Raw genomic sequence first — 71677 nt, forward strand, 5'->3', positions numbered from 1 at the left:
CACTATATATAGACCCTTCAGTAACCCCCATGGGGAAAGGAGTAAAAGTATGGTATACTAGACCTGGAAGGGACCCCCTTCCTGCTACAGTCCTATCACAGGACCACTCTCTTGCGTGCATCCTACCTGATGGACAAGATTTACCTGTTGGTGACATTAAACCATGTATCCTATCGCCCCTAAAGTCTTTGTGGATTGGGAACCTCCTCTAGCTTGAGGATTATTATAATTTTTGTATCGAAATCTTGCTGTATCTTAATTTTTATTATCTTTAAGTTGTTATCCTTTGTTGCTATTGTGGAATCTGGTTACAGGGCTCCAGTTTTCTCGCACAGGGATGATTGTGGAAGATTGAAATCGTGTAGGTTGTAAAGCAAGAATCCTGGAGGAGTGGAGTGTGGGGAAGTTGGGGTTCCTAAGGCCAGGATTCTCACTGAACTTAAACCACCTGTTGATGTAACTGGCCAGTTGCTAGGCTGCTGCTTCCACACCTCTAGGCAATAAGCTATAATTGCGCTATATAAAGAGCTCGGTCCAGTGCTCTGGGCGGAGGCAGAGACGCTAGTGCTCGACCTACCGCCAGGGAACAAGCCAGGTAAAAAACCGTTTCACCCCTTCACCCCAAAGAACGTTTTGCTGTCAATTTCTTTGGTCACACTGAATCCACAGCGAACTTGCCCGGGGCTGAAAGCCATTGATTGGCAAGACATACCCCAACCTTTAACCCTTACTCACTCAATCCTGACCCTGAACCCTGACCCCAAAACCATTTCCCCGAGGGGCGGGACCTATGCATATTCGGGATCTCGTCAGCACCACCGCGGCCCCTCCCTAAGGCCGCGGCGGGTCTGGGTCATCATCCTCGAGGGCAGCGGAATCGCGCTCCCAGAAGGAGGGGTTGCACGAGTGCCTGCAAGCCAGGCCCGTCTGCCCGAAGCCAGAGGCGCAGAGCCGCGGGGTGGGGGTGGGGGCCTTCCGCATACCCGTTGCGGCCCCAGCCCGAGTGCGAACTACAGACGGGAATTCCAGCGAGAACGCGCCACAACCAATGCCGGTCCCCGAAGTAGGCGTCGCCGGCCCGCCCTCCGCCGGGCTCCGCCTCCCCAGTCCCGCCCCATTTTTCCGGCGCCGTTGCCTCTGGCCCGCCGTCCCCCGCGCCTTCCGGCACCCCATTTCCCCTTCCGGCCGGCGGTGCGGCGGAAGCCGTCGACATATCCCATGGCGGCCGCCCGCGGCGGGCCGGTGGAGCTGGGTTTCGCGGAGGCGGCGCCCGCGTGGCGGCTGCGCAGCGAGCAGTTCCCCAGCAAGGTGGGCGGGCGACCGGCGTGGCTGGGCGCAACCGGGTTGCCGGGGCCCAAGGAGTTGGCCTGCGCGCTGTGCGGCCGCCCGCTGGCCTTCCTGCTGCAGCTGTACGCGCCGGTGCCCAGCCGCGCCGACGCCTTCCACCGCGGCCTCTTCGTCTTCTGCTGTCGGGCGCCGCCGTGCTGCGCCGGTCTGCGCGGTGAGGGTCCCTCCCTGGCGCCCAGCCTCTTGCTGGGTCAGAATCAGTGTCCTTCCTGCGGGAGCTGGGTCCCAGGCACCTACAGGTCTGCGGTCACCGAGACGTGAGTCTCGGCATGTATTAACGAGAACAGTCTGAAAGAGCCGACTCCGATACCGGTGCCAGACGGAGGCTTGCTGCTCTTCACTTTTCTTTTCACTTTTTTCCATTTCCTGAAAGTAAGCTTCCCAAGAGCAAAAACTGCCTTCTCTGTCTCTTAAGAGTGTTCAATCCTGTGTGGAAGGAAGGTTTAAATATTGCAATTGCTTTGTTGTTTTATTTTAAATGTTTATAGCGTTTTCCTCACTTCTTCTTAGTTTTTAGAAATCAGCTACCCAGGAAAAATGACTTTTACTCCTATGAGCCACCTTCTGAGGATTCTCCCCCAGCGACAGAATCTGTGTGCCTACAGCTCAAGTCTGGCGCTCACCTTTGCAGAGTTTGTGGCTGTTTAGGTCCCAAAACATGTTCCAGGTGTCACAAGGCACATTACTGCAGTAGGGAGCATCAGATTCTAGACTGGAGATTGGGACATAAGCAGGCTTGTACAGAATCTGGTGAGTCAATTCTTTTATTTTTATAATTCAGCGCAGTTTCATAGTGTCTATAAACCCAAATCTTTTATCTTGAGGATAAATGTTAAAATTAGAAAAGGTAGATTCACTTACAAAATTTTTGCAACCGGTGACATGAACACCTTTATTTAAGAGGAGCTGTGAGGCCTTGCCTGCTCAGTTATGTCCCAGACTCGCCTCAAAATAGGCATTTCATTTATGACCTAGAATGCTGGAACTACATATATTATTACATACATACTGTGTATACATTTTATATTCATATTTATTAGGAAAACTTACATGGAATATACTTTAGGAAATTAGCTTACCAATAATGCTACTTTGTTTCAGACAATCTGGACAGCACAGTTCCAGACCACAACTTCCTTTTTCCAGAATTTGAGATCGTAATAGAAACAGAAGATGAAGTTAAACCCGAAGCTGTGGAAGAAGACGACTCAGAGATTTCAGGGAGCATGGGTAAGAATCACTTTCAGAGCTCTATCCACTGAGTAGTGCTTGGAAGGAAGGGCTCAGTATGTCCAGAGAAGAAGCTCCGAGAGAAACAGCCAGCTCAGTTAGGGGGCTGCAGGTACCTTACATGGAAATGCCAGATACACTCTAGCTCCTGTAAAGACACGCCAGAGGAAGGACCCGGTTGTCACACTGAGATCGTGGACATGAGAATGCCTAGTGTAGTGTTGAACAGGTGGCAGGGGACCTTTAATTCAGGAGTTTGTCCTCATCTGGCCAGTTTTAGGTGCACGATTTTGCTAGTGATGACCATGCTCAGAGCACTACCTGTACTGACAGGATGCCTAAAAGACTGAGTTATCTAACTACACCAAGGGCTGTGTGTGTGGTCTCATTAATATCCCAACAACAGTGCAGTATATTAGAAACAACCTCATTCTGCAGTGAAGAATTTGACGTTCTGGGTGTAACTTGTTTTTTTTTTTTTATTTTATTTTATTTTATTTATTTATTTATTTATTTTTATTGAAGGGTAATTGACAACAGCATTGCATTACATTAGATTACATTAGTTTCAGGTGTACAACACAGCGACTCAACATTTATATACATGATATTTCTAGGTACCAGGTATCACCATACCAAGTTGTGTAACTTGTTTTGTAACGAAAGTTGGTAGGTTTTAGAATTGGAGTTTGAGCTCACATATTATCTGGAATTTGAGCTGTTAACCACCAAAAAATTAGATTTTAAAATAGAATGTCAGTGTACTAGTTTATTGTTCATACTCAGATGATATCAAAAACATATTTTGGTACATGTTTCTAAGACTGAATCCTGCTGGGGACAGCACTAGTTCAGATGGCTGGGATTCCAGGTCAGTGTGGAGAAGGATCTGTAGGTCCACAGAGAGCATGTCATGACTGAATGAGAGTACCGGCTGGGAAGTTCAGATGGCTTGAGGATAGTAGTGACAGGAGGGGATCCTGTTTGTTGGGTGTCCTGTCACATGCTCAACACAACAGTCCTGAGCCCAGAATTTGGTTTGTTCTTTAAATTTGAAGCTTTGAAGAGAAGTTATCACCAGCAGCCCACACAATAAACAATGCTTTACGGGGCACCTGGGGGTCCATGTGGTCTGACAGGTCCCACTGTAGTGAGTCACATTGAGGCCGGTGAGACATGAGGCCTCGCTGTCAGATCTATTGCACGCTGAGGTGGTTGTCAGGAGCTGGCTTCCCTCAGCATGTGTGAGCTGTTAAGTCGTGGGGATATGCAGTGAACTGTAAGTCCCGTTGCCATAATAATTATGTTGACGATGTTTCAGATGAAGCACCTGAAGAGGAATTGGATTCCACTGCAAAACATGAATCCAGGGAAGATAAAATTTTCCAGAAATTTAAAAATAAAGTAGCCCTTGAGCCAGAACAGGTAAATGAGCCCTCACATAGCTCTTTCTTGTATTCTTTCCAGGAGGTGTTCTGGGGTATAACCCCTGAGAGGAATGGCCCTTTGTAGTAAGGCTAGCTTGTTCCATGGAGCCCTTCACACTGATGATCCCCAGGGAAATTTGTTTCTGCATTGTGACCCTTTCAATGGTTACCAAAAGACTAAAGGTTGTACTGTTCCTCTTCCGGGATTCATTTTCTAAGAAGGGCATCAGAGATAAGAGGATGGGTGAGATGTTACTAGAAATACATGGAGTTGAGACACCAGTGGCAAAAATAAATTCTGCCTGTTACTCCAACATGGAAAAATGGCATGTTGACCCAAAGGCACTGTGGTTTTATGAAAAGAATAATGGATTTTTGTTTTGGGGAAGAATCCGGGATACTTGAGTTATGTAATGAGCTTCTGGTGTAATTACATCTGCCTGGTGCAAACAGTAGAGGGTGGTTGGAAGGATTAAGGGAGACTGTAGGCACACAAAGTGCTCAGATGTTTCCTTTTGTCTCTGCTCTTCCACCACCATTATTCCCCTTAAATTCTCTCACCGTAAACCTAAGTCAATAAAGAGAATTCTGCTAAATTCCCATAAACCAGTCACTGGATCAGACAGATACCGAGGGCACTCAGGGAAGGAATAGCTCTAGGCCCTAAACACTGAGAAGGTGGTCTTTCATATTTGTCCTTTTAAAAAAATTTTTAAGTCTCATCATATCTGTGTGAAGGTAATAACAGACTTTGCCTTTTGGATTCAGAACCTAATAATGGGGAGACAGTATTGTTAGTCCCTTCAGAAAAAATTCATTATACTCAGATTCTAACCATACTACCATCTAAGAAATGTAATTGTTACCCCGAGTCACACAAACTGAAGTAATGGGTTTGGTGGCTGGGAGAAGGCGTTATCAATGCCAGGTCTGAGGGGAAATGGCACACTGCCTTCCAGGAGAGTTCTGTGGGGCATGGGAGCGCACACGTTTCTCCAGAGGATCCTTGGGTCGCATACTACCACTGAAATCTCTTAGGAGAGATGTTGGTGATTTGAACCTGATCCTTGATTTTAGATTCTCAGATATGGCAGAGGGATTGCACCCATCTGGATCTCTGGTGAAAATGTCCCTCAAGAAAAGGATATTCCAGATTGCCCCTGTGGTGCCAAAAGAATATTTGAATTCCAGGTATGGCCTTTAATAAGGACTGTTGTAATATATAATCACTCTGATTCATGTTTTCAAACGTTAAAAACTTCACCACAGTAATATACACATGTGGGCCCATGTATTACAGAAGGTGCCCTATAATGAAAATAAGCAGTTTCCTGCCCAAATTCATAATGGAATTATCCTTTACTGCTTTATCTGACAGGTTCTATCTCTAAATAACATGCTATTTCTTATAGTTGTCAGTTTAATAGTTTTGGTGTATTACCCATTGACTGACTTCTGCAGGGAAGGTTTAAATATAGTGTCTTATACTATCCAAACCTTCCCCCACCTACACATTGTTATTTTAGTACCTCTGTTGCTATCTTTGTAATTTTAAGCAATATCCTTTTTTTGCTCCATTAATTAATGTGTTTGTATAAAGCAATTTCACATTAGTGGGAGCTCTTTCCCATTAAGGTACCTGACGTCTGGGAACCTTTCTGATCTACACAGATGTATCTGTAGTTCTCAGCTTTACAGTCATTGCCGCTAGTGTCTCTTCAGTCAGCATCTGCTCTTCACGTCTGACGTGACACAGGATAAAAGTTTGCCTAAGTAAAAGCTTCAGTCCAATTTTGTGATATATTAGTAATAAAAGTAATTAGATTAACAGCCACGCCAAGTAGATCGGCTGGTCTCATGCTTGTGAACATCTTAAATGGGAAAGAGAAACAACAAATGCAAGTTGAAAGGGGCTTTGAAGAACCAGACTTGCAAAGTATTTTTAGACCAAATATGTTAACTGTGTGCCATCTACACCCTGCTGTGCAGGGTGGTGATGGGATGTCCAGGACCCGTGATTGTGCAGGTGAGGTGTGGAGAGCAGCAGTGTCTGGAAGCAGGGCTCTTAACTGCCATCCTCTCCTCAGGTGATGCCTCAGCTGCTCGGCTATCTGAAGGCTGATACACTGGGGAGGAGTGTCGACTGGGGTGTCCTGGCCATCTTCACCTGTGCTGAAAGCTGTGGGCTGGGCACAGGCTACACGGAGGAGTTTGTTTGGAAGCAGGATGTAGCAGACACACCCTGACAATGCCATGGGAAAGCCTTACAAATGCTCATGATCCCTTGGACCTTGCGATCCCATTTGTAGGACTTTGTCCTAAGGAAATAATTATACCAGACACAGGTACAGAGATGTAGTTTTAGGCTTTGTTTACAATGTCTAAATATTAGTGAAACCAAAATGTCCAGTGATATAAAATGACATAAAGTTTGGTGTCATCTGTACAGTGGAAGGCTATGCAGTCTTGGGACACCAGGTAACACAGAGATCTAAACTGACACCAAGGCATTCATAGTATTTTTGTAAAAATACACATATATGTACACAGAATTTTATCTGGGAAGATACACATTAGGTGTGAACTGGTTAACTGGGAATAAGTAAAATTTTCTTTTTACTTAAATGTATATTTCTATAGTAAAAATGGATTGTGTGCCTAATTAAGTCAAACCATTACTTCGAGCATTTTCCCCCCTAAAATTTGCAAAAATAAAGAGGAGAAGTATTTGGGTAAAACCCCAAGATACTGGTCTGATTAATTAGGTGATTATCAGACTCCATTAGATGTGGAAGCCCGGAATGTGGAAAAAAATTCTGATCTCCACTAGGCTGTTGTGATGACTGGGACTCTGTGTGTCTGAAGCAGCAGCAAAGTTGGCAGGTGAGCAGAAAATCTGACTTTGAAGAGTAGCTCTACTTAAAGCACTGACCTTGGTCAGCTGATGGCACAAGGCAACTATGAGGCAAGGGCAGTGGTCTCCCTCTCCATCTGTTCCTCTGTATACACGGGAAGTGAACCCAGATAAGGAGATGGGGAGTCGGCCATCACACTTCCCTAGGGAGACCGGCACAGGAGGCAGCAGCCTGAGGGAAAGCCCTGAGCTCAGCTCTCAGGTGTGGAGTATTGCTTCTTATGCAAGTGGTTCCTAAATCTATGCTGAGGCTCTTTCCAACTCCTGTCATGTTACAATTGTAGTAATTCCCAATTCTCTCAACTCTGTGATCTCTGCCCAGCTCTAAGGCAGAAGAACCTAGAGACAGTGCTGTTGACTAGTGCTTGAAAACCAACAACTGATTCAATAATTTTCTCATGATTATTTCCAGTCTGCATCAGCTTATTCTCCCATACACCTCTGATAACCAAGAAACACCCTGCCAGTGCAAATAAGCACATCTTACTGGAGGTAACATACTAACATCACTGACAACTTGCCTATTTTACTGTTTTTATATTAGAAGGTCCTGGCCTGTTAGTCCCCATCATGTATTTGTAATTCATAAAGAGATGTGCATATAAAATACAGTTACACATAGCGCCAAAAGGGAAACCAGTTTGAAATTCCCATGGGCAGACCTGTGCCTAGGCTAACTTTTAAATACAACTTTTAAAGAGGGAGAGAATGGTGTTACGATTTTCAGGCTGGTGCCATGAGAATCACCCATACCTGGTGAGACAGCCAGTGCTGTACAAGAGGACACAACATGAAAAGCTGGCATTCGCTGGTGGCAAGTCACACACTTGGTAAGAGGCTCAATGGCTCTTAGAAAACCAGACTAGTGGGACTTTCATATCCCCAACTGAGTGATTACTAGTCAGGGAATGTTAACAGTTTTCCAAAGCAGACCAGCATCCTGACTGCTAAGGATTGTTGGAGCACATTCCTCAGGGTCCATCTGGAGACAGGACCAAACGATGCATACAGTGTTGCAGGCATTATGGCAACAGCCAAGCTATCCTTCAGGCATCTTTCACTGCCAGGCTCCAAAGCTAATGGCAAGAGTTCACAGGACCTTCTCACTTGGAGACAGACTAGTCCAAATCAGTGGAAGGAAAATGCTACAACAACCTAGCAACTGCTGAAAATAACTGCAACTATACTGAAAATAGAAAATAAAAAATTTAAGGAGTATAACAAGCAACTTGGTTGTTTTTAAAAAATGTCAAATACATTTAAAAACAAAATGATCAATACATCTTGCCCAATGGCTTCTGCAAAGGATGTCAGTTACTGTTGCCAATCCGTGCATGCCATCATCCCCCCAGACACTGTCTGGCCTGACACCTCACCACTGCTGAGGGAGCAACACATTCACCTGTCCTACTTGAGACGTTGAAGGCTGGTCTTACCGTCTTTTGACGATTCAGAGATTATAGCTGAAAAAAACGCTTTTGATAATCATATGGGTGGTAGTACTCTTGTCATTCTAAGGCTGTGATGTATGAGAGAAAAGAAATGACTATGGGATATTCTAACTCATCCCATGTTTTAAAAATTAAGGATTCTCAGTGTATAAGATAATCCATAATATAAAACTCAAAAACCCCTGCAGTCCTGAATTTGAATTGGATGTATCAGTGTGAACTCATGAGATATTTTATCTTGAAAACTTTTCAGAGAAACCAGCATTTTCCTGCTATATGAAGTATATCACTTTATAATAAAGTATTCCAATGAAAAAAAATGAATCAGATCATCATTTGTAATGCACTAATGAATTAATAGATGAGGAGAGAGACAACCAGACAGCTGATTCTTCACAACAGAACATGCCACTCAGACTTTGCAAAGGGGTCAAGCCTCTGGATGCAGCCACCCCTCTAGGAAATACAGAGAACAGAGGAACATGCTGAACTGCACCATGAGTTTGCAAATGGCAAAACAGACTATAAAAAACAACCCAAAGACAAGTAGTGAGTCTACAGCATTTTACTATGCTGATGGACAGTGACTAATGGGGTATGTGGGGGGTACTTGGTGAAGGGGGGAGTCTAGTAAACATAATGTTCCTCATGTAATTATAGATTGATCCAAAAAAAAAAAGATAATTGGAAAGTGTGAAGAAATGCTTGGCAATATTGAGTATAATTAAATTTATAAGTAAAAAATTATAATTTGATTTTTGTTATTAAAAACAAAACAAAAACAACAACCCAAATCACCTGTAAACCATAAGGAAAAGAGGAGGGAGAATTTTAAGGAATAAAAAAAAATATTTTTTTTAACAAGATTACTCTCTATTAGTGTTTAGGTAATCACTATAAATGTCAGGATAATGGTTATGGTGAACGGGTGTGTGTGTGTGTGGGAGAATGGGGGTTGTGGCTATAATGGAGCATGAGGGGGCTTCTAGGATGGCTAGCAAGGTTCTGGTGGAGTTGCAGGGGTGGCTGCCTCTGAGTAATACATAATGCTAAATACTTGTTTTGTTAGGTTCCCTGTGTGAGCTGTATTTTACAGCTCTAAATTTAATAACAAGCATTTAGTAAAGGGATTGGGAATAAGATAAATATATTAATAATTTTAAACTGGAAAACTCCCATTAATAACAGGAACCATAAAATGTTTAGGAATTAACTGATGAAATGTAAAAGTCCAACATGAAAAAATTATAAAACTTGACTGAAGAACCTCATAAAACCTACATACTAAGGCTCAATGGCTCTTAGAAAACCAGACTAGTGGGACTTTCGTATCCCCAATTGAGTGATTACTAGTCAGGGAATGTTAACAGTTTTCCAAAGCAGACCAGCATCCTAGAAGTGTAGGAGACATACTTCTTTTTTGGACAAAAGGGGATAATACCAGAATCACGTCTTTCCAGTCAATCCATATGTTACTGAGATCACTGAAGATTGGCAAGTGCAAAAAAAGAGCCATTCATACAGTCTTCTCTGCAGTACTCCAGTCTGGTATTGATCTGCCAAAACTCGGAATGTATACTCTCTACTGCAGTGATTCCTCTTCCAGGAATGTCTACTACAGAAACACCTGTGCTTATACACAAATACACATGTAAGGATATTCCCTACAGCAGTGTTTACAGTTCAGAAACACTGCAGATGACAAATGACCACGATGAAGGAAAGGTCAGCTACAAAAAGGAACACACAGATGATGCTATGTATCTGTGACACCATCAGGTTCTCTATTATGGAAATATGTTTATGATAAACAGAGAAAAGTGGACATATGCTTTAGTATTATTTTTTAGTATTATTTCCCAAATGGAATCAAATGCACCCCAAAAAAAGAATCTGTAGAGAAAAGGGATTGAGAGATAACCACTCATCTGGAAGTTGACCTGGGGGCCTTTCCTTTCTGATGATACACCTCTGAGCTATTTGAAAAATATGTCTTTACAAGTAAAAAGAAAAGCACACATCCAAACACTGAAACACAAGAACTTAAAATATCTACCTCACATCATTAAGAAAACAGCACCCCTCCCCCCCGCCCCACCAGTCTGGACGCGCCCCAGCTTGACCAACCAAGGCCTCTGGCAGACAGCCTGGTTTTGATACTTAGGATCCATGTAACCTGCGGCAAGCACCTCAGCTGGGGCCTAAGTTTCCTCCTGTATGGAAACTGCAGGTTTTGTGAGAATTACAGGCAAGGTATCTGGGGAACAGGAGGTGCTCAGTATATGGAACATAATAAAAACATGTTTTGTAAGCAACGTTAAATTTCCAGGGAGTTCATCATCATTGCATCACGAGACACTGACTGAAACAAGCACACAAGTGGTTTTAGGCATTATATCTAAAATACAACTTCTTTTTAACAGTATTATCGTTTGAATCTTATAAGGTATCATAACATCAATCTAACACTTTATAAACAGCATTTATTGTACAGAGTATTCTGAAGGAAGAAAATATGTACAGCCGTTTTCATTCATACATCTGTTCTGCAATACTGAAAAGGCGGAATGTGTCTGGCACAAAAACAACCCCTAGGAGTTACAAATTAGAAAACCAATACTCTTAAAAAACATTTTTACTTTTCTGGTAGAAATATAAAAACTGGTTTATGGGGAAGAAATTAAAAAGTCCCATCAATTGTAGAGGTGGCTTTAACACTTAAAGTTTTGTCCCTTAAACCAACTTCTCAACAGCAGTAAGTGTTTAAAATCTAAATATAAATAAACGGGCAGTGCTGCCCAAATAGCAGCACCATGTGTGCAACTGATGAAACACTGGGTGTTCTCTGCAGAGGTGACCTTCCTGGCCTGAGGGGACACATGCAGGAGAGCTTCACCTGCTGCTGCGACCCACAACTGAGAGTCCATCTTCTCACCAAATCAGGGCCATTCACAACACAGCCACATAAATGTACCAAAACTGATTTGTTATTAAAAAAACAAAAACAAAAAACAAGTTGGGTGGGAGAGGGAGGGGTACATAACAGCCATTACGTCGTCTTCCTGAAACCCTTCAGAATTGGGTAGATGTTTTCAAATGCTTCATAAATCTCTGCCCTGACTTTAGCACCTATGAAGAAAAATTGGAATAGATATGAGAGTCTGAAATGGCATTTCTTAACATATTAAGAAGTAAAATTATTACTTTAAAACAAAACAGCAAGCACAATTCTCTCCGTATCTGACTAAAAGAGATAGGGAATTGAAATGTTAATGATGGAATCCCATGTCACAATCTTCTATTTTTGTTTTTACAGCAGTATTTTCTTAAAATGGCTTTTTTAAGTTCCTGCACCGGGCACGAACTGAGCAGGGCAGCAGTAAGAGTGGCTGAGTCTTATTCTCCTAATTGCTGCCTTCAACCAAGCTCCTCTGAATCATGCTTTGTTCAAGTCTGAAAATGATACTGCTGATGAATCCCAAAGACTTACAGGATGATTTCCAAATTAAAATGCAATCTCGCATGCAATATAATGCTCCCCTTTCCTGCTCTCCCCACCATACATGCTCCAGCTAGAGGACCTAGCAGAGCTCTGAGCTGACTTCCCTCCCCTCACTCCCTCTAGTGGATGGGTTTCTCATCAGAGTGTAAGGATGACAGGAGAGGAGAGCAGGGTAAAAAATCCTCTGCAAGTCGTGAGCCACTTGTCCCAACACTATGATAATACTTTTTGTCCTCAGTAGAGAGAAGATGCCACTCTTTATAAACCTTTCAAACCTGCAGACACTACTTCCTGTTACAACTTACCTGTTAATACCACTTTTCCAGAAACAAAAATAAGGAGAACAATTCTGGGTTTGATCATTCTGTAGATTAAACCAGGAAATAACTCTGGCTCATAACTAGAAGAAAAATGGCAAAAACAGTTCAGAAATTAAAAGCTGCCCATGTTTTTGGATAAAATGAGGACCTGGACAAGGGAAAATACAAAATGGACAGCAAACTAAGAGAAGGCCCATTCTTCAAGGAGCATCAAAGGAGAACGTACTTAGGCCGGTGAGGCGGACCAACCAACTCCATTTCTCATGCGCCTGGATTTTCCGATATAAGAACTCTATTTATTCTCTGTATGCTTACCTGAAGTGTATCTGATACTTACCAGGTTTCACTCTGGACAAGTATGTCTATCAACTCAGAAGAGCCCAGTTATCACTTATTTCTAAGTTGTAGCAACAGTGTGTCTTTTAATCATCCCAGTCTCATCACCTTAAACTGGCTGTGACTTTGGGCAGGAAATGGGACCCAAGTGACGGGAAAGGCGCTGGCTGGAGAATTAGCTTTTGCCTGATTGTGCTGTCCAGATGAAAGCACTGCTGGTCTGAGTGCCCTGTTCTGATCCTAGCAATCTCATTTTCCTAGTTCAGAGAGATTGAAAATGGGATGTATGTGTGTCTAACCAAGTGAAAAACTCAGGATAGGCTTCTCTGTGGAAGAGATGCCCGGGTGGGTATCTGAAACGCGAGTGGGAGTTTCCTAGGTGGAGTGTGAAATGAGAGTGTGCCAGGCGAAGAGGCGGGATGTGAGAAGGCCACGGTGTGAGACAGGGGCAGCAAGTCGGTCAGGGGGTGCTCTGAGCAGGTGGAGAGGTGGGCGGGCAGGGGCCTGCTGAGTCTCCACCAGGAAGTAGCAGGGAAAATACACAGAAAGTACATCGGATCACTCAACTTGACAATTTGCTGGCAGATCTGACAGAATGTTGACTAGAAGAAAAAATTCAAACAGCTGAGGAAAAAATTGATACAAGAGGTTGTGGGTTTAATTTCTGTATTTAAAATGTGTTTATTGATCAATAACAGGATGAAGCATAAAAGAAGAAGAGTCACTCTCTTCCCAGTAAAGGGAGCTTTGGATGTCACAAAGTGGAATGGGAAGTAGGAGGCTAGTGAGAACACTATTACCAAAGATTTTGGGAAGAAACTTAAATAACAAATATGTCTACAATGACATCATGAGTTCTTTCCTACTGATTATTCTGCATTTCTCTCATGAACAACGTTTAGATAGATTATAAATGCATTTTTGCCGAAAGCAATCATAATACATCTCAGACTTACCTACTGAACTGTTGGTGGGTCAGCACAAGACCTTCTAACCTTATGGGGAACTTCACATCACAGCTCCCCACCATGTTCTGGATCTTGAAGTCTAAGAACTTAGCTGGAAAACCCAACTTTTGTACAACTCTGGCATATTTTCTTGCAGCTAGTCTGGACTGTTCTTCACTAGGGAAAGGAAAAAGTGAGATATTCATACTCAAAACCAGCTAAAATAATTATTTAGATGAGTAACTTATAAAAACTCCAAATTAGGAGAGTTGTTTTTAAAAAACTGTAAACTAGTCAACCCACTTCCAGTAAGAGAAAATATGCACTGACATTTAACAGTTTTACTGTTAAAAAAATTAAAGTATTCCTGGGTCCTTAGTAGAAAAACGTAGGCCTAACAAAATGATCACTTTTCCAATTCACCAAGTTACTGATAGCCCCAGATCTTAACAGATGTGAAGTATATCATAGTCACCACTATCACTACTTTTTTTTCAGCCTAAACATTCTTTGAGATAAAAATTAACAAGCTTCCTTTTGAAAGTACAATATCGAGATTTACACTTGAAGAGTACACACACTAACTCTATACCCATTTTTATGCCATCTCTCTCTACCCATTCCCACAACTCAGCTGTTACTGTACTCTGAATATACAGTAATGTAGAGCTTAAGTAAAAAAAGGCAGAAAGACACCATCCCGAACAAGACTCTCAAGTGTAGGGGTCAGGAACAACAAAAATTAAGCATGCATACATACACTTTTTTTTTTTTGATGAAAATAAATTTCTGATTTCTTTTTAGTAATCACCAAACTAGAAATACACTATGCTGTCTGCAGGAAATGCTCTGAATAGAGAGGGCTAAACATGCACAAAAAACCTGTTTGGGAAAGACAAACATCCATCCAGCAGCCATTGACAAACACTAGTTTTTGATGTTCCATCCAGGAGAAAACTAAATGAAGAGTTATGTAGAAGCCAAGGACAGACCCATGTCCAGCTTTCTGAAAAAACCTCAGAGACCAGGAGCAAGTATGTCCCCACCAACAGCTGTCCCTCCATTAGAGGTAACTTCAAAGTTTAGAATAAGGAAAAGCTTCCACAACTCCCTGTATGTGTAGACACTGCAAAGTGCATTTCAGTTATCTTTCATTTTAAAAGTTTACCTTCCTTCATCTGTCCAAGCTTTATGAAGCTACTGTTTAATCTTTCCCCATCTTTTGCCTTCTGCCAAGTATGTGGACTCTGCTAGGCAAGGCTGAGAACAATCAAGGCCCTAAAGCACTAACCTGCACAGACAGGATCACTCCCAACAGAAGTGGGACAAGGGAACGGCATTTCGTGAAAGGAGAGCATTCCCTAAGAGCCCAACTCAAACCTTCACAGTTAAGACTGCTTAGAGCCAGAGGCAGCGGACATGGGCAACCAACACACTGCCTGAGCCTGAGGTCTACCACGCTCTCACACACTCAGCTCTGAAACTGATTCCTGAGCAATTCTCTTTTCACTTGAAGATGAATCTGTGTTATATGTAAATTTTTATACCTAAATGGATTCTTATTAATAGTTTGGATATTACATACTATCAAATATACATAAAATGTAATTGAATTGTAAGGAAGTAAGCATGGTAACATATAACCGGGAGAAGAACTCCTTAAACCTACCTCTTGGCTCCTGTGCATACCATTTTCCCAGAACTGAATATCAGTGCAGTGGTCCGGGGCTCTCTGATTCTCATGATGACAGCAGCAAACCGCTAAAACGGTAAGAGAATAATGAGGTCATGCCACACTGCTCATTTCTGTTAGGAGGACTGGACAATGACACAGAGTATCACAAGTAGTTAAGAAGGACCTGGCACATACAGAGTCACCAAAACACCTGTCACACATTCCTGTATGGAACCCTTCACATAGATTCACCATGTGGCACATATGCTTCTGCACAAAGAGCAGAAAAAAAACTATGACTACTGATGAAGTTGGACCAAGACCTGTGTATTCTTGCACACACATTCCAGCCAGAGAAGGTAATTTTTCAAGCTTTTTACTTACATCCCTATTAAATACTAGTTCCTCTGTTTCTACCTTATATTTGCTTCTTATTTTGACTACCTTCTATAACTTAATTTTATTTATTTTTAATGATTTCTTAGGCAAATAAGCTGACAGTTTTCAACCTCTATAGGGAATTAATAAATCAGACTACATGCACATCAATATGTAGTGACGGGACCTCCTCTATTTCCAGTTGGCTTTTATAAACCGTATTAATGTATTAGCACTTACATAATTGCAAAGTAAAAAATAAAAGTTTTAATTTTCACTTTGTCTTTTATGTTTTAACATGTTTTGCTTGCTGAAATTGTAACTCAAGGGAAAAACTTTCAAGGATGGATTGAATTAATAGCCTAAGTTACTAGGTTACACAATAAGAAACAAAAAATTATTTTCAAATAATTCTAGAATTTTAATATCTGATATTTAATTACGTAAGAAAAAAATTAATGTATTATTTCAAATCAAGATGACTCTGCCAAATTTGACAGCTTTAACAATTTTAGTTTAAAAACTGCCCTGTCTTCCCTTAGATTTTACTACCATGTAAAATGCTAGCACTATATTCTAGTTTATACAAGCCGCAGGAAAACCCTAATTATTTTGCATTTCCTAAATTCCCTCTACTGGTTTTACTGGTCAGACAGCTAATATTTCATTGGAGATTATACAATTGTAAAATTATGTATTCAACTAAATCCAATTCTGAGATATAAAAGATTAATTTGTATAATGTTACTGGTCATACGGACTTGCCATGGTAGTTAATTGATGACTTCCAGACCTTAGTTACCTTAGGAACTTACACAAATAGTTAAACAATTTTTAATATTTTAGATAATTTCTTGAGATGAACATAAAAATGCTGGTCAAGGAAGTTTTTATTTACCCTTTCCTCTCTCTCATTTTTGTATGTTATACAATGGCCATTCAATTATTTGGTGAAAGAATGATGTTAACATACACGTTTATTTTGCCACTTCAAACAATTATAAAAGACATACATAATGTGCACTGACAGGCAGACAGCTACACATTCCTTGGGTTATCTGCCTTCCAGTTTTCCCTGAACCTAAAGGAAACAACATTGGATTGCTTTGGCTAAATTAAATCACTGTAAATGGTTGAGACTATACCAACAGTTAACAAGAAATATGTATTTTATTTCCTCTAAATTCTATTTTACTCTGAATTCAAAATAATAGAACTAAGTATTTATTTAAAGCTTCCTAAATGGCCATTGGGTACCATAAAGATTTATTCTCTCACCATGAACAGAAGGAGTTCTAAAATAATTAGGCATAGCTAATGCTCTCTATATTTTAAACAGCTCAAACAAGGTAACAATAAGTCTCAAAAGCTAAACAAGCCATTTTCTTTCTCAGCCAGTTGTTACAGCAACTCTGGCTTTGGACATTCCCACCTAGGCTAATGCTTTCTCATTTGTACGTCAAAGACAAGGTTGTTTTAGAGATTTAGAAATTCACCCCAAGACCATTATTTAACCAACAGCTAACATTTCTGTATCCAACTTCCCTATCTGCTACAGCTGGCAAACACCCTACACTTCTCTAACATAATTCTGTCTGCTTCCTATATAAATCCTAAATACTACTCTAGTCTAAACCCAACTACTTTACTTCCCTTCCCTTAAAAAAAAGTAACCCAAAATCTCAATGATCAAAATAAATCTAAATCTACCTCATTCTGACTGTTTTGCTCTGATAAAACTTAATGAGTCATTCAATAATAATTCATGTGCTTAAGATAATCAAGGTATACTTTACACTGATATACTATAACATCTTATAACATCTTAAATATTGCTGTATAACCTTACCAACAACTCCTTCCTAAGATAGTCAACTTGCTAGAGATTCATGTGGAAATAAATATTAATAGTTGATAAGCTTTTTAGAGTTGTGTCCTTATTAAAATGAGAATTTTCTGTCTTCTTTGGTTATCTTCAATTAAAACATTAAAAATAATGACTTATTAGAGGAAATCAGACTTCTGAAGTAAATATCAATTACAAAAGGAAAGTGGCTTCTCTAAGTCATGCAAACAACAGCTGTTACTAGGTTTGACTATCAGTGATACAACAAAGATAATCTTTTCTTCACATTGAGGGGGGAGGCAGAAATTTCGCATCTTTTCTCTTCATTAAAATATTTCAAAAATACATGGTGTTACTTAAAGTCATCTTGAAATTTTAAGTACACACGTGCATGCAAACAGACACACAGCAAAAAGCTACCACTGCCAAACATAAAATGTCTGAGACAAATGCGTACATTGATTTGGACTTCACAAAATACTGGTGGGGACACTTTACGTGGGGAGCTCAAGCGGCTGTGAGAACTGCCATATCTTTAGTCATTAGAAGCCAGGATGAACTGTAATGGTGGGCAAGGCTCTGGGCTCCCACTTTGCTTTCATTCAATGCCCAAGTCTAAAAGCTGAGATATGCACCGTAATAGTATGTCAATGGTTTTCTGATTGGTTAAAGCTTTCCTTTGATAAAAGGCCAATGCTGAAACTGTCCAAGTTTCCAAAGAATTTTACTTTCCTTGGCCTAACATCTTAGCCCTAGTAACAAGGTGATCTACACCTCAAACCTCCCCGCCCCCAAATTCTCACCCTATGAAGATGTTCTTGACAGACTGATGAGAATTGGCCTGACTCCCCACTAACAGTCTCAACCTTGTTATGTCCTGACATTGTCAAGTAGTCTCCCCTGCTATCCAGAAGTGAAGTGTTCCTATGAAACTTTCATGAGCCAAAATGGCATCTAGTAAAGCAGGAATTACTGTTTCCTAAAAACAAAAACCCTCTTCTGATTTCATTTGGTTAGTGAAAACAGGTACTAATGTAGGTCTTCTGAAAAGCGAAGTGATGGAATGCTAACTTTCGGATAGTGCGGACAACCTTCACCATCAAACCAATGTCTGGGTAAGCTACATCACCAAAGAAAATATCACTGCACACACCTCTGCAAGCCACACAGGCAGCAGATAGCAAGATGCAGGCGATACCAAGCCAGCCTTCAAACTGCCTAGAAGAAAACGTTCCAGACTATCCTAACTGAAATTCTATTTTCAGGCATCAGTATGTATGCATAACACCATCCCCAGTGGGTACGTTCTCAAAATCCAACTGGATATGTATGGGCTCTGCCTGAAGATGGACCCCACACCTACTACAAGGCCTCCAGATAGCAATGACTCCTGAAAATACAGCTTCCTCAGAAAACCTCTGAATGAAGACCCAGGGTAGATCCAGACTTAAGTTTTATTACTTAACTGCCTCTTCCTTCCCTCACTCCTTCCCCTTGGTATTAATCTTTTTTGGCTGTTTGCTTAAGCTTCAAATTTGTTATCCAGCTTTTCCAAGATCCCAACACAGTCCCTCAACAAAAATGGTAAATGCTTTCACTGTTTTTCAAGATTTCTATCCTGACTAGTAGGAATTTCTGAACTGAAACAGGAGTTCCTGGATTGTAACTCAAAAAGTAAGTGAAATGGCTAATCCAACAAACTATCTTAAATACACTGTCTAAAACAGAGCCAGAGAGAACTGTCCTCAACTTATCAACGGCCAGTCAAGTAGGAGGATTACTACAAATGCTGACACACCTGTCAGCACCAGGACAAATACTTCAGGGAATGGGGAACAGAACCACCCACCACTGAGAAAAAAGACTTGGTTCCTGAAACTGACCAAGCTGATTCCTGGGTGTTAATTCTTCTGTTTAGGCTTAAGCAAACTAAAAAAACTGGGTATGAAGTAAATTCCACCTATTTCCTAGGGTATTTTAGATTATTCTTATTATTTTCCCTCCTCTGCTGTCTAGTATCCTGGTGCTTAAATGTTGCTATATGGCCACTGTTTCCAGATGACACTAACTAATGACATCCTATGAGAAAGTGAAGCCCTTGTGGGCCTTGAGTTTATCCCAAGGGGCACTGAGACATCAGTAAAAGAAATGGCACAATCTGGTAAGACTCCGAGGCGCTAACACACCCATGGACACACACAGGCATGGAGCCTATCACATACAGTTCAGTTACATTCTCAGGCTGTTCCTTCTACCCTCTCTTTTCTTTTTCTTATAGAAAATCTTACTTTACCTGTGTTAGAGGGTGAAAGCAATTTATTACTGGTTTCCCTTGCATAAAAGTAAACAGCATGCTAATAGTCAAGTACCTATCTTTGAGGTAACTCTGAAAGGCTCCCACTTCAAGGGAGTCATCTTTGAAGGACGATGCCCCAGAGCTCTCCAACATGATTACCTTCTGACTCAGGCACCGGGTTTCTGTTTGTCCCTCTAAGAATGTCCACTCATTTTTGAATGAAAACATGTACTATTTTTTTACAAAACAGCTTTTCTACTAGTGCAAGGACAAAAACCTTAACATGAACTCAGGCTGCTATCTTCAGATCAGAAAATATAATAAACTCCCTTGCACTTATTACCCAACTTTAACAATTATTAATTCTTCCCCCATCTTGTTTCATCCATATGCCCTGCCCAGTTTTCCAACTGGAGTATTCTGGACTAAATTCATATACTGGGTATAACACTCTATCCTATATAGTTTTCAAAACATAAACAGAATCATACCATACATTTTGCCTTCTAAATTCACATGATTCTCATCACAATGGGTATATAAACTTAGTTTATCCTGTAGACTGCTTTTTCCTAGGGTCTCTTACACAGCAGCTATTCCATAAAAATACACATTTTGCTTTAAATTCTCATTTTGTTGGTGTCAACCAACTTAAGCATGACACATACTTTTTGATTTAGGGATCTTTAGAAGTGAATTCTTACATTATTGTAATTTGAAATACATTATAATTGCTCTGACCTTGGGATTATATTCAGCATTTCGGGCACGAAGTGCAATGGTCTTTAGGTCAAGTTTACAGCCAAGATTCACTGTGGATACGATATTTCTGCAAGAAATTTGGAAAGACAACATGATTGTTTAACTTTTACAGGATAAGGTGTTACACATTTATCTAGAAATCTTTCACCAGATGTAATTTAATTTCATTAAATTAGTTTAATAAACTAATTTATTTTCAACATTAAACATTTTTCTAAATCTCTGACATTAATTGTTCAACAAGTACCACACACTCTGGGGAGCACCACCCATAGATTCTCTCAGTTAAATAAAAAATAGTAACTATTACATTCTCTGTTTCAGATGAAGCTGAGGCTTCACTGGGGATAACTTGCTCCAGATACACAAGGCTCCTAAGTGGTGAAGTTGGGATTGAGTCCGTCTACCATACTGACTCAACTCACCCTCGAGCTCTGAACAGCCACCACCAACCACTATAAGGAGAACATGCAGGTGTGACTTTCCCAGTCCTCCTCGCAAAAATTATCTTTTGGAAGAACAAGAATCCAGTATCTTTAACAAAGAAAAACACCTGCTCTTTCTTCTGATTAACCCTTAGGAAATCAAGAAAAACAAACTCCACCATGTATTATCTGGGTCCAATGCACCCTTTTCATTTTTTAATACTTATTATCATTTTATGAATAACTTACAAAAGAATGAAAAACACGTTTATTAGAAATCTTAATAAAACTTACACACAGCAAACCCGAACTTTTATTCTGTATTTTCCTGGTTTCAAAGGTACTGACTGAAATGGGCAATGCCCTCTGAATGAAACTAATAGCCCATCAACCATCATTCACAAGCCTGGAACACCACTGTCCTAGAATACTGATTCCATATTTCAAATGCATCTCCATCAGTTCTAGCTCATTGATGCTTCTGGTTCTTTTTCCTACCGTGAAAATGCAGCATTTCTGAATACTTGATGGCTCAAAATTTGGTTGAAAGGATGACTCTCTTAACACACAATTTTAAGAACTAGGATGAGCAACTCAATGAATGTTTACATTTCTGCATCATCTTCCAGTAAATTTTATATACACACATGCCTTCAGCATTTGTCCACTTATGAACTGAATCAAGTAAATTGTGGTGTATCTATCATATATTTACTCATATAATTGTTAATTGTATTTTTCCTTTTTTAAAAAAACTGTGTTAATATACATCAAATTTACCATCTTAACATTCTTAAGTATAAAGTTGCAGTGGTATTCAATACATTTGCACTGTTATGTGACCATCACCACTACCCATCTCTGTAAATTGTAATTCTACATAAACTATTAATAACTCATTCTCCCCTCTCCCCAGGCCCTGGCAACTACCTTTATACTTTCTGCCTCTATGGTTGTAATAACTCTAAGTACCTCATGTAAGTGGAATCATATAGTATTTGTCTTTTTGTGACTGGCTTATTTCACTCTGCATGTCTTCAAAATTCACCCATGTTATAGCACTCTGCAGAACTTCCCTCCTTCTTACGGCTAAGTAATATTCCATTGTATGAATATACCATATTTTGCTTATCCATTGACACTGGTTGCTTCCACATTTAGCTATAGTGAATAATGCTCCTGTGAACATAGGCGTACAAACATCTCTTCAAGACTGCTTTCAATTCTTTCAGGTATATCCCCAGAAGTGGTATTGCTGACTCATCTGGGCATTGTTTTTAATTTTTTGAAGAACCATCATATTGTCTTTCATAGTGCTGTTCCGTTTTACATTCCCAACAGCACAGGAGAGTTTAATTTATCCACCTCCTTGCCAAGATTTGTTGTATTTTGCTTTTTGGATAGTAGTCATCTTAATGGATGTGAGGTAGTATCTCATTGTAGTTCTGATTTACATTTCCATGTGTAGTGATGTTGACCATCTTTACACGTGCTGTTGGCCATTCGTGTATCTTCTTTGTAGAAATGCCTATTCAAGTCCTTTGCCCACTGTTAAATTGGGCTGTTTGGGTTTTTTTGTTGAGTTTCAGGAATTCTCTATATATTCTGGATACTAATTCCTTATCAGATATGATTTATAAAAACTTTCTCCCATTCTGTGGATTACTTTTTTACTCTGTGAATAGTCTTTGATGTACAAAATTATTTTTATAAAGTTCAAGTTGTGTATTACTTGTTACCTATGCCTTTCATGTCATATCCAGGAAATCAATGCCAAGTCACCTGTCATGAAGCATCTGTCCTGTTTTCTTCTAAGAGTTTTATTGCTTCAGCACTTACATACAGGTCCTTCACCTATTTTGAATTAGTTTTTATATGTGATGTAACCTAAATTAGAGTCCAACTTCATTCTTTTGCATGTGGGTATCAAGATTCCCCAGCACTGTTAGTTGAAAACTGTCCTTTATCCAATGAGGTGTCTTGACAACCTCATCAAAAATCATTTGGCCACATATGCAAGGGTTTATTTCTGGACTCTCTATTCTATTCCATTCTTATGTCTGTCTTTATGTCACTGGCATACAGGTTTGATTACTATAGCATTGTAAGTTCTGAAATCAGGAAGTCTGAAACCTCCAGCTTGTTCTTTTTCATAATTGTACTGGCTACTTGGGGTCCCTTGAGATTCCACATTAATTTTAGAATGGGTTTTTCTATGTCTGTAAAAAAAAAAACACCATTGGAATTTTGATAGGGATTGTACTGAATCTGCGTATCATTTTGGGTAATACTGACATTTTAACAGTATTTCCAGTCTACAAATATGGGATGGATTTTCATTTATTTACATCTTCTTTAATTTCTTTCAGAAGTGTTTGTAGTTTTCACTGTACAAGTCTTTCATCTCCTTGGCTAAGTTAATTCCTAAGTATTTCATTCCTTTGGATCATTTAATAAATGTAATTGCTTTCATAATTTTTTTCATTATACATAGAAATGCAATTTATATTTGAATGTTAACTGTATCCTGCTGCTTTGCTGAATTCCTTAGATCTGTGTGTGCAGACTTCAGGATTTTCTACATTTTCTACATAAGAGCTTATCATCTAAAAACAAAGATAATTTTACTTTTACTTCTAATTTGCATGCCTTTTAGTTTTTCTTGTCTAAACTCTCTTGCTAGAACTTCTGGTACTATGTTGAATAGAAGTGGTGAAAGCAGATATCCTGGCCTTACTCCTGACCTTAAAGGAAAAGCCTAAAGTCTTTCAACACTGAGTATTGTTTGATGTTGGTTTCTCATATATACAGCTTTTATTATAGAAAGATAGCCTCTATGTATTCTTATTTTTTTAGGTGTTTTTATCATTAAAGGGTGTTGAATTTTGTCAAATGCCTTCTCTGTCTCAATTGAGATAATCAGATTTTTTCCCCTTAGTTGTGGTATATTACTTATTTTCATATATTGAATCATCCTTGTATTCCAGGAATAAATCCCACTTGGGTATGATGTATTATCCTTTTAATATGCTGCCAAACTCTGTTTCCTAGTATTTTGTTGAGATTTTTGCATCAGTGATCATAAGGATATAGGTCTGTAGTTTACCTGTCTTATAGAGCTCCTCCAGCTTTGGTGTCACCATAACACTGGCCTCAATGAATGGGTTAGGAAATACACCCTCCTCTTCACTTTTTGGGAAAGCTTGAGGAGCAGAAACAGCTCTTCTTTGATCGCCGGGGAAAATGCACTGGAGAAGGCATCAGGCCCAGGGCCTTTATTGTTGGGATGTTTTTCATTAGTGATTCAATCTCCTTACTAGTTGTAGTTCTCTTCAGATTTTCTATTTCTTTGTCATTTGTTCTTGGTAGGTTTTGTGTTTCTAGAAGTTTGTTCATTTCAACTAGGCTATTCAATATTTTGACATACAAATTGTTCACAGTACTCTCTCTTATAACATGCTTTATTTCCATATAATAGTAGTATCCCCACATTCATTTCTGATTTTAGCAATTTGGGTATTCATTCTTTTTGTCCTCTGTCCATGGAGCTAAAAGTTTGTTGATTTTATTGATCTTTTCAAAGAACCAACTTTTTATTTCACTTATTTTCTCTATTGTTTTTCTATTCGCTACTTCATTTATCTTTGCTATAATTTTCATTATTTCCTCCTTCTGCTAGCTTTGGATTTATTTCATTCTTCTAGTTCCTTAAGTTGTAAAATTTAGTTGACTTGAGTTCTTTCTTGGTTTTTTAGCACAAGCACTATAAATTCCTCCCTTAGCACTGCATTAGCTTCATCTCATAAGCTTTGATTTGCTGTTTTTGTTTTCAATTCTATTTCTAATCATCCTTGTGATCTCCGATCCATTGACTGTTTAAAAATGTGTTGTTTAATCTGTACAAATTTGTTAATTTTCTAATTTTATGTTAATGATTCATAACTTCATCCCATTTTGGTCAAAGATGATACTTTGTATGACAGCTACTTTTTAAAATCTGCTGAGACTTATTTTGTGGCCTAACAACATGGTGTATTCTAGAAAACGTCCCAATTGCACTTTAGAAGAATGTGTATGCTGTCCTTGAGTGGAATGTTCAGTACCTGTTTGATTTAGTTGCTTGATTGTGTTAAGTTTTCTGCTTTCTTATCCTCTTTTTTGATTGTCGTAGGCTGTCTCTGTACCTCAGCCTGAGGTGTAAACTTTATGTCTATGTCTTGTGAGCCTTTCCTTGGGAACATGCCTCATTTTCTATTTTTCCCCCATATGTACAAATGGTTTTGAATGCCTTGGTCTTTAATGTCTGGCTTTCAGCAGGGAAAAAGCAGAAAGTGAAGGTGGGGAGAAAGGCACTGGGACTTTAAATTCCCCTGGAAGTCACTTCAGCCAGAGAAGACAATGGGGAAGGTACAAGAATGATTGCCTACCTCTGTCTGTACCTGTGACCAGACAGCTATCAGCAACCAGAGAACAATTCTCCAATATTTGAAGGACAGGGTCCTTTTTGCCTACCCTGGCTCCCATAACCTGTATGCAAACTGCCCTAAGAAATGTGCACAAATGTCTGCCAGGGGGCTGGGGCTGGGGCTGGGGCTGGGTAACTGCTCCTATGCTAAGAGCTTAACTTAAGCAAAAAAAAAGAAGACCACAATTTGGGGTTTGAGCCTTCCCCTAGGAGTTGCAAACCTTCAACAGACTACATAGTTCCATCGCACAGATTCTGCCAGTCTGTTATCATTACACAGATTCCCACCTCACAGGTGCTTCCTACTCTGCCATCTTCCCAGTATCCTCCGTAAAAACGTAGTCTTAAATATTTTCATTATTAAATAGTTACCCTCATTCTTCATCAGCCTATAAGATTTAGAGGCCACTGAATTCCCATCCAGTGCTCTTATCAGACAGCAGAAACTCAGGGATGTGGCCGACTAGACACTATGTGGAATATCAGAAAGATGAAGGTGCTGGCAAAATACAGAGCACCATTTCACAGCTGCTCATAGTCTATGACTCAGACTGGAGGTACAGACTTTAATCCCCTCCAGAGCCAGATGAGCAGGCAGGACAACAGGGACTGGTGTTGAGAGAGATGAACTAACAAGTGCTCTCTGTAAAATCATTACAATTAAAATTTTTAGAACTGTGTCAGATCAAAAGACCCATTGTCAGATTCAAGTCTTTGAACAGCAGTCAGGACCCATGATTAAACACTGCTTAGTTCTTTAGAGAAGGTATCCAGGGAAATGTAGTGATACAGTTCTTACAAAGAACCTTTCAATCTGGCCACAAACTTCCTAAAAGCAAAAGCTACATACTACTCATTGACAGATATGTGGGAACATCTGTGCTTTCCAGGAAGGAGAAATTTGTTCCTAGTCCCCCACCGCTACCCTGTTAGCACCCACTTCATTTAGATAGAAAAATACATTTGGGGTAGAACGGCCATTCTCAGCTTGTGAGCACACAGCCCTTCAAAGATTTATATGCAGCTCTCGTAGTAAACAATGGCAAAGAACAAGGACCATTGTGACTTTCTAAGTAATTTTCTCAAAAAGCAAAGACATCCCGAGGGAGGGAGACTACATAACACTGGATTCAGCAGTTCATCTATGGGGAAATGTGTACAGGAATAACTTTGTAGCTTGTGTTCACATACTTGCGCCAAGCCCATGAACAAAAGCTACTGCATTTCTGAAGGTGCCATGAGAGCCTTTGACTGAGGGCACCGACGCACTGGCAGCTCTGCTGCCCCTTCCCAAGTGAGAGAGAGCAACACTGACTGGCGGACCTGAGAGCTGCACCCCTAGGCAAGGGGACCCACAGAGTACTCACTGCAGCTGTGGCACAATCCCAGAGCTCTCCGAGGCCGGCGTGGCAGGGGTAATGGGGGTCATGGGGGTCATGGGGGAAGGATACAGAGGCGTGGTGCCTGGCAAGGGTGCAGTTGTGAGAGTCTGTGAGTGGAAGAGCTGCGGGGTCTGGCCTGAGGCCCCCTGTGTCGCCTGCTGGGATGTTGCCTGCTGAGCTGCTGCCTGCTGCTGTCTCTGTTGCTCCTCCAGGATGGACAGACTGTTGGCATTCTGAACAGGCTGTGGAGTCAGTCCTGTTCCATACGGCATCATCGGACTGAAGATAGGGATTCCAGGAGTCATGGCGCCCTGTGGGAAGTCAGAAGGACAATGGGTCAGACTTGTCTGCTGGAGAGCTGGTGAGACCAGCACCTTCAGAGTGCAGAAGGGGATGCTGTGCACTAATAGGGAGGAACAAGCTGTTCTGACACCTGCCATTTTCCTCCTCACTGTAACATCGTAGCTATAGCCTCAGGACTCGGAAGTATACCTGTGTGTGAAGTCCAACTCTGCTCAATTATTGTACGTGAGAACTTGAGGAAGTCGCTTAACCCTTCAGGCACAACTAGGTGATAACAATGCTCTAAGATTGTTGGAAAGAATAAGGGAGATAACTGGGGTGAACACACCTTTGTTTAAAACATCATCCTACCATGCCACATGGGTAGGACCCCATGTCTCTCTCAAAGATCTGTCTTAGCTTAAATGACACACTGTAATGATTACCCTATCCACTTAAAGCATTCAATACAATGACAGACATACAAAAACACTCGTGTCAGCAAATATAATGACAGCTATTAGAATACTATTCAAAAAGGCTGATCATCTGCTCTCCCTGAGTTTATATCAACAAAATACAAGGCATGTATCAGAATAAAATCAACTCACTTTCCTATGCTTCTAAACTTTTCCAGACATCGTTACATTTATTAATTGATCTGAGTCTCACAGCGGCCCTTTGGTAAAGGGAAATAGATGTTGTTCTTCCCATATTAGAGGCAAGAAAACTGACACCAAGAGAAGCTAAATGACGTGCCCAAGACCACAGATCTCAGTGGTAAAGGAGCCAAGACCACAACCAAGTCTTCCTGAGACTCAGTCTAATGGTTTGCTGAGACCACAAAGTCCATGGAGCCCACGGAGTCTGCAGAGCCTGTGACCTCTCTGTGAAACTTCTTAAAATTATACCCAACATTTCTGCACAGAGGGAGCCATAGTTTTCATTAGTCTCCAATGGGCACATAACCCCCAAAAAGAGCCAAATCCTTTACTATTTCCACTAGCTTATTAGCAGAAAGCACAAACTAGAAATTTCAAATATATTTATATTAAATTGTTTCACCAACATAGTTGCAACAAAGAATATGAGAGGAGGAACACCAAATATATGCTGTAGACCCTAACAGTATTATTTTATTGCATTTATTACATACATTTATAAAGTATGAAGTAGAAAAAATTCAGGTTACATTAATTTTTAAAAGACTAAGAAGGTTTTGAAAGGTCTGCTTTTCTTTATATCATGTAAAAAAAAGACCTCAATACTGATCACAAACATACACGTAACAGCTGAAACTATGAGGAGAAAATCCTTATTACCCTGGATTGGCAAAGATTTCTTAGGATGTAAAAACACTAACCATGAAGTAAAACTGATAAATGGAATTCAGAAAAAATTAAGAACTAGTCTTTGCAAGACACCACTAGGAAAATTTAAAAGTAAACCACAGACTGGGAGAAAACATCTATAAAACACACATCTGAGGAAGGATTGGTATCCAGAATACATTAAAAGCAATCACAATTCATTAAAAGATGAACAAATAAGCCAATAGAGAACAGGCAAAAGATACGAAGGACATTTACAAATAAAGATATATAAATGGCCAATAAGCACTTGAGAAGATGCTCAAGATACAAGTCATCAAGAGAATACCAATTAAAACCACAAAGAAATACTACTGAGCAACCACTAGAATGGCTAGAAGTGAGAAACTCCAAACACTGGTGAGGATGTGGAGCACCTAGAACAGTTATACTGCTGGTGGGACTTAAGAACATGGTTTAGCAATTTCTTATACAGTTAAACATACACTTGTCATATGACCCAGCAACCTCATTCCTGGGTATTTATCCAAGAGGAAAAGAATGTAGTTCACACAAAGCCCACACACAGATATTTAAAGCACCTTTATTCATAATGGCCTCAACCTGGAAAGACTCCTAATGTCAGTGAGGGCTAAGCAGACTGTGGTGCAACCACACACTCTGGAGCACTGGGCGGCAACAGGAGAGAGTTCTGCACTACATAGATGCTACGCTGGGCAAAGCATACAGACACACAAAAAAGCACATCCTGGTATGATTCCATTTGTATGAAAGTCTAGACCAGGCAAAACTATCTGTAGCTCTGAAAGCAGATCAGTAGTTGTGTGAGGCTAAAAGGAGTGACTACAAAGAGCCAGGAAGGGATTTCTAAGGTAAATGAAATGGTCTTTAAATTACACAGGTGTGCACAATTATACAAACATATATTAAAATGGGTGTTTTTATTGTATATAAATTATACCTCAATAGTTCACTTAAAATAATTTTAAAAACATGCTATTTAGAACCTTAAACACAAAAAAGGAAAGATAAAACTGGAAAATAATTCTGTGAGAGTTAATTTCAAAATCAAAGACCCCCCTGTAATCACTTGGAACACTTTCATTACATGTTTATCAAGATTCACTTTTTATAAACAAACACACATTTTAGCTTTCAAATAAACTCTCCAAATTAAATACTATCATGCCTATTCAAAGCCATACAGGACTTCTCAACAACAGACGGTTAAGTTCCCTTCTTCGCCTTTATACAGTCTCTTACAACACAGATTCTGTCCCATCTGCACTCTCCTTCCAGCTGTTATTACCTGAGGGGAGGCCAGGCCCTGAGCATAAGGTGGCAAGCTGTTGTTCTGATCCATTATGGTCACCTTCTTCTCGGCAAATCAAAAACCTTTGGACTGGAACTTGGTTCAGCATTCAATTTTTTCCTAGAGCATCCCAGCACTCTTCGTAGCAACTTCCTCAACTGTCTACAGTATCTTCACTCATACCAGGGAACAGTGATGATGATGCTTTGAAAAAAGTTTGAAATTTAGTGTAAAAATACAAGTAAGTGGCATAGCCTCATAAAACATCTTACAGCTATACAAAACGCAGAGAAAAGTGCCAGTGAAGCTATTTTGCAATACATTTACCTTGTAATGCTGAAATCTTATTCTTTCCACATTTCCTGTGACTGCATGCAAAATTTGCAACATGAGAAAAAGTTTCATTATATGTTTAATATAAATATTTATGTAATGCTTAAAATTAAAGTGTCATAATCAGCACTGAAAACTTAGAAAATAGTGCCCACAAGAAGTGAATTCCTAGACAAACTGTCGTATCTGAGTAGGAACATTAAGCACTGTATACACAGAGCATTTAGGCCAAGTTCAGGTTTTTAAATATTCCAATCAGCTTTACATTCTCCACAACATCTTCTGCATTAAGTTAAGTAAACATTCAACTGCATCCAATAGACTTTGGTGTGATTATTTGTTGAGCTACTACTTTAATTAAACATTGTAATAAAAGCTTACAAAACAAATAAAACACCATGTTTTTATATATGTAATAACTTTAACTCTTTAGAACATAGAAGTACAAACTGTGCCTGCATCTGGCTCTGCTTAAATCATGTCTTTACTGGCTACACATTTCAAATTCCTTTTATTCGAGAGAACCAAGTGACTACTGAAAGACCTTCAGTTTAGTTGAGATGGACCAGTAACTCACTCATGGCTGCTGTGAAAACTGAGACTCAAACAGGACTGATTAATCAGTAATACATAAGAACAGCATCTAGTTACCATGCAGTAAGCACAAGATAAATGTAGCTATTGTTATCAGATTTCAGTTTAAACATTATCATCTAGTAAGAATTTCTCAAATAGAACTTTCAAGTCTCAAAGTCGCAAGTTATATCTCAAATACACACGTGCTTGTCCTGGTACAAAGCACTCAAATATTTGTCAGATAAAGGAAAGAATAGGATAATCACTTTGAGAGGACAAAAGACTATATATCCTACATCTAGATCACTGGAAAAGACCAAAAATGAAGATGAAAACAACATAAAAAAATGTCAGAGATAGAAGAAAATTATACTTTTTGACACTGTTATCCTATAACAATAATATAAGTGCTGCAAATATAAATATGAAAAGGCTATGTAGTCCTTGGCATCAGAGTTCCATAAAAGAGTATGCAAAACTTAAGCACTATCAATAGCAGAGATGCACCATATATAAAGCTCTCTGAGTGCAGAAACCAGCACAAAGACAGGGGCAGATGTCTATGCAATCTCTGCACTTAGCCCTGCACCTGGCATGTAGCCTGTGATCATGAATGAATGGACAAGAAGATAATATAACTGCCAAGGTTCTGAAGAGGAGTATTTTCACAAAGCAGAGACCATGTGATTTCAGTCCAGCAGGGGAACTAGGAACTTACAAATCATCACTTCAGGCAAAAGGGCAAAAGATCAAGCACTAAAGAGACAACGTTTGAAAGAGCATGCAGTATGCAAGCAGAAGCTCCAAACAACTGTATAAAAAGTTCCTGCAGAAGCAAATACAGGTGGGGATCACCACAGCAGGAACTTAATCATTCTTACATAAGCAATAGAGCAGTGACAAGATTTTGAAGTGCAGCATAAACAGACCTACTTTGGCAACAGTGTGGATGAATTTGAAGAGAGAAAACTGGAGGCTGGAAGTTCAATTTAAGGCATTCAATACTACGAATGAGGAAAAAGATAATGAGTGCGAGATTTAAAGCACTCAAAATATAACTAGAGATTCATCCAGAAAGTGGTGGCTCCAGACCCCTGTTTGCAAACAAAAAGTCTATAGACGAAATGTGTGGAACTAAGCTGGTACTTGATGTTAACGATTGTTGAGAGCTCTCCATCACTCCCAGAGAGGGCACTGACCATCTTTCCTCACCTGCGTCGTTAGAACTGCACTAAGAACACAGAGTCATTTGCAAGTATCTTCAGCTTTTGGAAACTGAAACATCGATTTCAGTAGTTTCTGGAGACACCGATAAGGATAAAGAATCCATTAATTCTGCATAGCCTCCTAGTATCTGCATAATTATATCAACCATAATCTTTTCAGAGAAGGCTACCTAGAGTTTGAAATTAGAAAACCACACTGTCCGGGTCTAGACAGGGAGGCCCTGTAAATAAAGTTATGTGTATTGGTATTTTAAGCTCAACTGTGCCCGAAGTCTCCGGCCTCTGACAAAACGTTAAAGTCCCAAGCGCAACTTGATAATAAAACCACCCCTTCTGGTAGCAAGACAGGCGGTAAAAGCCGGGGTAAATCTGCCTTCCAAAATCGAGGAGAAATGGATGGCAGAACAGAAAGCCTACGGGTCTTGGATGCGCGGGTCTGTGCTGCCCCATGCCCCTCCCGGCGCCCTGCACCCTACGCTCGTACGATAGAAAGCCGCTTTCCAACCACAGGAGAGGAGGGCACCGGGCGGAATGGGCGGCCGGTATAGGCCGGAGCGGCGGCGGCACGAGCGAAAGGAACGTCCTCGCGCGGCCTGCGAGCCCACTCGGCCACTGCTCCCGACATCGCTACGGGGCCTCGCTGCGGTGGTCGCCGCTGCACGAATCCTCACAGAAGAGGGAACGCCCAAAGGGCTGTTACCTGGAGTCGCTGCAGAGACTATTACCATCCCGCGCAAACGAAGTGAAGTCGCAGGCGGCCGAGGAGCCCGCCACGGGGACCCTTCCTGACCCCCGTGAACTCCAGGCGCGCGTTGATAACGTCACTTCCGCCAGGCCCACTTTCAGTTGGTGGGACATGCCTGGGCGGGAGCTACGGGGCTGAAAAGTGTGGGCATGCCGTCACTTCCGTGCTTTCCGTGGGTAACTAGCTTACCGGAAACGGAGACGGGCGGGGCTCCTCCGAGATTCCGGCTAGGCCGCTTCGCCGGGGCTTTGCTCAGTGGTCTTTGGTGGGTGTAGACGAGGTACAGGTTTTGAAATATTGGTTGTTTAAACCCACTATTGGTGAGACCTTTGGCGATCTACCCGACTTCTCCGCCTCAGTTTCTCCGTCTGTTGAATGGAATAGTAATAGTACCTACCCTCTAAGGACGCTGTGAGGCTCGTTTGAACAGAGCTTTGCACCTGGGAAAACACTCAGTGCATGGTGTATGTCTTCGAACAGGTAGAATAAAAAAAAAAAAAAGACTGGTTTATAGATTCAATTATATTTTATTTTTGCTACTGCTATATTAAGCACTCTTCGTCTGTCACAAAGAGATTTTTGGTAGTTGTTTCTTGGATTGTTTGCTTCCTGATGCTTGGTTGGCCCCCAGATTACCTTCATCTCTCCTAGGGTTCATTTAGGCATAATCATGCACTGTACTGCCTGTTTATTTGCTTCCTTTTATTTTACATTATCAGTGAGATTGTAAGCTCCTTAATGCTTTTTTGTATTCAAGAAGTACCTGAATAAGTACAATACTTATCTGTCCATAAACGTCAAAGAAAATGCTTTGTTTTGCCTTTTGTTTACAGTAAAACTTCGGGAAAGTTTTAGTTAAATAAGTGCTTTTTAAAAATATTTTCTTGTCCCAGAATTGCCTGTGTATATCAGGTAGTCCGTCCTATATTAGCCAGTTGCCTACTTGCTTTAATTTTTAAGAAACACATTTAAAAAATTTAAATATAATACTCATATCAGGAAGTGCAAACACACGTACGGACTAAAAGGTGGTTGGTTATGGTCAAGTAAAGAAACCGAGCACTGCCAGCACAGATCCCCCTCCCACGCCAGCCAAACGCGCCCTCCTACTACGTACTCCTAAAGTTATGTAGCGTATTTTCTTCGGCTCAACGTTGTAAGACTCATCCATGTTGATATGTCTTCCCTCTAGCTGAAGTCGGTTAATTTTCTTTGCTGTGACATATCCCTCAATTGATTTATCCATTCGGCTGTTTATGGACATTCGGATCATTTCGTTTGGGCCCATTAAGAACAATGCTATAAAACATTCTTGTATGTCTTCCGACTAGGGTACATACCTTGGCGTGGAACTGCCGGGTCCTATGGTGTATGTATCCTCAACTATGCTAGGTCACGCCGATCTCTTTTCGAAGTACGGCTGTACCAATTTACACTCCAATAGACTATTCCGTTGCTCCTAAAATAGTTTTACCTATTTTTTATTTATGGTCAGAATTTCAGATTTTTGTCCCTTGGGATGAAATCGAATGTTTTTGGGAAAAATAGCCCTGTGTCAACTTTCTTGGAACACGAAAGTGCCCTGCTACCAACAGGAGAGGAAGCGGCAGGGACATTCAGGAACAATGACGCAAGCTACAGCGGCCGGAAGGAGCGCTGCGGGGATGCCGGGAGTTGCGCGACTTCCGGCAGCGGCCGCCATCTCGCCGTGAAACAGCAGGAGGTAGAGCCGCTGGATGCTCTCGCACGCAACGCTGTACCCGGGCCCGGGCAGAGACCTGGCGATGGATCCTCCCTGTGCCGCGGGCCCTCTGCAGCTGCGCTTTTCGCCCTACGCTTTCAACGGAGGGTAAAACCCAGAGAGCCGCTGCTTTCACTTTGGCCCCCACTCCCTCTCGGCCCTGGTTAACCCTGCTGGGGTTCTCGCCGCGGTACCGGCGGTCATCCGCCGGGCGCAGGTCTCCCTCTCCGTTGTGTGCTTGGGTCCGCTTTGGTCTTTGGGGGTCTCACCTTGCAGGCTGGTCACTTGGGTCTTGATGTAGACGGCCAGGTGTGCATAGCCTGCTTTTTGCTGCAGTGTCGCAGTAGGTAGAAATCGAAACCTGTCCTTTGCGGTGGAAGAGCTTTAAAAACGGAACTAACCTTTCCATACGGTCTGAATATGTTCTTATGCCAGCAGGCAAGGTAGTTTTTTTTTTTTTTGCACCATTAACATAAACTGAAAGCTTTAAAAATTATTTATTTAATTAATTAAGGTATCATTGATATACACTCTTATGAAGGTTTCACAAGAAAAACAATGTGGTTACTACATTCACCCTTATTATCGAGTCCCCCTCATACCCCACTGCGTAATAAGATGGGGAGGCAGGTTTAGCATCTGAAATTTAAAAGATAGGATTAATTGTTTTATGCCGATAGACGCGTAGTTGTGTCTGTAGCTAAAACGTCTGCTCAACTTCAAGTTGAGCAGGTTAGCCACAAGCTCCTATCTTCAAAGTGGGTGAGCCAGAATCAGAATCCAGAGAGTGCTTTTGGAGTTCATGCTCTAGGCTTCTTCAGTGAACTGTTACAAATTGTACAACCACAAAGGAAAGTTTGTTCCTTTTTCAACAGATATTTGGGTGTCTACTGAGTGCTAGTCATTATATAAGGGTTCGGATATAAAGAAATAAAAAATACTAAGCTTCGATAGCTTGTGTTGTGGTATAACTGACTACACCTGACCCCTTCTGGCAGGGCCATGACCTTTGGCGTTTTTGTAATATGGCACCTTGCACAAAGTTGGTGTTTTACCTTTTGATCGTGACCATTTGGTTGTTTTTTCTGTTACTTCCTGCCAAGTAACCTTTGTTCTGATTTAGGCTTGTGTTTTGGGGGAGGTACTTACTTTTCCCAAATGACTTGTAGCCAACGATCCTTCCTCCCCGATTTTTCCTCTCCCATCTGAATCCTGCTCTTGCTCACATCTGTTGGGTTTTATCCCAGTTTATGCCATGGAGCAATCTCCTCTTGGGAGAGATGTTATTACCATCCAGAAGAATTCATTAATTTTTTTTGTTTTTTTTTCCTCAGTACTATATTGGCAATTGCTGGGGAAGATTTCTCGATTGTTGCTTCTGACACGCGATTGAGTGAAGGGTTTTCAGTTCACACCCGGGATAGCCCTAAATGTTACAAACTGTAAGTAAAAATATCTAAGGACACATTTCCCAGTGCCTTGTAATGATTTAATGTTTCAGGAGAGTCAGTTTCTAAACAGTGTTAAATCAGTTTTTATCTTGCCTATTTTAGAGCTTAGCTTGCATTTTTGTTCGAAAACAATTTCCTAAATTAGTACTTCCTAATAATTCAGTATGCTGTCTTCATGATATTTGCCATATTTAAGTATGAAGAGTGCTTTTGGTAACTAAACTTTTTTACTTCAGCATTTTATCATGAAAAATATACAATAAAAGAACAGTAATATTTATGTACACTAATATACTATCACCTAAGTCTTCTTAGTAGCATTTTACTAAAATTATCATATATCTTTCCATCCTTCTATCCATTAATCCATTAAATATATATTTTTAATTTTCCTGCCTTTTTTAACCTGAAACATTCTATTTACCTACATCTTAAGTAGTCATATGCATGACTCACATTTTGAACTAGCTGTATTTATTAATGACAATAAAGTCTCAAGTACTGAAAGAAAAAAATTTCTGTATAAATAACCTAAATGCATCTTGCAGATTAGCGATGGTTTATATTTAACATTTTTGGAAATAGTTATGAATGGTGGTTAATTCCTAGCTTAATCCGTAAGAACCTATGAATCCTGAATTGTAATAGGAATGGACTGATGTGGTTCAGGTCCTTCAGACCAGGTCTTGGGGTCCTATAGAGAGGATGTAAAGAGAGAGCTCGGTTGTCTTCTGGCCCAGGGCTAACCCACATCTTAACCTAAAGAACAGTTGAAGTTTGGTTTCATCTTCCCAGTTCCCTTTGTGTCCACTTCTTCCACCTTTTGATACCCCTTTCTACTCTTCAATTCATCATGCACCCATGCAACCTTTTCTGAGATGTAACTTACACTTTGAAAGTAATAAATGTTATAAATTTTAAGACATAACTTTTAGGTACCATTCTTTTGCAGGGTTCTCTGTTGTATTTGAGTGTGTGTGCTGCTGAAGTGAATATACATCTTTTTTTTTAATGAAATACTTTAGAGATGGATGTAATATTAACCATTTCCTATGTCCCAATTACCCGTCATCAGCACTAGACCATACATAAAGTTGAAGCTACCTATGCATCCCTAATCATATGCCCTTTGGGGCTGACCTAGAGCCAAGCCTGCCTCTTCCCCACCTGTTTGAGACTCTGCAGTTACTCTTTATTCTGTGCAGGAAAACTCCCCTTCCTTTGATGTACCTGGATATTTTTTTTTTTTTTTTGTAGATAATTATTTTTTATTGAAGGGTAGTTGACACACACTATTATATTACATTAGTTTCAGGTGTACAACATAGTGATTCAACATTTATATACATGATAATTCTAGGTACCAGCTATCACCATACCAAGTTGTTACAATATTTTGACTATATTCCTTATGCTATACACCACATCCCGGTCACTTATTTATTTTACAATTGGAAGTGTGTATATATATTTTTTTGTGAGGGCATCTCTCATATTTATTGATCAAATGGTTGTTAACAACAATAAAATTCTGTATAGGGGAGTCAATGCTCAATGCACAATCATTAATCCACCCCAAGCCTAATTTTCATCAGTCTCCAATCTTCCGAGGCATAACAAACAAGTTCTTACATGGAGAACAAATTCTTACATAGTGAACAAGTTACATGGTGAACAGCACAAGGGCAGTCATCACAGAAACCTTCGGCTTTGCTCATGCACTATGAACTATAAACAGTCAGTTCAAATATGAATACTCATTTGATTTTTATACTTGATTTATATGTGGATACCACATTTCTCTCTTTATTATTATTATTTTTAATAAAATGCTGAAGTGGTAGGTAGATACAAGATAAAGGTAGAAAACATAGTTTAGTGTTGTAAGAGAGCAAATGTAGATGATCAGGTGTGTGCCTGTAGACCATGTGTTAATCCAAGCTAGACAAGGGCAATAAAACATCCACGTATGCAGAAGATTTCTCTCAGAACAGGGGGGGTGAGGTTCAAAGCCTCACGTCTGTTGATCCCCAATTTCTCACCTGATGACCCCCCTGTGACTGTGCCTGTCTTAGGTTGTTCCTCCCTTGAGGAATCTTTCCCATCTCTGGCTAACCAGTCATCTTCCGGGGCCATACAGGGAAATGTAAAGTTGGTAAGTGAGAGAGAAGCCCTATTGTTTGAAATGGTTAGCTTTTTACTTTGCATATTTATGCCCTGTAGCTTCTATGCCCAGCATTTGTCTTGAGGTATCTTTACCACTTGGAAGAATTATGATACTCGGTAAATTTGATATGAGGCACGAATTCTATTTAAGGGTTGTAATTAGGAAGGAAGAAGAAAAGCTATAGAAGTAGCAGGCGGCAGAAAACATGGGAAGATTGATTATTTCTTTGACATATCTTCTTGTAGAGGAACTTCAGCATGTATAGGTTTTAAACTACTACTTAAATTGCGCACACACATTAACATAATGGGAGTATAGTTACATAACCAAAGCATACCTGTAATTACCAGCCATCTCCAGTGAAACCAAGAAAACCAGTTAGGCACCTTAGGCATTTGTGAAAACTTATCTATGATATGGTGGATATTGTCCAACTGAACTTGAACAGGCTGAGAGAAATCAGACAAATTAAAACAACCCATTCCTGGGGAATGTTCACATCCCTTATGTTCTTTTAACAGTAAATAGTCTGTAGTTGTAAGATTTTGGAGCGCTACAATTTGCACTTCTCCTAATTCTTGGTTGAGTTCCAACAGTATAGATCCAGTCAAATTTGTTGTTTTACTGTATGCACAGGCCAGCTTAGATATCTCCTTCTTCATTCCCATGGCAAGTCCAGGAGCTGGTGGGATGAGTGCATCTACAGCTGTAGCAGTGCGTGGATCTTTGTTGGGATTTTTTGATGCTCATCTTCTGGCATGAGTCTTCCAGAGAGTGCTGATGTTGGAAGTTCTTTTTCATATCGTATCTTAGTTCATTTTCGGGGTAGCCAAATTAGGCTTTGATCCTCTGTATAAACACAAACAGACAATTTACCTACACTTTTATATGCCCTTTATACCCTTGTGTAGAACTCATTGGAGGTTACCACACAGGAACTGCCTTTTTTTTTTTGGTATCACTAATCTACACTTACATGATGAATATTATGTTTACTAGGCTCTCCCCTATACCAGGTCCCCCCTATAAACCCCTTTACAGTCACTGTCCATCTGCGTAGCAAAATGTTGTAGAATCACTACTTGCCTTCTCTGTGTCGTACAACCCTCCCCTTTCTCCCACCCCCCCATGTATGCTAATCTTAATACCCCCTTCTTCTCCCCCCCTTTATCCCTCCCTACCCACCCATCCTCCCCAGTCCCTTTCCCTTTGGTACCTGTTAGTCCATTCTTGAGTTCTGTGATTCTGCTGCTGTTTTGTTCCTTCAGTTTTTCCTTTGTTCTTATATTCCACAGATGAGTGAAATCATTTGGTATTTCTCTTTCTCCGCTTGGCTTGTTTCACTGAGCATAATACCCGCCAGCTCCATCCATGTTACTGCAAATGGTAGGATTTGCCCTTTTCTTATGGCTGAGTAGTATTCCATTGTGTATATGTACCACATCTTCTTTATCCATTCATCTATCGATGGACATTTAGGTTGCTTCCAATTCTTGGCTATTGTAAATAGTGCTGCGATAAACATAGGGGTGCACTGATCTTTCTCATACTTGATTGCTGCATTGTTAGGGTAAATTCCTAGGAGTGCAATTCCTGGGTCAAATGGTAAGTCTGTTTTGAGCATTTTGATGTACCTCCATACTGCTTTCCACAATGGTTGAACTAACTTACATTCCCACCAGCAGTGTAGGAGGGTTCCCCTTTCTCCACAGCCTCGCCAACATTTGTTGTTGTTTGTCTTTTGGATGGCAGCCATCCTTACTGGTGTGAGGTGATACCTCATTGTAGTTTTAATTTGCATTTCTCTGATAATTAGCGATGTGGAGCATCTTTTCATGTGTCTGTTGGCCATCTTTATTTCTTTTTTGGAGAACTGTCTGTTCAGTTCCTCTGCCCATTTTTTAATTGGGTTATTTGTTTTTTCTTTGTTGGGGCGTGTGAGCTCTTTATATATTCTGGACGTGTCATTTTCAAATATATTCTCCCATACTGTAGGGTTCCTTTTTGTTCTATTGATGGTGTCTTTTGCTGTACAGAAGCTTTTCAGCTTAATATAGTCCCACTTGTTCATTTTTGCTGTTGTTTTCCTTGCCCAGGGAGATATGTACAAGAAGAGGTCACTCATGTTTATGTCTAAGAGGTTTTTGCCTATATTTTCTTCCAAGAGTTTAATGGTTTCATGACTTACATTCAGGTCTTTCATCCATTTTGAGTTTACTTTTGTGTATGGGGTTAGACAATGGTCCAGTTTCATCCTCCTACATGTAGCTGTCCAGTTTTGCCAGCACCATCTGTTGAAGAGACTGTCATTTCGCCACTGTATGTCCATGGCTCCATTATCAAATATTAATTGACCATATATGTCTGGGTTAATGTCTGGATTCTCTAGTCTGTTCCATTGGTCTGTGGCTCTGCTCTTGTGCCATTACCAAATTGTCTTGATTACTATGGCTTTATAGTTGAGCTTGAAGTTGGGGAGTGAGATCCCCCCTACTTTATTCTTCTTTCTCAGGATTGCTTTGGCTATTCGGGGTCTTTGGTGTTTCCATATGAATTTTTGAATTATTTGTTCCAGTTCATTGAAGAATGTTGCTGGTAGTTTCATAGGGATTGCATCAAATCTGTATATTGCTTTGGGCAGGATGGCCATTTTGACGATATTAATTCTTCCTAGCCACGAGCATGGGATGAGTTTCCATCTGTTAGTGTCCCCTTTAATTTCTCTTAAGAGTGACTTGTAGCTTTCAGAGTATAGGTCTTTCACTTCTTTGGTTAGGTTTATTCCTAGGTATTTTATTTTTTTTGAGGCAATTATGAATGGAGTTGTTTTCCTGATTTCTCTTTCTGTTGGTTCATTGTTAGTGTAAAGGAAAGCCACAGATTTCTGTGTATTGATTTTGTATCCTGCAACTTTGCTTTATTCCGATATCAGTTCTAGTAGTCTTGGGGTGGAGTCTTTAGGGTTTTTTATGTACAGTATCATGTCATCTGCAAATAGTGACAGTTTAACTTCTTCTTTACCAATCTGGATTCCTTGTATTTTTTTGTTTTGTCTGATTGCCGTGGCTAGGACCTCCAGTACTATGTTAAATAACAGTGGGGAGAGTGGGCATCCCTGTCTAGTTCCCGATCTCAGAGGAAATGCTTTCAGCTTCTCGCTGTTCAATAGAATGTTGGCTGTGGGTTTATCATAGATGGCCTTTATTATGTTGAGGTACTTGCTCTCTATTCCCCTTTTGCTGAGAGTTTTTATCATGAATGGATGTTGAACTTTGTCAAATGCTTTTTCAGCATCTATGGAGATGATCATGTGGTTTTTGTCTTTCTTTATGTTGATGTGGTGGATGATGTTGATGGACTTTCGAATGTTGTACCATCCTTGCATCCCTGGGATGAATCCCACTTGGTCATGGTGTATGATCCTTTTGATGTATTTTTGAATTCGGTTTGCTAATATTTTGTTGAGTATTTTTGCATCTACGTTCATGAGGGATATTGGTCTGTAGTTTTCTTTTTTGGTGGGGTCTTTGCCTGGTTTTGGTATTAGGGTTATGTTAGCTTCACAGAATGAGTTTGGGAGTATCCCCTCCTCTATTTTTTGGAAAACTTTAAGGAGAATGGGTATTATGTCTTCCCTGTATGTCTGATAAAATTCTGAGGTAAATCCATCTGGCCCGGGGGTTTTGTTCTTTGGTAGTTTTTTGATTACCGCTTCAATTCCGTTGCTGGTAATTGGTCTGTTTAGATTTTCTGTTTCTCTCTGGGTCAATCTTGGAAGGTTGTATTTTTCTAGGAAGTTGTCCATTTCTCCTAGGTTTCCCAGCTTGTTAGCATATAGGTTTTCATAGTATTCTCTAATAATTCATTGTATTTCTGTGGGGTCCGTCGTGATTTTTCCTTTCTCGTTTCTGATACTGTTGATTTGTGTTGACTCTCTTTTCCTCTTAATAAGTCTGGCTAGAGGCTTATCTTTTCTGTTTATTTTCTCGAAGAACCAGCTCTTGGTTTCATTGATTTTTGCTATTGTTTTATTCTTCTCAATTGTATTTATTTCTTCTCTCATCTTTATTATGTCCCTCCTTCTGCTGACCTTAGGCCTCATCTGTTCTTCTTTTTCCAATTTCGATAATTGTGACATTAGACCATTCATTTGGGATTGCTCTTCCTTTTTTAAATATGCTTGGATTGCTATATACTTTCCTCTTAAGACTGCTTTTGCTGTGTCCCACAGAAGTTGGGGCTTAGTGTTGTTGTCATTTGTTTCCATATATTTCTGGATCTCCATTTTGATTTGGTCATTGATCCATTGATTATTTAGGAGCGTGTTGTTAAGCCTCCATGTGTTTGTGAGCCTCTTTGCTTTCTTTGTACAGTTTATTTCTAGTTTTATGCCTTTGTGGTCTGAAAAGTTGGTTGGTAGGATTTCAATCTTTTGGAATTTTCTGAGGCTCTTTTTGTGGCCTAGTATGTGGTCTATTCTGGAGAATGTTCCATGTGCACTTGAGAAGAATGTATATCCTGTTGCTTTTGGATGTAGAGTTCTATAGATGTCTATTAGGTCCATCTGCTCTACTGTGTTGTTCAGTGCTTCCGTGTCCTTACTTATTTTCTGCCCGGTGGATCTATCCTTTGGGGTGAGTGGTGTGTTGAAGTCTCCTAGAATGAATGCATTGCAGTCTATTTCCCCCTTTAGTTCTGTTAGTATTTGTTTCACATATGCTGGTGCTCCTGTGTTGGGTGCATATATATTTAGAATGGTTATATCCTCTTGTTGGACTGTGCCCTTTATCATTATGTAGTGTCCTTCTTTATGTCTTGTTACTTTCTTTGTTTTGAAGTCTATTTTGTCTGATATTAGTACTGCAACCCCTGCTTTCTTCTCGCTGTTGTTTGCTTGAAATATGTTTTTCCATCCCTTGACTTTTAGTCTGTACATGTCTTTGGGTTTGAGGTGAGTTTCTTGTAAGCAACATAGAGATGGGTCTTGCTTTTTTATCCATTCTATTACTCTGTGTCTTTTGATTGGTGCATTCAGCTCATTAACATTTAGGGTGACTATTGAAAGATATGTATTTATTGCCATTGCACACTTTAATTCGTGGTTACCAAAGGTTCAAGGTTAGCCTCTTTAGTATCTTACTGCCTAACTTAGCTCGCTTATTGAGCTGTTATATACACTGTCTGGAGATTCTTTTCTTCTCTCCCTTCTTATTCCTCCTCCTCCATTCTTCATATGTTGGGTGTTTTGTGCTGTGCTCTTTCTAGGAGTGCTCCCATCTAGAGCAGTCCCTGTTAAGGTGTTCTGTAGAGGTGGTTTGTGGGAAGCAAATTCCCTCAGCTTTTGTTTGTCTGGGAATTGTTTAATCCCACCATCATATTTAAATGATAGTCATGCTGGATACAGTATCCTTGGTTCAAGGCCCTTCTGTTTCATTGTATTAAATATATCATGCCATTCTCTTCTGGCCTGTAGGGTTTCTGTCGAGAAGTCTGATGTTAGCCTGATGGGTTTTCCTTTATAGGTGACCTTTTTCTCTCTAGCTGCCTTTAACACTCTTTCCTTGTCCTTGATCTTTGCCATTTTAATTATTATGTGTCTTGGTGTTGTCCTCCTTGGATCCTTTCTTTTGGGGGTTCTGTGTATTTCCGTGGTCTGTTCGATTACTTCCTCCCCCAGTTTGGGGAAGTTTTCAGCAATTATTTCTTCTAAGATACTTTCCATCTCTTTTCCTCTCTCTTTTTCTTCCGGGACCCCTATAATACGGATATTGTTCCTTTTGGATTGGTCACAGAGTTCTCTTAATATTGTTTCATTCCTGGAGATCCTTTTATCTCTCTCTACGTCAGCTTCTATGCGTTCCTGTTCTCTGGTTTCAATTCCATCAATGGCCTCTTGCATCCTATCCATTCTGCTTATAAACCCTTCCAGAGTTTGTTTCCTTTCTCTAATCTCCTTTCTGGCATCTGTGATCTCCCTCCGGACTTCATCCCATTTCTCTTGCGTATTTCTCTGCATCTCTGTCAGCATGTTTATGATTCTTATTTTGAATCCTTTGTCAGGAAGACTGGTTAGGTCTGTCTCCTTCTCTGGTGTTGTCTCTGTGATCTTTGTCTGCCTGTAGCTTTGCCTTTTCATGGTGATAGGAATAGTCTGCAGAGCTGGGACGAGTGACGGCTGGAAGGACTTCCTTTCTTGTTGGTTTGTGGCCCTCCTCTCCTGGGAGAACAGCGGCCTCTAGTGGCTTGTGCTGCGCAGCTGCGCGCAGACAGGGTTTCTGTTTCCTGCCCGGCTGCTGTGGAGTTAATCTCCGCTGTTGCTGTGGGCGTGGGCTGGCTCGGGCAGCTGCTCCAAAATGGTGGAGTCGCGTTGGAGCAGGAGCTGCTGGGAGGCTATTTATCTCCGCAAGGGGCCTCCCGGCTCCCTGCAGCCCAGGGGTTAGGGTGCCCAGAGATCCCCGGATTCCCTACCTCTGGATTAAGTGTCCCGCCCTGCCCCTTTAAGACTTCCAAAAAGCACCCGCCAAAACAAAACAACGACCACAAAAAAAAAAATTTTTTTAATTAAAAAAAAAAAAAAGTGGCCGCTTGTTTTTCTTTATTCTCTGGCGCCAGCCTCAGGCTTCTGCTCACCGGTCTTGCTGCCCTGTTTCCCTAGTATTGCGGTCCCTATCCCTTTAAGACTTCCAAAAAGCGCTCGCCAAAACACAACAGCAAAAAAAAAGAAAAAAAAAAATGATCGCTCGCTTTTCTGGTGTCCTCCGGTGCTAGGCCTCCCATGCCCGCTCACTGTTCGTGCTGCCCTGTTTCCCTGGTATTGGGGTCCCTATCCCTTTAAGACTTCCAAAAAGCCGTCGCGAAAACAAAACAGCAAAAAAAAAAAAAATGGTCGCTCGCTTTTCTGGTGTCCTCTGGCGCCCGGCCTCTGGTGCCCGCTCACTGTTCTTGCTGCCCTGTTTCCCTAGTATCCAGGGCCCCCCACGCACGCACTGTGTCTGTGCTCTGGCCCGGATGGCTGGGGCTGGGTGTTCGGCAGTCCTGGGCTCTGTCTCCCTCCCGCTCTGCCTGTTCTTCTCCCGCCGGGAGCTGGGGGGAGGGGCGCTCGGCTCCCGCGGGGCCGGGGCTTGCATCTTACCCGCTTCGTGAGGTGCTGGGTTCTCTCAGGTGCGGATGTGGTCTGGATATTGTCCTGTGTCCTCTGGTCTTTATTCTAGGAAGGGTTGTCTTTGTTCTATTTTCATAGATATATGTGGTTTTGGGAGGAGATTTCCGCTGCTCTACTCACGCCGCCATCTTGGCTCCCTACCTGGATATTTGAGAAGAGCATCTTGAAGCTCTCAAGATTTTGTCTGGTCCTGTTGATATTGTCAACCCATCTTAGTAGTAAAAGCAGTGAGGCCTTACAGGAGATGGGAGGTTTTTAATTCAGTGCAGTGAGGTTGGTTGTAGGGATAGATCAGGAGTAGCTGGTGATGCCCCTAGAGGTGTCATGCGTCTCCCTGTTGGAAAAGTATGATTCATGTGAATCACTCAAAAATTTCTGAAAGGAATAGTATATCGTATGGCCTCTGCTACATGTTTCTTTGTGAGATTGGTTTAGATAGATAAGTATATCTATAGATAGGTGGGTGGGTGGGTGGGTAGGTAGGTAAGAAGGTAGATACTAAGATTTAGGAATTTTTGAGACAGGGTTGAATTTGTATGGATGTGCCAAAATTTAATCAGTTGCCTCTGGCAGGCATTTAGGTTGTTTTCTGTTTGCTTTGTTTTGGAAAGCAATTAGCATAATTATGTACTTACAAACAAGCATAGAGCATATCTTTGCAAACTTATGTGAGAATATTGACCAGATAAGTTTCTGGCAATGGAATTGTTGAATAAAAGTTATGGGCATTTAAATATTAATAGATAATGCCAAATGGCCCTTCTAAAAGTTAAGTCAATGTATGCTCTTAACTAGTATCTGAGAGTACTCATGTTCCGTGACCTCACCAACATTAGGTGTTATTACATAGGTTGGAATCATCTCGTTTAGATTTGGATTTCTGAACGATGCAGAGGCTCTTTTCATATGTTACAGTGACTTGCGTCTTATGTGACTCATGTAACTTTACCCATCTGTTCCATTGTTTGTTTTTTAAATTGAGGTGTAATTGGTACATGGCATTATATTAGTTTCAGGTGTACAAGGTAATGATTCCATACTTCATATGTTGCAAAATGATCATAATAAGTCTAATATCTGTCACCATACATAGTTACAAAATACTTTTTTCTGGTGATGAAAACTTTAAAGAACTACTCTCAGCAACTTTCAAATATGCAACAAAGTGTTAATAGTTATAGTCACCATGCTGTACATCCCCTTGATCCATTATGTTGTTAATGCTTTTCGTATTTGTAGAAGCCCTTCCTAGACTAAGGGAGTTAAAAATAGACTTTGGCCATATGTCCTACAAATATATTTTCTTAGTTTTTCTGTTACTAAACTTTATTCATCATACTTTTCTCATAGAAGTTTTAATTTTTTATGTAGTCACTTTTATGAAACTTCTCTGGGCTGTGTATTGGCTACCCTTAACCCAAGATTGTAGAAAATTCATCTGTTTTCTTTAGTTCATTCATACTTTTTCTTTTCTTTAAGTCTCTGACCCACCTAGAATTCATTTGGTGTAAGGAGTGAAACGTTGGGATACGGACACCCCACCCACCCCACCAACACATACAAGGGCTAGTTGTCCCAGTACTGTTTCGTGAATAATGGGAATAGGAGCTTTAAATGTAAAGTTGCTCAGATGTGTATTGATGTACTCTTTAACCAACTCGGTTTCCTGAAATATGCTTCTTACAGAACAGACAAGACAGTCATTGGATGCACTGGCTTTCATGGAGACTGTCTTACCCTGACAAAGATTATTGAAGCAAGACTAAAGGTAGAAGCTTTTGTATATGTCTACACTGTTCAAAGTTAACAGCTTATTAGATTCTTTGAATCACACAGCATGACTGTTACTCAGAATAGCTGGAGATTTGCAGGTTAGTAGGTGAAACTATGATCTAACATGGAAATCATAGAAATGAAGCATTAGTGTTAATGCAGCATCATTAAGGTAGCATAATGTGGAACTACAGCAAACCTCCTTTGTTAAGATATGTAAGCTACAGAGTAAATGGTTCTCTACCTGTTTTGAGGTACCTTGAGAGAGGTTTCTTCTGGTAATACTCCTCCCTCAGAAACAAAATAAGTGCATTTCTTTGGAGGGAAGCAGGCTCTTTTAGACAGGAGCTTGGTCTGGAACGCCACCAGTTGACACATGTTCCCTCTACAGCATCGTACTTGATTGACAGGACACATGAGCAGGATTAGGAGGGAGTAAGCCAGGAACTGGGCAAGAGGTACAACCTAAGCCATTATCACCTAACACCTGCACAGGCTTTAGTTGCTAGCCCCTGAGGAAGATGTTCAGGAAACAGGTTGGGATAGAAAGCAGAAAGGGGTAGCAGGAAGAGGTGAGAGAATGAAACAGACTAACCTGTTGTACACTTTTTACAGGGGGATGACTTTGTCAATACCACTAATTATGGCCTGTGTATATTACTCAGTGTTGCAGGGAGAATAGGGTAGGAGTAAATTAGACTGTATTAAAATGGATTTTGTCTGTAATAATCAGTAAACCCATACTGTTCTTAGTTGACCACAGTACAGGGTTGAAGTAGGGTTCTCACTGTATGTAAAAATTCAGAAATGCAGATGTTTCTCAACTACAGCCTAGTAAAATTTTTTTCATAGCTGTTGATGTTTATAGTATCACCATCATGTGCCCTTGGTTTTCATACTTAATTTTGTAGGATGTATGTCATAACTTTTATGTAGTTGGTAAGTCAGTCTGCTACATGAAAAAATAAGCAGGGGATCACTTTCTGTTTTGCCTGTTTGTGAGTAATACAAGATTATTTCCACTTAGAAGTGATGTCATAGTCACTGGAGTATGTAATATGTTTATTTAGCTGATACTTGGTTTTGAATGTGTAGAGATTAGTTCATTCAGAACTTTTCAATTGTTAACACTTGATTAAAATCTTATATTGAAAGGTCAAGTGACTTACATTTATTGACATATATGTATTTTCCTGATGGGTATTTATAAATGGAACTTAGAGGACAAAAATAAATAAGGAGAGTAGTGTTTTGTTAATAAATTAAAAACAGGGAACAATGAGTTCTTCTTAATCACAGTCCTTGAAATTTTTCTTTCATATATTATTATGTCAGTGGTGAGATAAATAAAATTTTGGTGCTTACTTGTGAAATGAAATGAAGACTTTTGAATAATTTTCACTCTGGTAAAAACTTCTTCTGTACACTGACTTATCCATTACATGGCATTCATTTCTAATCTTCCTTTATTATTTTGACTGCCATTATTTGATTATGAAGTACTTAGTATGTTTATCTGTAGAGATGATTGCTCTGTGGCTGACAAATAGGTGAAATTAAATTCATCTTACGTTTGCAATTATTGTAGATTTTTTCAGTCTGTTGGATAACTTAGGATTCCTAAGGGTATAGTAAATCTAGGGTTGGAAATCTCTGTTTAAGTCCTGTTTTGCATACTTAGGTTTGCCACCATAGACACCATAAGGAGCAAGGCCACTGCCCTACACTAGAATCATACAGAGGAACCATGCTGCCCTCTTAGCTTCACTTCTGTTGTTAACAGTTACCAGCTTTACAAAGAGAGGGGCTTTTATCTGGGTCTGAACAGGGTCAGCAAACTTTACCTGTAAATTTTGCCCAAGTGTTATAGCTTGCTGACCTCAATGTAGATGCAGAGTGAAGGCAAGCTGAAATTGAAACGTCCTCTCTAGGTCACTTCATATGCCCTGTTTATTGCGTTTGCTCTTGAACTATCAGTGCTTGAGACAAGGACATAATGGAAAATAGTCTTTAAACCAGAGAGCTAAGGGCACACTTAGTATTCTTTGCCTTGAACATTATAGCCCCTAGGATGATAGGGTGTAATACGTTATTATTTTAGTAGCACTGTGTGATTTAGTCATGAAAGGAACAGGAATCCCATTCATCAAAACATGCATGCATTCTTTTAACTTTGCTGTTTGTGGTTCCAGTCTGTGATATGCTCTGCCTCTCCATGCCTGTTACTTTTGTTAATAATTACAGATGTATAAGCATTCCAATAATAAGACCATGACTACGGGGGCGATTGCTGCAATGCTGTCTACAATCCTCTACTCGAGGCGCTTCTTTCCATATTATGTTTACAACATCATCGGGGGACTTGATGAAGAAGGTAGAGTACTGTATTTGTGGAAAATGAAGGGGGTGGTATGTCTTAGATGTGTGTGTTAACAGCTAGAGTTGAAAAGTTGAAAAGCTTCATCTTGCCCAAAAGCTTCCTTTTCTGATAGTTAGGCTATGAGGAAGCTGAATCCAGAGGGAATCAGTGATTGTCCAAAGACACAGCAGTGGTGTATTGAAACTGGAATGGTTGACTGTGGGGCAGGCAGCTACTAGACTATTTTCTCAAGACCCTGCATGAGCTCAGCGGTAGAGATTTAGCATTTTAATCTCACAGAAAGAGGTCCAATCTGGAGAAGCTTATTAACAAACATACTTGACTTCAAAAAGTTTGGTAAAAGTGGTGTCTTAGAAGAAACATACTCATTTCCAGCAGTGTTTTCAGAACATCTCTGAAACACCTCTGATTTTCTGTCAGTGAGATCCAGGAAGGCGTAAGAAAACCACTCTCGTTACTTGACATTTCCATCCTGTTTTGAACCAAAGCTGTACTGCCCATGTGGGGGCACCAACGTTTTCCACCAGGTATGATTTAGATTGACATTTGTTTGCTTCCAAAAACCAAACAATCTCCCAGGTCAGATCTGTGCCACCACTTAGTCAGTTGAAAGAAGAGTGGCAGGGATATCTGGGTGAAGACACCACATTTCTTTTGAGGCTTTGAACCTTACTTGAACACTAAGAGAAAATAGCACAGAAGTGGTAAATAGAAGTTAATTACCCACCACAGATTAGCATGCCTAACCCAGCATGCTGGATGCTTCTGGTATTTTTTGTTGACTTAAATTATGTCTGACTTAAATGTCAGATTAATAAATTGAGATTTTAGCAACGTTAATAGCTACCATTGAATTTTAGCAGGCCAGGCAATGTCCTTCCAGTTTTTCTGAGAGTCAGAGGGTCTGATTTGTGAAATCTCATGTTTCCTAAATGGCAGAGCTAAGGTTTGGGTTTGGATCTGTTAGACTCCAAAGCCCCGTTCTTCTATTTCCATGTGACAGTGTCCCTTGTTTTGGTTGTATTCTCAGGCGTTTCTAATTGCTTTCTAATCGTGCCTGTCTGCTCTGATTGTTCTTTGATTTCACCCCCTGGAGGAATGTGTACATCATCATGGGGCACATGATGGAGCAGCCCTCTCCCCAGTCTTCAGCTCCTCTGCCTTGATGTCCTCTTCTTGGGCTTATTTTCTTGTGGTACCTGTCTCTCATGAGATTCTGAGAAAGGAAATCAGGAGGCCTTCTTTGACACTTAGGGTCTTTTCTTTATTCTGGTGTTACAAAGTTTTATATGATGCTCCTTGTCTAGGCTCTTCTCATTTCTTCTCTTTCTCCACCTTCTTTGCTTCTCCCACCTTCTCCACAGCCACCTGTATGCAGGTCCCTGATTTTCTAATGTATTCCCTGCATACTGCCCATCTCTGTCTTTGTTCTACTCTGAAGACTTCCTCAATTTTAGCTTCTCATCCTTTAGTGAATTCGGTTTATTTCTGCTGTCATTAATTTCCAAAAGCTTTTTTCTTATTTCCTGGCTTTCTTACTTCATTTAAGTATACTGTTCTTAGGTTTTTTTGTACTTCTTTTGAAGCTTTCTTGTGTTCTCTGCATTTTGTCAGATTGCTGTTTCATTTTGTTTGTTCATTTTTGGCCTCTATCTATTGTGTTGGAGGCTTCCTTCAGATTTCTGTTAACTTTGACCTATCCTCTTATTGAAGAGTGATATACCAAAATCTTACTATAAAGGTCTACATTAGTGTGGCATATCAGCTTTCCATTTAATGATTCTATTTTCCTTCATGCACTTTATTCCATCTGCTCCTAGCATGGTACTCTCAAGTCCAGAGTCTTTGCTAATGTCTCAGAAAACTTTATTTCCTGTCTTTTGTATTGGTAGAAGTGGGGAATTGAAGAGCATTGCTCCTCATTGAGAACTTCAGGAATAATGGAGTCAACAGGTGCCCTTCAAGCCAATTGGGTTGACATCTGTCTTTTAGGACAATGGGGTCAATAGTTGAGCTTCAGGACATAGTGAGCTTGATGCCGGGATTCTTGTTTACGGAGTCGAAGAATGAACTTCACAACACTCAAAGTAGGAGAGCAAGGGAGAGGCTTTTATGTAGAGATAAAGTGAGAGGACAGAACTCCTGGCCAGGAGGGGACAAGAGAGTCCATGGTTGTGCACTGTCTAAGGGTTTTGTAACGTGCCAAAGGACTAGGGGTGTGGACCTGTTAAGTGGTTCTAGAATGTTCATCCTTGAGGAGACATTAAGTCTCTTCTCAGTCTTCCAGACAGTTTTGCAAAATTAACATAAGAAATTGACTTCAGATTTCTTTCCCAGAATAGCAGCTTTTTGGTCTGGGAGCATATCAATCAAGACTCCCTGCCCTGCCCTCAAGGTGGGCTGAGTTATTGTCTGTTTGCTAAAGAGTTTAAAAGGCAATCTAAGATGGAGTCTTTCTCACTTTTACTATGTTGTTTATGGCTTGGCTTGCTTGCCATTATTAATTGCCCAGGTTGCAAATCACCTGATCATCAGGTCTAAAGGAGGAAAAACAGCACATAGGCCTGGGTCTTTTAACATGCTAAAGTGAATCTGACACATAATTACAAATGATTATCAAAATAAAAAACATGGGCTACTTTCCTTTATCTGGGGAATATTAACTGATCTCATTGAAGAATGACTCTACAGCTTAATGTTTAACACCAAGTTTTGGTAGTGGGTTTCTTTGCATATTGTTCCACTGCTCTGACTGTAATTATCTTGCCTTGCTTTTTCCAGGGGCCCTCACCCTACTCTGTCTAAACCCATGGTCCTTGTCTCAAGGTCACCAGCTATCTGCTTTGACTTCTGTGCCTTTAACTCCCCAGTTGGAGACATGGTCTCTTTGAAGAATTTTTTCCCCCAAATTAATAATGGCTTCAGTTTTTATACACTTGTTTCAAGTAGTCCTGGGAGATATCAGGAGGAAGACAGTAATCACCCCAGCCCCCACCATTAGAGATAAGTATTGTTTTGTTTATTTGGTATCATTAATATTCAATCACATGAGCAACATTGTGGTTACTAGATTTCCCCCATTATCAAGTCCCCACCACTTACCCCATAACAGTCACTGTCTATCAGCATAGTAAGATGCTGTAGAGTCAGTACTTGTCTTCTCTGTGCTATACTGCCTTCCCTGTGTCCCCCCGCTACATTATGTGTGCTAATCATAATGCCCCTTATTCCCCTTGTCCCTTCCTTCCCACGCACCCTCCCCAGTCCCTTTCCCTTTGGCAACTATTAGTCCACTCTTGGGTTCTGTGAGTCTACTGCTGTTTTGTTCCTTCAGTTTTTGCTTTGTTCTTATGCTCCACAGATGAGTGACATCATTTGGTACTTGTCTTTCTCCACCTGGCTTATTCAACACCAGCTGTTGAAGAGGCTGTCATTTCCCCATTGTATATCCATGGCTCCTTTACCGTATATTAGTTGTCCATATATGGTTGGGTTTATATCAGGGTTCTCTAGTCTGTTCCATTGGTCTATGGATCTCTTCTTGTACCAGTACCAAATTGTCTTGATTACTGTGGCTTTGTAGTAGAGCTTGAAGTTGGGGAGCATAATCCCTCCCACTTAATTCTTCCTTCTTAGGATTGCTTTGGCTATTTGGGGTCTTTTGTGGTTCTATATTAATTTTAGAACTATTTGCTCTAGTTTATTGATGAATACTATTGGTATTTTGATAGGGATTGCATTGAATCTATAGATTGCTTTAGGCAGGATGGCCATTTTGACAATATTAATTCTTCCTGTCCATGAGTACGGGATGTGTTTCCATTTATTGGTACCTTCTTTAATTTCTCTCATGAGTGTCTTGTAGTTTTCAGTGTATAGGTCTTTCACTTCCTTGGTTTGGTTTATTCCTAGGTATTTTATTCTTTTTGATGCAATTATGAATGGAACTGTTATCCTGATTTCTCTTTCTGCTAGTTCATTGTTAGTGTATAGGAATGCAACAGATTTCTGTGTATTAGTTTTGTCTCCTGCAACTTTGCTGAATTCAGATATTACATCTAGTAGTTTTAGAGTGGATTCTTTAGGGTTTTTTATGTACAATGTTATGGCATCTGCAAAGAATGACAGTTTGACTTCTCCTTTACCAATCTGGATGTGTTTTATTTCTTTGTGTTGTCTGATTGCTGTGGCTAGGACCTCCAGAACTATGTTGAATAAAAGTGGGGAGAGTGGGCATCCTTGTCTTGTTTCCAATCTTAAAGGAAAAGCTTTCAGCTTGTCGCTGTTAAGTATAATGTTGGCTGTGGGTTTGTCATGTATGGCCTTTATTATGTTGAGATACTTGCCCTCTATACTCATCTTGTTGAGAGTTTTTATCATGAATGGATATCGAATCTTGTCGAATGTTTTTTTAGCATCTATGGAGATGACCATGTGGTTTTTGTCCTTCTTTTTGTTGATGTGGTGGATGATGTTGATGGATTTTCAAATATTGTTCTATCCTTGCATTCCTGGAATAAATCCTACTTGATCATGATGGATGATCTTTTTGATGTGTTTTTGAATTTGGTTTGCTGATATTTTGTTGAGTATTTTTGCATCTATGTTCATCAGCAATATTGGTCTGTAATTTTCTTTTTTTGTAGTGTCTTTGCCTGGTTTTGGTATTAGAGTGATGCTGGCCTTGTAGAGTGAGTTTGAGAGTATTCCCTCCTCTTCTACTTTTTGGAAAACTTTAAAGAGGATGGGCATTAGGTCTTCACTAAATATTTGATAAAATTCAGCAGTGAAACCATTTGGTCCAGGGGTTTTGTTAGAGATAAGTACTCTTAAACCAATGGTAAACATGCTTCTGGATACCTTGTTAATACATGCATGTGCACTACATAAATACGACAAATACAGAGGCATACAAAGTGATTCCCTTCTTTTCTTGCCGCTATTCCCACAGATACAACTAGCTGCAGTTTGTTCTTTATTTTTCCAAAAAATTTTCTGTGTGCCTATACAGATATGTATATGGTTTTCTTATTCTTTTAAACAAAAATGGAGTCATGCCGTACATATTACAGAGACCTCCCTTTCAGCTTATGCTGTGAGCCCATTTTGACAATATTAATTCTTGTCTCCCTCTTCCAAGCTGTACATTGCCATTTGGACACACCATTTTCTGCTTATGAATTTTAGGTTGCTTGTAAGTTTTTGCTGCTGTAAGAGATAAATGATCTGGTATATGTTGCTTTGTGTGTTTATGTAACAGCATTCTTTTAGGTAAACCCTGTTCTATAAGTGATATTATTACTGGTTCCCTGGGTATGTACTTTTACATTTTGATAGATTTTGCCATCAGATTGCTCCTCCAAAAAAGGCATAACAATTTATGCTCTTTTCAGGAAATGCTGAGACCCATTTAACCATCCACTAACTTCTATATTAAGGATGGGTAGATTCAGATCTTATTTTTCTTAGAAAAAATGAAAGCTGTTCTTAATTCTGATAGTACAAAGCAAGTGATTACATTTTTGGCCAACTAACTTGCCTGTGGCATTTCTGTGTTTTTCTAACATTTCTCCTTTAACAAATTGGTGTTCTATAGTGTTGATGCAAAAGAGTATGCTGTTAGTTTAAAAGATGCACAGTAGGTTTTCCATGTAATTACTCATGTTCAGCATTAGGAAAATTTTAAAGTCATCTACACCAGCGCTACTCCAGTACATGTTTAGGAATGGTGCAAGAGTTTGGTGCAGAACCTAGAGCAGGACCTGTGGCCACTGCCCAACACACCTTTGGGGCCACATGCATGCTGGGAGCCACTGGGTGGTCTCTGCTAGCTTGCAGAGAATGTAAAGCTCCTTAATGGGGGCACTGAAATGGAGGCAGGAGTGGGCAGATGGGCTCCGACCACATCTGGGACGGGGGCGAGGAACAGACTACTGTGTGCTGCCTGGCCAAGTGAGTGTGCTGTTCACTGACATCTGGCTGAATTTCAGCAAGGTCGTATTCCATTTTGTATCATACTTGAACAAGATTTATTTTATCATGATTTGGGATTGTGGTCAACGTGCATCCTCATGGTGACTATTTCTTTTTAAGGGAAGGGAGCCGTGTACAGCTTTGACCCAGTCGGCTCCTACCAGAGAGACGCCTTCAAGGCTGGAGGCTCAGCAAGTGCCATGCTGCAGCCCCTGCTCGACAACCAGGTAACGAGGCCACTCCAGCTTGTGGCCACATGGGCACTCTGCGTTTCCCTCTGAGGGCTGTTCACTGGCTGTGACCTGCAGTTTGTTGTAAGCCACTGCTGAGTTTATTTGGCTGGCTTGTCCCTCCCAAACTTTCTTGACTTCCTGGGTCTGCTGGTTTTCCTGTGGGCCCCTCCTGTGTCAGTGGCTCCCACTTCTGCTGTGTTCATGATTCCAACCCTGTGTCAGTTACGTTTGGTCCGTGTTTTCAGTTCTCCTCTTGCCATCTTGCCTGAAGAGTATGAAAATAACTTTCTCCCCTGTACTTACCACTTAATTTTGTATTCTAACATCCAAGTATACTTTTAACTGCCTCCCTTTTCCATGACTGTTGGCTAAATTCAGACCTGCATGGCATCTTGCCTGGATTACTGTGTTTATTTCCTAACATCCTTTCTGCCCCCAAACTTACTTCCCTAATTCATCTTCCTTGCTTTTCTGAAATAAGTTATATGTAGTTATCTCTCCACTTACTGCCTCCCTGCCTTATTTCCCATCGTTCCACATCCTGCCCTGACCCTTGAATGATGTGCCTGTTCTATGTCCAGGCCTTTGGACATACCACGCCCTCGGTCCGGGTCATTACTCCATTCTTTAACCAGTTTCTTCCTCTCCAGACTCACATGTGCTTCCTGCCAGCACTCTTCCACCAGGAGATATAGTCATGGTTGCTTGGGGCTCTCCTGTCTTTCTCTCCTTAGTTCTAGTCCATGATGATACTCTGTTTACCTATGTCCACCTCTCCAGGTTATGTGCTTCTCAGGAGCAGGAGCTTCATCTCAATGAGTATTTGTCAGGGTCTAGGTACATGTAATTCAGCTAGGTCAGGAAGAATTTCAGTTGTGGGTCATTTTGATTTTTGTGACTCGTTCAGTTCGGGGTTTTGGGGGATACTTGAACCTCATTTGTACCATCACATGATGCTTCATCCAGGTTTCCTGTCTCACTAGGTTGGTTTTAAGAACATGCAGAATGTGGAGCATATCCCACTGTCCTTGGACAGAGCCATGCGACTTGTGAAAGACGTCTTCATTTCTGCTGCTGAGCGGGACGTGTACACTGGCGACGCACTCAAGATCTGCATTGTGACCAAGGAGGGCATCAGGGAGGAGACTGTACCCCTGAGGAAGGATTGATTTGTGTACTGTTTTCATTAATCAGTTCAAAACTGGTTGGCTTTATACCCTGTAACTGTCAGACTAATCTGTTGTATTAAAAAAAACCTGAAGTATTCATTTGGTTATAACTCGTGTTTTCTCAGTGAGACAGATCTAGGAAATATAATTTTTTCTTTTCGTTTTCTTCATTCTTCCCATACTTACTATCTTCCAGAGCTATTTTTATATTTTGAAGATGGAAAAACAAACTGGTCATGTCAGTTTTCCCCTACATTTATCAACAAGAAATTTATCTGGAAAGTTGTCTCTTTTTTGATCAGCTTATGTTTTTGTCAGCCTGAGAAGGATTTCTTGGAACTCAGTGTACCCAGCTTACCTTGAAGTAGCGTTACACTGTCTCTTGTTTTATCTCTACATTAATGGATGTAAATGGAGTATCTTAAGATTTCTCATTCCTGGGATTGTTAAGCAAACAATCTGGAGTAACTGTTACAGAGAAAAATTTTCAAATCGACCAGAATAGAAGACAACTGTATATACAAGTGGGCTTTATCCTGAAATCTGGGGTAATTTATACGATACCTCACAAAGCTTAAAATTGAGACCTAAGTTTTGTTAGAGCTACAGAAATGTTTGTTTTAGAACTATTATGTATATTATGTATATTTTAACTCCACATACAATGATGGAGCAGTTCTCTTGGTGTTGAACAAGTTAAATTATACAACATAACCTAGGGGGTATGATTTGCTTTGTAGCATAACAATAGGATTTTACTGTTGGCCTATTAAGAATTTAATTGAAATTGTCAAAAACCCCTCGTAGGTACATATTTTTAAATTTGTTCTACAAATAACCTGATAAATATTCTGTCACAGGCCTAAGGACATGATGGTGAGATCCTGTCCTTGTTTCTTTAAAAGTGTCCCAATGGAAACCGTAGACTATCCCATTCAAATTACACATTTTTTTGCCTTTAATTGTATTAGAGTTCTCCAGAAAAATAGAACCAATCAGATATATACAGAGAGATGCTAGGAGGAACCGACTCATGATTCTGGATGCTGAGAAGTCCCTGGTATGTCGCCTGCAAGCTGGAGACCAGGGACGGGCAGTCCACGTTCCAGCCTGAATCCGAAGGCCTGAGAACCCATGAGGAAAGACGGTGTGACACCCTCTCCAGGGACAGGGAAGGACTGTGGTCCCAGCTCAGCATCTGGGCAGAGAGCAAGTCTCCCTTCTAACCTGTTCCACTCAGGCTCTGGACAGATCGGGCAAGGTCCACTGACAGCATCACTGACCTGTTAAAATGCTCGTCTCATCCAGAAACCCTCACAGACACCCAGAAAGGACAAACTAGGTATATTTTATTGTTTTAAAGGACTTTTCATTTATCTTGGGATTTAATTAACAATTTAAAGTTACAAATTTGTGTCTGTCTAGAATTTTCTATAAAGTCCACCTCCCAAGGTTTCTAGGGAAGCTTTATAAATTAATGATGTCTTTTTCCCACCTTCAGGTACAAATTATTTTAACCTTGTATTCCTCCACACCTTGAATATGGTCCCATTTGAAGGCCTGTGTTTGAGGAGGTCAGAGTCACCTTGTCCAGAATGCTGGTATGTGGATCCTTCCAGATCTAACTCTTGGCTAGTTAATCGGGTGATTTTTTTGGATTACTCAACTACAGTTCCTTGCCTCAAAAGGCATCTTTGTAGCACTTTGATAGATTAGAGGTATCATTCACAGTTAGCCGAACTTTAAGGTGCTTATCACAAAGCTGCCATTACTTTTAGTAGACTTCCCTTCATACCTCAGGTTTACATTTCTGCCTCCTGCACGGAATAAAAGGGATTGAAAGAATCTGATACTGTTAGTAGTTGTTCCTGGAAAACAGTGCTTACTCTTTGGAGATATTAGCCCATGACTTTTTTACACACAACTGCAATTCTGTGCAGATGTTTTTGATGATTAGACATGGCAGAAATAATTTCTGCAGCCTGTGGAGCAGCCCATGGGATTGTGCTGGTTCAGAACAGAGCCTGTAACTGACAGATCCTCCTCCAGTGCCTCAGTCACACACAGCCACAATTTGGCTCTAATTGAAGACAGAAAAACCAGACTCTGAGACAGTGACTTTGCAAGCCTACTTGAGAGGAATATGGACCATTTAGAATGGGAAATGGTCCTTGTTACCAGAATGTTTCAACTATTACTCTAACAGGTTTTTTCCCTGCCTTTCTGTACCTGTTCGAGGTAGGGGAGCCCTTAATGGCCCAGAAACGTTCGTTAACTTTTTGACTCTAGGGTTTCCCGTCCCCTCAATTTGTGACTTTCAAAGTGTGATTGGTGGATCCCCTATATCAGAATTACATAAAATTTACTAAAAACATCCCTGAGCCCAGTCTAGGCATACTGTCCTAGACCCCGGGTTGGGACATGAAAATTGGCATCTTTTAAAAATCAAATACCCAAGTGATACATAAATAATTTGAAAACTCCCTTAACTCCTCTTTGCACAGGTTTCAGTCAGAAAAAAAGCCCCTTGGAGATGCATAATAAGGGATTTTAAAAAAAAACGGTTTCACCTTGTGCAATTAAGGGAAACCGATTAGATGGCATCCCACTGGAGGGTGATTTCAGCCCCCTGACAAGTTCACTCTGTGCTTGGTGAGACCAAATAATGACAGTGGAACACTGGGGTAAAAGGTCTTACACCAACCTTTATTCTCATGATGGCAGGTTGAGCACTAGAAACACGTCTGCGTCGAGCAGTCAGCAAGTCCAGCTCTGTGTCAGGCTGTGCTCCAGCCTCTGCCCTGAGCACTGGATGGAGCTCTTTATACGGGAACACAAGCAATAATGGCTTATTGCCAACACATGTGCAAGCATGCACCTAAGCAGTAGGCTAAGTATTCTGTCATTACACGTGCCCAATGAGTAAGTCAGTTAGGATCAGATGAGGATCCTAGCCATGCAACTTCCATTTTCTCTACAGATGATCTCTGTGTTTGGTGCTGGAGCCTAAAATCCACAGCACAGGCTGTTGGGAAGGGACAAAGGGTGTGAACTGGTGAACACAGGGACTTGTGAGCTGGGGCCATGAGGACACTTGTGCCAGCCTCACTACCACCGGACCTCCCACTTCAGTGTCAGGTACAAAGGGCTCACCTGGCCAGCAGCTGGGAAGCAGCTAAGAGAATGTCTGGCAGGGTGCTGTGGGCCTAGGTGCCACCACACCTACCAGGTGGGCACAAAGAAGATGGCTGCTGCCTTACCTCTGTCTTGCCAGTGGGTTTCAGCCCTGGGCAAGTTCACTGGGGATTCAATGAGACCAAAGAATGACAATGGAATGTTTTTGAGGTGAAAGGGTTTCTACCCAACTTTATTCCCACGGTGGCAGGTCAGTCACTAGAATCCTGTCCACTCAGAGTGAGTCTGCACATAGCGAGCCAGTATCTGCTTCTGGGCCTCTCAGCCCCCGCAGTATCTCAGTCTCTGTCCTTGGTGCTGCCACCACTCGTCTCGTCTCTGCTCTCTTGCAGCCTTGCAGCTGTGCCACCATGTCGCCCAAAGCACTGGGAGGAGCTCTTTATATAGAGTCAATAACGATGTATTGCCCACATGTGTAGTGAGCAAGCTGACCAGGGCCAGGTGAGAATCCTGGACACAGGAAACTTCACTTTCTCCACACCTCCCTCACCTGCCAGCTCCTCTGGAGTTTCAGCAGCAGGCTGTACCTAGACTTGGTAGGAAGCTTCAGGTTCCTTCTCTTCAAGTTGTTGCTTCCACGGAGGAAGTGGCAGCTGTGTCCATGAACAGTCCAGACAGCCAGAGAAGCCTAAGGCAAGGGAAGTTGGGGGTGCAGAGCCACATCTTTGTGTTCATCTGATTAGTTCATCTTCTGCCAGGCAGAGGGTTAGGAGAGAATTGTTTGCAGGGAAGTTTCACTGGCTGCATCGCTACGAGCTCATCTGTTAACACCCCAAGGCTTGGATGCACTGGGCCCCATGTGGTGATTCTGGGACCATCCAACAAAGGGAGAGGTCCTACAACCCAGCCACGATCAGCCTCTCCGAGTGGACGCCCAGTCTCTGTGTCCCAAATGCACTTCACAGGCATCTGCTCTCCTTTGTCCTCTAGCATGAGATTAGTTGGCTGTGAGGCTCTCTCCCTGGTCTGATGGGCTCCTTGGAGTTTGCAAACATCTTTGAAAAAATGGTTTTTCTATAATGGGAAAATCGCCATTAGAAAAACAGCATGCATATGGATGGGTGTCCACAAGGCCGATTTAGGAAGTGTAGAGGACCAAGAGTGTGACCTTTGTCCTGTGCCATCCAGGCACGGTGAGGTTGCTGGAGAACTCGGTGGAAGAAAGCCTGGAAGTTGGAAGATGGGGACTTCAGTCCCGGCAAGCGGTCAGATCTGCATGCCACGCCCCCAGAGGCCGCCAGATGGCGATGCTGGCCCACCCAGCCTGCCATCCATGGCAGGAGTCTGGTGTTCTGGAAAGCAGGTTGCTGGCCCAAATTTCCTAGGGTGCCAACTCTGTGAGCTCCCAAGGGGTCCCTGAGCCTAACAGTAAATCTTCCATAGCCTAGGAGGAGAGATGCTTTTATGATGCTCTGAATCTCAACTCCTCATCAAAGAGCAAAGTAAAGGAGATAAACCCAGCCAAACTGGTAGTGATCTGTGCTGGAGAAGAAAACTGAGAAGTTGGTATGAGTCATCTATTCTGGTTGCTAGGTGTGTGTATTTGTGGTGGGACAGGGGGAGAGAAAGAGAAAGGAGGAGGAGGAGGGACTGGTCGTGGTTTGGGGAGACAAAAGTCAAAACACAGAATTTCTTTGGAAAGAGGCAAACTTATGGGTTACCAGGCAGCTGAATGGTGGCAGAGCTGAATTATGGCTCCATGTTCATTTTATTCTAACTGGTTCCTCTATGGGCTTTCTTTGTTATCTGCTACCAGCAAGTCCTTTTATTTATTGGTAAATTCCTTTCAAATGAACCTTGATGTTATGATGATCTAAGGACCCAAGTCTACACATGACATTAAGATTCTTGGTTGAGGGTTTTGAGGTGCTGGTAGAAAATATCCGCAAAGTTGTGAGGCATAACCTCCAGTTAACGAGGTTCTAAGTCCCAGCGGGTAGGCAGTTCACTCAAGTAGAGCTCAGCTGTACCCCAGGAAAGTGCACAGAAAGACGTGATGCTTTTTGCGTAATGGAACTGTCCACTGGCAAGGGGTAAATGTATTTTCCTTGTACATCACAAAGAACTCTAGCTTTTTTCTCTTTTGCTCAGAAGAGAAATCAAGTAAGTTCAAGGCAGACCTGCCCTAACCGGAGATAAAAAAACTGTTGTTATGACCACATTTTAGAAATTCAATCTGAATCAGAATTTAAGCTAGCCAGTATTGCTTCATTATGAGAGCATAAACACTAAAATATGATTTTTCCAAGAAATCAGAATGTGCTTACTTATGCTATCTATTTGGAGGTGGGGTTGGGATGTCTATGCAGACACTCACTGTGCTCAATGTGCCCATTCTTACAACAGCAGTTTTCAAGCTCCTGCTCTGTTCCAAGAACTTCCTAAGTCCTGGGGGTATAGCTGAAGCCCCTGCGGGCAGGCAGGCAGACCAAGAAACATCAGAGGCCCATGAGGATAGCAGCTTAACAAGTGTTGGGTAGCAGAGAGAGCAGGCGTCTCATTCAGAGTGAGAAAGGTGGTGATGACAAGGACAGTCAGGGCTCTGAGATCTTGGAGATGAGCTTGCAGCTTATTTATTCCTCAAACTGGGGCTGACTGCCGTCTCTGTGCCAGGCCCGGGTAGCAACTGCAACAGAGCAGACCCCAGGCCTCTTCTCAAGAAGCTCCTGCGCTAAAGGGTGAGACCATCAATGCGAGAAGTGCACTTCATGGAGCTGTTCGGGGCAAGGGGTGCCGGGGGAAGGACAGGCAGGCATCCTGGAGGGGATCCCTCAACAGAGTAGAAGTGAGACCATGCTCCCAAGTCCTTCTGAGAAAGAAGCTGCTAATGGTGATTCTTGTGTTGTGCCTTGAAGTGAGACTGAAATCCCAACATTAAGTTCATGCACAGCAGCCTTCGGCCTCTTACTAGGAACCATTCTGGTTCCCTTTGTGAAAAGGGCTGGAACCCGGGGCTCCTGGAGGCAGCACAGCTGGATAAACACAAACCTATCACAGAGGGGTGTTTCTGTTTTAAATTCCTTAATTCACCAACGACTGGGAGGTGGTTAGGCAGTTCATGAAATACTCACTCCATGCATATTATGCAGCCATTAAAAGTGGGGCTGATCAGGTCCTCGGAGTAACATGGCATTCAGGGTGGAGCTTAGACAGAAACTGACAGAATCCAAAATTGTACACCACAAGCACAGATGCGTGAAAACATGAATATAATGGTGCAGAAGTAAGACATCTGAAGAAACATGGAGTGGCCCAATGTGCGTGATTTTCTTAACTGTAGACCTCTGCCTTACTAATTTTTAAAATTTTAGGGCAGTTTTCTAGATTTAAAATTCTACATTTAACGACTGCTCCTCCATTTTTTGCCAACCTTCTCAAAACATTTTATTTTGTGGATCAAAGTGAAGGTGGATACAATGGTATTAATGGGGGTGGAAATCTAACTGGAAACTTGGTTTGAGTTAGTAAAAAATAATTGAGTTTGACGGAGTATCTCACTTTTAACCTGCCCTGTGGACTTCAATCGGTATGCCCAATCATCTCCTAATTTGTGAGGAATGTGTTTCAGGGTGGGTGGGCAGCGCAAGGCTGGGAGAAGGAAGGCACTGGTTTGCTGACGGGCATTAGACAGTGGGCAGTCAGGAGGCACTGGGCCAGAAGAAGAGCCTGATTGTCTGCGGGATTCTGAGGCTGAGACCCAGGCTCCCTAGACAGACACGTGCAAAGGCTCTGGGTTGTCTAGAGAAAACCGCAGAAAATTCTGACTTCCCTCCTGCTTCATGAAGGTAAAAGGGGTTTTAACCTTTAGCACATATTACAAAATTTTAGCAAAGCAAATGGTACTGAAGGGTGTAGTTTCCCTCAAAATGACCAGGCTAATAAATGCTTATAGGTAATATGTTCCCCACCAACAAAAGTAAGGAAAAATAACCAATGGCTTTTTTACCAATTTTCAATGCTTGAAAAACAAGAACACATTCTCTCTTACAGTTTTTGTATTAGCAGTAAATAATTACCAGTCAAAACTTATCAGGAAGTTGGGCATAGGTATGGAGCATTTTTACTTTCTCCTATTCCCTTCATACATTTACATTGTCCTGTGTCCCTCATAATTCTGGTTTGGATTTTATAGTGGATAAAAATTAGATATAAGATGTTCAGTTGCTCAAAATGTCCACCCAGCTCAGAGCCAGGCCCTCCTGACCCTTCAGCCCCTCTTATTCTCTTCAATTTGATGAGAGTGTGAGTACAGATATGCCTGTCCTAAATTAGGTAATTTCCTAGAGAGCAAGTTTTAACTTTGTTTATCATCTAAGTGCCAGCATGCATTGCTTTATTATGAGGTACTAGCTATTTTTTCCTTGAATTTCTCTGATGCTTCATTCATTCATTCATGTATTTTTATTATGGAATATTTCAAATGCATACAAAAGAAGTTGGGAGACTAGTATATAATGACACCCTATGAACCCCTCACCCACTTCAGTAACTACTTATAGACAGCCTTATCTCATTTCCTCCTACCCCCAGATTATTTTGAAGCATATCTTCAAAATCCTGTAACTTCATCTATAAATATTTCAGCCCTCTAAAAGATAATGATCATATTTTAAAATAAATTCACAGTATCATAATCATACCTTTAGAGATTAATTATAATTCCTCAGTCAAATATCCAGTGTGTGTTTTCATATTTCCTGAATTGTCTCATAAATGTCTATTCACAGTTTGTTCAAATCTGTATCTAAATAAAACAATCTCAGTAATTAAAACAATATGGTACTGGCACAAGAACTGAACCACGGATCAATGGAACAGAATAGAGAGCCTAGATATAAACCCATCTATATATGGTCAACTAGTAGATGTTAAAAGAGACATGAATATACAATAAGAAAAAGACAGCCTCTTCAATAAATGTTGTTGGGAAAACTGGACAGGTACATGCAAGAGAATGAGACTGAATTACTATATAACCCCATACACAAAAGTAAACTCAAAATGGATTAAAGACCTGAATGTAAGACATGAAACCACAAAACTCTTAGAGGAAAACACAGGCAGAATCTCTTGGACATAAATATGAGCAACTTTTTTCTGGACACATCTCCCTGGTCAAGGGAAACAAAACCAAAAATGAACAAGTAGGACTACATCAAACCAAGAAGCTTCTGTATGGCAAAGAACACCATCAGCAGAACAAAAAGGCACCTTACAGTATGGGAGAATATATTTGTAAACAACTTATCCAATAAGGGGTTAACACCCAAAATATATAAAGAACTTATATGACTTAACACCAAAAAAGCAAATAACCTGATTAAAAAATTGGCAGAGGACCTGAACAGACATTTTTCCTAAGGAGACATACAGATGGCCAACAGGCACATGAAAAGATGCTCCACATCACTAATCATCAGGAAAATGTAAATCAAAACCACAGTGAGGTATCACCTCACACCAGTCAGAATGGCCACCATCCAAAAGACAAGAAATAACAAATGTCGGCAAGGATGTGGAGAAAAGGGCACCCTCCTACACTGTTGGTGGGCACATAAATTGGTGCAGCTACTGTGGAAAGCAGTATGGAAGTTCCTCAAAAGAACAAAAATAGAAATATCATTGACCCAGTAATTCCACTTCTAGGAATTTTACCTGAAGGAATGTTACCTGAAGAAAACAAAATCTCTGATTCAAAAATATATATGCACCCCTGCTTATTGCTGCCTTATTTACAACAGCCAAGACATGGAAGCAACCAAAGCACCCACTGATGGATGAATGGATAAAGAATATGTGGTGCATATACACAATGGAATAGTATGCAGTCATAAAAAACAGAAATCTTGCCATTTGTGACAACATGGATGGACTTAGAGGGTATTATGCTAATAAGTGAAATAAGCCAGGTGGATAAAGACAAATGCCATATGATTTCACTTATATGTTCAATATAAAAACAGAACAGAACAAAATGTACAGAAGAGTAATAGATTCATAGACACTGAGAAGTGACTGTTAATTAGCACAAGAGAAGGATTGGGGTGGGTGGGTGGGACGTGTGAGGGGGATAAAAGGCACAAAATCTCAATCATAATGTAAGTTGGTCATGAGGATGGAAGTGCAGCATGGAGAGTAGAGCCAGTGGTTCTGTAACATCTCCCTGTGCTGACAGACAGTAACCGCACTAGTCGGGGTGAGGAATTAATAATGTGTGTAACTGTTGGATCACTGTGCTGTATACTTTAAACCAATATAATATTGTACATCAACTATACTTCAATAATAAAATGAATGAATGAATAAATAAATAATACATCCTATCCCTTGAAATTTAATTTTCAAAGAAGCCAGGTGGTTTGTCTTGCAAATATTACTAATTGAATTCCTGTGTTTTCTATAAATTGGTAGATTTAGAAGCTTGATTAGATAGATCCCAGATAGATCCAGTTCAATTTTTCACTAACAGAGCAAATTAATTTTATATAATAAGTCTTACCATTCCTTAGATTGGCAAATTAAAACTGTTTCTATTAGTTAAACAATAATTTGTGATAGAAATCTTTTTGTTATACGACACATATCTCAGAGAATCCTTCATTTTTAAGTTCACACCATCATAAGATAACTTTCAGCTTCTAAAAAGCCACAAGCCTTCTTTTGAACATAGGTTCTGGACTCAGACTGGCCAGGGCTTTAGCCTCCCACTCATGAGGGAAGGATGCCCCTTTCCACCCGTCCCAGAAGGGGTGGCGGTAGTGGCCTCTGCATGGGGTTGGGGAGCTCCTATGCTCAGCCAGTCCCCTGGGTGATGAAGGAAGCCCCTTCACAAGGTCTCAGCTTTTCCTGTAGGGCAATGCATTTTCTTCCAAGGATTTTTGGTTTTTAAACAGAGTTTCTACTCTATCATGTCACCCTGCTCTGTGTTAATGATATAAATATCACTGTTTTCTCAAATAACAATCTCCAGAGTCTCCGATCTGCTGGCAGGGGGTGTCTTGCTCCTGTGCATTCTCCAGCTCAGCTTCAGTCACTCTGCTCTCCATTCCCTGTGCTGGGTTTTGGTTAACACCTTTATTTCTAGGTCTGATTCCTTGGGATAAGAGCAATAACACACTGCTACTGCAGCCATCGCCACCTTTACCACTGCCTTTCTTATTCCTATGTTGGGACTATTTTGGGGAAAGTGCCTCAGTGACAGCTGTGGGACACATTTAACCTGCCAGCTGAAGTGTCTTACAAAGACCCTTCTTGTGCCGGCTCGTGCAGATGGCTCTGCCTGGACACAAGTGGTGGCAGGGTGAGCGTGACTGGCATCTCTCCTGGGGGCTCAGGTGGTGCAGGTTCCCTTTTAGAAACTTCAGAGTCAAGCTATTCGAAGTGCTGACTCCCTGTGCCCCAGCTGCCTCAGCTCCCTGCCTGGGCTCAGACCCCGAACAGCCTTAAAAGGAAAGGCCAGGAGAAATGCCTCCAGGAGTCAGACGTGGGCTGCCCAGGCCAGCAGCTCCTCTTGGACAGGGGTGCCCAGGAGACAGTGCCTGGGAGGAGAGGGTGTCCTCCAACAGCCTGGTCTCAAAATAACCTGGTTGTCCTGAGCTTCCCCAACAGCCTGCCATGAATCAATCATCCACAGTCCGTGCAGTTTGTCAGCTATTTGTGTTTCATGTGTGTGCCACTCTGAACAGCAATTGAATTTTAAACTATTATTCTGAGGCATATTGTTCTCTTACTTTCCTAAAACTAAAGCCATTTTTAAGTTTCAAGGATGACCTCGTACCTCTATAACCTGGCATTGGGTGGAATGGGACAACTCACATCAACTTGCAGAAGTACGATGGGAAGCCAGCCATACCAATGCTGTGAATCCCTTGCTACTGTCACCTGCAGTTAGTCTGTCATGGAGGCCTACCTGTTGCTCATGGGACAGCAGTTTCTGATGTCAGGAAGTAAGTGTCTTGCCTTTTGGAGTAGATTCTATCTCAAGGAATTGTCCAGAAAAGGAAAATCCTGTTTATCCCTATTTGCACCCTGACCACATCCCAGAAGAAGCTTCTGTAGGAAATGTGTTCTGTGCAAATGTGGTGGACGGCCTAGGCGAGGTCACAGCTCTTCTCCCTTCCTGTACAGTGTACATCTGTGACATGTATGTGCCAGGAAGTCAGAGTAAGGCAGACATTAGGAAAAGTTACAGATTGAAAGCAAATTTATGTGAATTCCCACCCAGAAAGAGTTACAGCTGGCTTAGATGCCAAGAGGAACCCAGGGGATCCAATGAGCCCTGAACGTTTACAAGAGATCAGGTCAGGGCAGGGTCCAACAGCAATATTCTGGAAAATACAACAGGAATCAGACAATTGTTATCAGGCCCACAGATGTGGAGACCGGGCTCCCTCTGTGTCTGCAAAGCAGCCATACTGTCGATCCCCCTGGCCCTCCTCACCCAGCCAGCACTGTGGTCCTGTCACAAGAGGCCACAGCGAGCTTGGGGACCCCACTTATGCTGCCTCTCAGGTCCTAGTCCTCCCTTGCTGTGTCTGCCCACACTGGCTCTCCTGGCAACACCAAGCTGCTTATTGTTGCCCAGAGTTAGTGACTAGTAGCTGTGTGCTCTGCGGCTCAATCCCGTAGCTTCCTAGGCAGAGTATCGGACATCGCAAAGCCGTAGTTTCCTCCGTTGCAACACGTGGGAATGTTAGGACTCCACATGGAGGAATAAAGGACATGATATGCAAGTGCCCAGCCCAGAGTTTGACGCACAGTGAACTCTGGTGACTGAGCACAGCCCCCACATGTTGTTACTGCTCTCTGGAGGCCTGCAAACCCGCCCAGCCCTTGTTCCCATCTGCCTGGAAACTCTTATTTAACTTTCAAGTCCTTCAAAGTCTGGCTTGGGTGAACCTCTGGGAAGCCATCGCGGCTCCCCACCCCTGCTTCCTCCCCTGCTCCTTCTCCTAACCCACTCACCTCCCTCCTCTCCCCAGACACCTTGTAGAGGGTTCTCCTCACAATGTCGACTTCCGACTATTATCCTGGAGGCCACGGACCTCACTCCTTTTACATGCCTAACTCCAGATCCATGTTAATATTACTGCTTAATAAATACTTGTTCAAATAATTAAATCAGTTCAGTGGCTTCCTGAATAGAACTTCAGTTGCAGCTATAAATGTCTTTGATTCTTGAAGAATTCATTGTTACTAAATGCAGTTGTGCAGGAAAAACCTTCCCAACACAGGGTGGGTCAATGGGGGTGGGGTGCAAAAGATGAAAAGAATTCTTGGTGGTAGAAAGTTGGAGGAACCACTGAGCTAGCATCTCCTCCCACCCCAGTGGGAGGTTGATCTCCAAATTAAGCATTTGTTTCTGAGCTTAGGCAGCAGCAGCTGCCGCAGAGGGTTAGGGTGCACGCCTGGCAGCTGACCAGGGCCTTCCTGGATGGATGGGCATGCTGTTCTGTTGGCCTGCCCTGAGCAGTGTCCAGGCTGTGGCCCCAGGGCCTGGTCCTCACCAGGTGGGAGGCGTAACCTCTGAATCTTCTAGAAGATGGTATTCTGAATACCCCTGGGCAAGGTGGGCCTGGATTGAAGACTTTCCGAAGTGGCTATTATTTCAGACTCCTGCTGGAGGGCAGGACCACAGCCCCAGCCAAGGGTGGCAGGTCAAGGCTGCCTGCAGGCTGGGGGATGTCCTGCGGAAGGACTGGTCAGCTTCTCCTTTCCAGCAGGTTCAGGCTGCACCCCAGCCTTAATGCCACCAAGTTCCCGAGGATGCAGCACGCTGTGACCACTCTAACGGGGTGGTGCGGCTACTATGTAGCTCGGTAACATGGTTGAAATCTGAGTCATGAATGGGCTGCTTTGCTGACTCCAAGAGGAAAGGCTGAAGTGACTAGAGGCCCTGGGGGCTCAGGCCCCTTTGTGGGGTTGGGGACCCTGGAACTTGCTCCCCACCACCTTCACAGTGATGTGAAGTGCTTTGCAGAGATTCCTGTGAGGAACAGACCACAGGGGCTGGAGTCTTGCCTGGAGCTCTGAGATTCTGCCTCTATTGGACACACAAACGGCACCTGAACATGGGAGGGGACATTGAGGTCTCCTAGTCCGGGACTTAGGTCTGAAGGCCTGGGGGCCACAGCTGACCTTCCAGCCACACAGGTGGCCAACTGCCTTGGCTGCAAACCCTGCTCCCTTCCTCTGAGCCAGGCAGATCCGAGATTCCCAAAACAACAAACACCTCTTCCCTTTGCGGAGGCCCCGTGCAACCCTGGAACAGTCTGAGAGGTGTGATTCCCACCAGCTTTCACCTCTGACTGGTATCCTGCAGGGTCAGGCGAAGCCACTTCAAAGCCCCTGAGGGGATGCAGAGCCCGCAGGCAGGGTCCTGACACCCTCCATGTTTGCACAGCCAGCCTCCTGGGGCTACAAAGGTGGGAAGTCCTGGTGTGAAGGGATTCCAGCTGCCTGAACTGGAGGCCAAATGAAGCTAAGAGAAAGTGAAACTCCTCCCCGGTGGATGGCGGTGTCCTAAACCTGCAGCCCTCGGTTTTAATCACTTTATTCTGGGCACATTCTCCCCCTGCTTCTCCTGGCCAGTGAGAGCAGAATGCAGATCGCCTGGCCCAGGACATGGCCTCTGACCCACCTGAGGACTGGGAGGTGTTGCAGGCCACCTCCTCCTGAAGTCGCCTCAGCTCAGAAACCTTGTGACTTGTGACCCTGAAGTGCCTGGAACCCAAGAATCAGAACGAGAGGCAGGAGGGACTGTCTGCCAGAGAACCGTCTGGCGGCACGCCCCTCACCAGCAGCAGCGGGGGCTGCAGAGAGAGGCCCCAAAGTCAGAGCTGGCACAGGAGCCTGGCCTCCTCTGTCTCGCATCACCTCCGCCCGCGAGGTCGTGAAGGCTGGCAGCCCAACACGAGTGCCAGCCGACGGGGCATCCAAGCCTGCACGGCAACTGGGGCTGTGGTTTTGGGAGGTACAGCACAGGAGACGCCCTGTTGGGAGGGCGGGGGGCCGCAGGGACCCCCTGCCCCCACCTGCTGACCCCGGGCCTGTGCAGGAGGCCCTCCTGGCAAAGTCGGGGACTTGGCAGCCCCGGGACTCAGTGTATGCAGGTGCTTAGGACCCCGGGTCGGGAGAGACCCCTAACTATGTCCTGGTGGCCTAGAAACCCGGCCCTGCTCCCCAAGTTCCTCACCAGCAGGTGAGAGGATGAGGCAGAGGCTTTAGGCAGCACTTCATTTGGCTGGGAGATCCCCGGGTGGGGCAGGAGTCCTGATCCCTCATGGAGCCTGGAGCAGGCTCTGGAAGGAGGGGTGGAGGCCATGGGGTCCACGATGGGGGCGCAGGGACCATGGAGCAGACACAGGGAAGGGGGGCCCCCAAGAGGTTCTGCTGTGTCGTGCACACCTCTGCTGCTCACTGTGGGGGACCAGCACCAGCAGGACCTTCTGCAGCAGGGTCCCAGGTAATTCGTGCACAAATGCCATCGAGCAGCTGGGCCTGCCTAGCAGCTCGGGGCTTCCTGCCTCTCAGGCTTAAATGGGCCTGGGTGCCCCACCACCTTTACAGAGCTCTTAAGAGACAAATCTGAATGCCATCGGAATACAGTCCCAGCTTCTCCAAGGGTGGTCCCTGGACCAGCAGCCCCAGAAGCTTCTCAGAACTTCTCAGAAATGCAGATTCTCAGGCCCACCTGGTCCTGAACTCTGGGTGGGGCTCAGTGTCCCTGGTTCTGTGCAGGGTCTGAGACTCACTGGCCTGGAGTGTTTCAGTTTAATCTGAATACAAAGAAAGGCAAGGAAATGTGGCCAAAGGGAGGTTGAGTTAAGCAATCAGTGAGGTGCTAGAGCCCACCTGAGGGCCACATGTCATGCCCCTACTCCCAGGACACCAACCAGTTTTGCTGGGAGCCAGTGGCCGGTGTGG

At 41.7% G+C, this 71677-nt stretch overlaps 3 protein-coding genes across 3 annotated transcripts; 2 read left to right on the plus strand and 1 right to left on the minus strand.

The window, feature by feature from the left end:
- Positions 1–1128: 1128 nt before the first annotated feature.
- Positions 1129–6748, plus strand: PDCD2 (programmed cell death 2). Its single transcript, XM_036875728.2, has 6 exons — positions 1129–1501; positions 1858–2097; positions 2449–2577; positions 3899–4002; positions 5082–5195; positions 6092–6748. Exons 1-6 carry the CDS (start codon positions 1219–1221, stop codon positions 6248–6250), a joined length of 1029 nt encoding a protein of 342 aa, XP_036731623.1. The 5' UTR covers positions 1129–1218; the 3' UTR covers positions 6251–6748.
- Positions 6749–10832: 4084 nt separating this feature from the next.
- TBP (TATA-box binding protein) lies at positions 10833–32610 on the minus strand. Its single transcript, XM_057490259.1, has 8 exons — positions 32464–32610; positions 29626–29832; positions 26689–27014; positions 20411–20498; positions 15144–15235; positions 13484–13651; positions 12177–12271; positions 10833–11498 (listed from the first exon to the last, which is right to left on the minus strand). The coding sequence occupies exons 2-8, from the start codon at positions 29677–29679 to the stop codon at positions 11419–11421; spliced, it is 903 nt and encodes a 300-aa protein (XP_057346242.1). The 5' UTR covers positions 29680–29832; positions 32464–32610; the 3' UTR covers positions 10833–11418.
- A 1513-nt stretch (positions 32611–34123) lies between these two features.
- PSMB1 (proteasome 20S subunit beta 1) lies at positions 34124–56652 on the plus strand. The gene is made up of 6 exons (XM_036875726.2): positions 34124–34357; positions 35584–35691; positions 46716–46797; positions 49047–49176; positions 55276–55382; positions 56372–56652. The coding sequence occupies exons 1-6, from the start codon at positions 34245–34247 to the stop codon at positions 56555–56557; spliced, it is 726 nt and encodes a 241-aa protein (XP_036731621.1). The 5' UTR covers positions 34124–34244; the 3' UTR covers positions 56558–56652.
- Positions 56653–71677: the final 15025 nt, after the last annotated feature.

This window comes from Manis pentadactyla, chromosome 12 (assembly GCF_030020395.1).
Source record: "Manis pentadactyla isolate mManPen7 chromosome 12, mManPen7.hap1, whole genome shotgun sequence".
NCBI lineage: Eukaryota > Metazoa > Chordata > Mammalia > Pholidota > Manidae > Manis > Manis pentadactyla.

Bases quoted from the DNA above. Each gene is read 5' to 3' on its own strand.
- PDCD2 (XM_036875728.2), top strand. From the start codon at position 1,219: ATGGCGGCCGCCCGCGGCGGGCCGGTGGAGCTGGGTTTCGCGGAGGCG. The intron at 2,098-2,448 runs GTGAGTCAATTC...ACTTTGTTTCAG, and splicing joins GCAGGCTTGTACAGAATCTG to ACAATCTGGACAGCACAGTT. The intron at 2,578-3,898 runs GTAAGAATCACT...ACGATGTTTCAG, and splicing joins AGAGATTTCAGGGAGCATGG to ATGAAGCACCTGAAGAGGAA.
- TBP (XM_057490259.1), bottom strand. From the start codon at position 29,679: ATGGATCAGAACAACAGCTTGCCACCTTATGCTCAGGGCCTGGCCTCC. The intron at 13,652-15,143 runs GTAGGTTTAAGG...TCCTTTCCCTAG, and splicing joins GTATGCACAGGAGCCAAGAG to TGAAGAACAGTCCAGACTAG. The intron at 12,272-13,483 runs GTAAGTCTGAGA...TTTTTCTTCTAG, and splicing joins ACCCACCAACAGTTCAGTAG to TTATGAGCCAGAGTTATTTC.
- PSMB1 (XM_036875726.2), top strand. From the start codon at position 34,245: ATGCTCTCGCACGCAACGCTGTACCCGGGCCCGGGCAGAGACCTGGCG. The intron at 34,358-35,583 runs GTAAAACCCAGA...TTTTTTCCTCAG, and splicing joins CCCTACGCTTTCAACGGAGG to TACTATATTGGCAATTGCTG. The intron at 55,383-56,371 runs GTAACGAGGCCA...CTGTCTCACTAG, and splicing joins AGCCCCTGCTCGACAACCAG to GTTGGTTTTAAGAACATGCA.